The 72,089-nt window shown below is 45.3% G+C and overlaps 1 protein-coding gene across 2 annotated transcripts; it reads left to right on the forward strand.

The window, feature by feature from the left end:
* The first annotated feature begins 13,984 nt into the window (after positions 1-13,984).
* On the forward strand, positions 13,985-53,254 carry LOC144105726 (uncharacterized). Of its 2 annotated transcripts, none has more exons than XM_077638830.1 (10): positions 13,985-14,164; positions 16,350-16,411; positions 21,563-21,652; positions 23,555-23,618; positions 25,228-25,277; positions 27,302-27,391; positions 32,035-32,113; positions 42,860-42,939; positions 43,793-43,885; positions 53,119-53,254. In XM_077638830.1, exons 1-10 carry the CDS (start codon positions 14,119-14,121, stop codon positions 53,218-53,220), a joined length of 756 nt encoding a protein of 251 aa, XP_077494956.1. In that variant the 5' UTR covers positions 13,985-14,118; the 3' UTR covers positions 53,221-53,254. The 2 variants fall into 2 exon arrangements, with proteins under 2 accessions (XP_077494956.1, XP_077494957.1); XM_077638831.1 differs by having other exon boundaries at positions 13,986-14,164; positions 25,228-25,265.
* The last annotated feature ends 18,835 nt before the right edge of the window (positions 53,255-72,089 follow it).

The following is a 72,089-nucleotide window of genomic DNA, read 5'->3' on the forward strand; positions in this document are numbered from 1 at the left end:
CTATCTATTATGGCACAAATTTTTCCAAGCTTTTGCGGGGCTGAGAAGAGCACTTGAATTCCATATCTGGCGCCTACTCTTTTTAAGTTGTGTGACAAACGATGAAGATATGGTATAACCGTATGCCTCTTCATGCCTGACGGCTCTGATGGATGGCAACTCTTGAAAGATTTTAGTTTCCTCAGCAATTTATTGCAAGCAAGCACGATTACCTCTACCGGAAATCCTGCCGATTGTAATCTACCAACCTGCTGATTAAAACTATTCTTCATTCCATGCACATACGATTTCGAAAGTGCTGATCCTAAACATGCAACGGCTATACCACTTTTAACTAATTTAGAATGGGCTGAGCGATAACTAAGCAAGGGCTTCGCTGAGCTCTGTTGAAAAGACCAGCAGACATGATCAGGCTTCAGGACCAATCTTAAGTCTAAAAACTGTAGCTCGTTGTTCTCCGGGAGTTCAAAGGAGAACTTTAAACCTTCTCCACAACTAACAAAAACCCTTAGTATTTCTTCTACATGGCCCTTGAAATTTGTAGGCTCTACAAAAATTAAATAATCATCAACATACCTGAACACCTGTTTTACACAAACACTGAACTTAGAATTTATCGCCCTGTCAACGTGACACAGAAAAATATTACTTAACACCGGTGCTACTTTTGAACCTATGCATACCCCATCTTTCTGAGCAAACAGTTTTCCTTCCCACTCGACAGAAGTCGATTGCAGGTAAAAGGTCAGAAGTTCCAAAAAAGACTCCACAGAAACACCACAATCCGAAATAAATCTCTCTTCGTCATTGTCATTAGTTATGGCTTTCTTAACACACTGCAGGAGCTTATCTTGAGGTAGGGAATAGAACAAATCCTCCACATCGATGCTAAACATGCCACTCGAACCCGGGTTACAGCTTTGCAAAAACTCAACAATGGTGACAGAATTCGGGACCAGAAACGGATCATCAATCACAAGACTACTAAGGTGCTTTTGCAAAAAGCTTGATATCGAATGTTGCCAGCTGTTACGCTCCGTAACTATACATCGGAAAGGAATTTCGGGTTTATGCGTTTTCGCAGAGAAGAAAATATCTAGACAATTTTTCTGCGAACTACTAACAGAGCGCTGTAGTCCTATCAAATTCATTTCCCCCAGTAACCGTATTGCTTCTTTCTTTTGTCTATTGAGGTTAATATGAACTTGCTTAAAGTTCTTTGCGATAGATTTCCCCGCTCTTTCCCTGAACAGATTCTCTGGGATAACAACGAAATGCCCTTCTTTATCCGATACCAGCAACCGAAAGTCCTCTGACGAGAGAAAGTTTACCAGTGGAGCAAAGCTCAACCCCTTCACGGACCCTCCAACTGTCCCCTTCAAAGCCTCAACACACTCCGCCACGCACCTCGGTTGTTCCTCCTTCCGGGCCTGGCAAGACACACTCCTTCCAAGGGACAGCAATTCTTCTTTTCCTAGGGATGGCTGGACACAAAATTTCGGGCCTCGCTGCAGAACCTTTCGGAACTTTTCTGGCACCTGCTTGTCGCCCAGGACCAAAACCTTGCCCTCAGAACACAGAGGCTTCGTCTTCGCCTGTAGCCAAGGGCGTGAAGAATACCAGAGGAATTCCATGTGTTGCTTCGCTAGGTCACACCAATCACGAAAGCGCCGCACTCTATGCTTGTCACTGCCACATGCCGCCCAAAGGAAGTCCTTGTAGAAGCGGTGCTGGTGCCACCATTCCGATGCAATTATGCGGCACATTCGGCGACTGTGTCCTTTCGACGGGACCAGGGTTCCGCACAACATTTGCACCTCTACCGGCAAACGGCACGTCTTGCATGCCAGGAATACAGGCGAGCTTTTAAGGCCGTAAGCGCGATTAGGGAAGCCAAGGCAGCCTGGTTGTCAAAAAGAGCGGTGTTAGGACAAAGAACAGAGCTCAGAGTACCAGCAATGAACTGCAGAAGAACCGACAACTGAGCTAGTTGGTGCATCTTTAAGCCGTGGTAAAAACAGCGCAGCGACGACAGACACAGAGAAGACAGAAGAAGACGGACAAGCGCTGACTAACAACTAAAGTTTATTGGAAAAAACACAGGTATTAATACTCCTAAAACAACCAGGGAACACGCCCCTCTTAATTTTTGTAGAGCCTACAAATTTCAAGGGCCATGTAGAAGAAATACTAGGGGTTTTTGTTAGTTGTGGAGAAGGTTTAAAGTTCACCTTTGAACTCCCGGAGAACAACGAGCTACAGTTTTTAGACTTAAGATTGGTCCTTAACCCTGATCATGTCTGCTGGTCTTTTCAACAGCGCTCAGCGAAGCCCTTGCTTAGTTATCGCTCACCCATTCTAAATTAGTTAAAAGTGGTATAGCCGTTGCATGTTTAGGATCAGCACTTTCGAAATCGTGTGTGCATGGAATGAAGAATAGATTTAATCAGCAGGTTGGTAGACTACAATCGGCAGGATTTCCGTAAGAGGTAATCGTGCTTGCTTGCAATAAATTGCTGAGGAAACTAAAATCTTTCGAGTTGCCATCCATCAGAGCCGTCAGGCATGAAGAGGCATACGGTTATACCATATTTTCATCGTTAGTCACACAGCTTAAAAAGAGTAGGCGCCAGATATGGAATTCAAGTGGTCTTCTCAGCCCCGCAAAAGCTTGGAAAAATTTGTGCCATAATAGATAGGAAAGCAAAGGCTAAAAAACAGAAACCAACTGGGAGTAGAGCCTGCAAAATAAACCACCAAAAGAAGTTTACGTCATGTCCTGAAAGCGTAGTGTATGACATTGAGTTTTCCTGTGGCAAGAAATACATTGGCCAAACGGGAAAATGTGTGAACACCCGTCTTCGTCAGCATCATACCTCGTTAAATGGCCCCCCATCGTCCAACCTTGCATTACATTTTAGAGATTGCCCCCTGAATAATATCCCAGGTTCCCCCGACAAAAAATGTGCAACCCTCTTTTCCATGAGACAAAAGTTGTTTGCAGGCACAGGGATAAATTGACAAGGGAACTGTGTGAGGCGTATCGCATCCACGCGAATGGTGATGCATGCGTCAGCACACCGTCAGTGCTTCTTCACGAATGTGAGATTAAGTATCTAGATTCGCACGATTAGAAGGATGTTAAGAGGGGCGTGTTCCCTGGTTGTTTTAGGAGTATTAATACCTGTGTTTTTTCCAATAAACTTTAGTTGTTAGTCAGCGCTTGTCTGTCTTCTGCTGTCTTCTCTGTGTCTGTCGTCGCTGCGCTGTTTTTACCACGGCTTAAAGATGCACCAACTAGCTCAGTTGTCGGTTCTTCTGCAGTTCATTTCTGGTACTCTGAGCTCTGTTCTTTGTCCTAACACCGTTCTTATTGACAACCAGGCTGCCTTGGCTTCCCTAATCGCGCTTACGGCCTTAAAGCTCGCCTGGCTTCCTGGCATGCAAGACGTGCCGTTTGCCCGGTAGAGGTGCAAATGTTGTGCGGAACCCTGGTCCCGTCGAAAGGACACAGTCGCCGAATGTGCCGCATAATTGCATCGGAATGGTGGCACCAGCACCGCTTCTACAAGGACTGCCTTTGGGCGGCATGTGGCAGTGACAAGCATAGAGTGCGGCGCTTTCGTGATTGGTGTGACCTAGCGAAGCAACACACGGAATTCCTCTGGTATTCTTCACGCCCTTGGCTACAGGCGAAGACGAAGCCTCCGTATTCTGAGGGCAAGGTATTGGTCCTGGGCGACAAGCAGGTGCCAGAAAGGTTCCGAAAGGTTCTGCAGCGAGGCCCGAAATTTTGTGTCCAGCCATCCCTAGGAAAACAAGAATTGCTGTCCCTTGGAAGGAGTGTCTCTTGCCAGGCCCGGAAGGAGGAACAACCGAGGTGCGTGGCGGAGTGTGTTGAGGCTTTGAAGGGGACAGTTGGAGGGTCCGTGAAGGGGTTGAGCTTTGCTCCACTGGTAAACTTTCTCTCGTCAGAGGACTTTCGGTTGCTGGTATCGGATAAAGAAGGGCATTTCGTTGTTATCCCAGAGAATCTGTTCAGGGAAAGAGCGGGGAAATCTATCGCAAAGAACTTTAAGCAAGTTCATATTAACCTCAATAGACAAAAGAAAGAAGCAATACGGTTACTGGGGGAAATGAATTTGATAGGACTACAGCGCTCTGTTAGTAGTTCGCAGAAAAATTGTCTAGATATTTTCTTCTCTGCGAAAACGCATAAACCCGAAATTCCTTTCCGATGTATAGTTACTGAGCGTAACAGCTGGCAACATTCGATATCAAGCTTTTTGCAAAAGCACCTTAGTAATCTTGTGATTGATCATCCGTTTCTGGTCCCGAATTCTGTCACCATTGTTGAGTTTTTGCAAAGCTGTAACCCGGGTTCGAGTGGCATGTTTAGCATCGATGTGGAGGATTTGTTCTATTCCCTACCTCAAGATAAGCTCCTGCAGTGTGTTAAGAAAGCCATAACTAATGACAATGACGAAGAGAGATTTATTTCGGATTGTGGTGTTTCTGTGGAGTCGTTTTTGGAACTTCTGACCTTTTACCTGCAATCGACTTCTGTCGAGTGGGAAGGAAAACTGTTTGCTCAGAAAGATGGGGTATGCATAGGTTCAAAAGTAGCACCGGTGTTAAGTAATATTTTTCTGTGTCACGTTGACAGGGCGATAAATTCTAAGTTACGTGATTGTGTAAAACAGGTGTTCAGGTATGTTGATGATTATTTAATTTTTGTAGAGCCTACAAATTTCAAGGGCCATGTAGAAGAAATACTAAGGGTTTTTGTTAGTTGTGGAGAAGGTTTAAAGTTCACCTTTGAACTCCCGGAGAACAACGAGCTACAGTTTTTAGACTTAAGATTGGTCCTGAACCCTGATCATGTCTGCTGGTCTTTTCAACAGCGCTCAGCGAAGCCCTTGCTTAGTTATCGCTCAGCCCATTCTAAATTAGTTAAAAGTGGTATAGCCGTTGCATGTTTAGGATCAGCACTTTCGAAATCGTGTGTGCATGGAATGAAGAATAGTTTTAATCAGCAGGTTGGTAGATTACAATCGGCAGGATTTCCGGAATAGGTAATCGTGCTTGCTTGCAATAAATTGCTGAGGAAACTAAAATCTTTCAAGAGTTGCCATCCATCAGAGCCGTCAGGCATGAAGAGGCATACGGTTATACCATATCTTCATCGTTTGTCACACAACTTAAAAAGAGTAGGCGCCAGATATGGAATTCAAGTGCTCTTCTCAGCCCCGCAAAAGCTTGGAAAAATTTGTGCCACAATAGATAGGAAAGCAAAGGCTAAAAAACAGAAACCAACCGGGAGTAGAGCCTGCAAAATAAACCACCAAAAGAAGTTTACGTCATGTGCTGAAAGCGTAGTGTATGACATTGAGTTTTCCTGTGGCAAGAAATACATTGGCCAAACGGGAAAATGTGTGAACACCCGTCTTCGTCAGCATCATACCTCGTTAAATGGCCCCCCATCGTCCAACCTTGCATTACATTTTAGAGATTGCCCCCTGAATAATATCCCAGGTTCCCCCGACAAAAAAATGTGCAACCCTCTTTTCCATGAGACAAAAGTTGTTTGCAGGCACAGGGATAAATTGACAAGGGAACTGTGTGAGGCGTATCGCATCCACGCGAATGGTGATGCATGCGTCAGCACACCGTCAGTGCTTCTTCACGAATGTGAGATTAAGTATCTAGATTCGCACGATTAGAAGGATGTTAAGAGGGGCGTGTTCCCTGGTTGTTTTAGGAGTATTAATACCTGTGTTTTTTCCAATAAACTTTAGTTGTTAGTCAGCGCTTGTCTGTCTTCTTCTGTCTTCTCTGTGTCTGTCGTCGCTGCGCTGTTTTTTCCACGGCTTAAAGATGCACCAACTAGCTCAGTTGTCGGTTCTTCTGCAGTTCATTTCTGGTACTCTGAGCTCTGTTCTTTGTCCTAACACCGCTCTTATTGACAACCAGGCTGCCTTGGCTTCCCTAATCGCGCTTACGGCCTTAAAAGCTCGTCTGGCTTCCTGGCATGCAAGACGTGCCGTTTGCCCGGTAGAGGTGCAAATGTTGTGCGGAACCCTGGTCCCGTCGAAAGGACACAGTCGCCGAATGTGCCGCATAATTGCATCGGAATGATGGCACCAGCACCGCTTCTACAAGGACTGCCTTTGGGCGGCATGTGGCAGTGACAAGCATAGAGTGCGGCGCTTTCGTGATTGGTGTGACCTAGCGAAGCAACACACGGAATTTCTCTGGTATTCTTCACGCCCTTGGCTACAGGCGAAGACGAAGCCTCCGTGTTCTGAGGGCAAGGTATTGGTCCTGGGCGACAAGCAGGTGCCAGAAAGGTTCCGAAAGGTTCTGCAGCGAGGCCTGAAATTTTGTGTCCAGCCATCCCTAGGAAAAGAAGAATTGCTGTCCCTTGGAAGGAGTGTGTCTTGCCAGGCCCGGAAGGAGGAACAACCGAGGTGCGTGGCGGAGTGTGTTGAGGCTTTGAAGGGGACAGTTGGAGGGTCCGTGAAGGGGTTGAGCTTTGCTCCACTGGTAAACTTTCTCTCGTCAGAGGACTTTCGGTTGCTGGTATCGGATAAAGAAGGGCATTTCGTTGTTATCCCAGAGAATCTGTTCAGGGAAAGAGCGGGGAAATCTATCGCAAAGAACTTTAAGCAAGTTCATATTAACCTCAATAGACAAAAGAAAGAAGCAATACGGTTACTGGGGGAAATGAATTTGATAGGACTACAGCGCTCTGTTAGTAGTTCGCAGAAAAATTGTCTAGATATTTTCTTCTCTGCGAAAACGCATAAACCCGAAATTCCTTTCCGATGTATAGTTACGGAGCGTAACAGCTGGCAACATTCGATATCAAGCTTTTTGCAAAAGCACCTTAATAGTCTTGTGATTGATCATCCGTTTCTCGTCCCGAATTCTGTCACCATTGTTGAGTTTTTGCAAAGCTGTAACCCGGGTTCGAGTGGCATGTTTAGCATCGATGTGGAGGATTTGTTCTATTCCCTACCTCAAGATAAGCTCCTGCAGTGTGTTAAGAAAGCCATAACTAATGACAATGACGAAGAGAGATTTATTTCGGATTGTGGTGTTTCTGTGGAGTCGTTTTTGGAACTTCTGACCTTTTACCTGCAATCGACTTCTGTCGAGTGGGAAGGAAAACTGTTTGCTCAGAAAGATGGGGTATGCATAGGTTCAAAAGTAGCACCGGTGTTAAGTAATATTTTTCTGTGTCACGTTGACAGGGCGATAAATTCTAAGTTACGTGATTGTGTAAAACAGGTGTTCAGGTATGTTGATGATTATTTAATTTTTGTAGAGCCTACAAATTTCAAGGGCCATGTAGAAGAAATACTAAGGGTTTTTGTTAGTTGTGGAGAAGGTTTAAAGTTCACCTTTGAACTCCCGGAGAACGAGCTACAGTTTTTAGACTTAAGATTGGTCCTGAACCCTGATCATGTCTGCTGGTCTTTTCAACAGCGCTCAGCGAAGCCCTTGCTTAGTTATCGCTCAGCCCATTCTAAATTAGTTAAAAGTGGTATAGCCGTTGCATGTTTAGGATCAGCACTTTCGAAATCGTGTGTGCATGGAATGAAGAATAGTTTTAATCAGCAGGTTGGTAGATTACAATCGGCAGGATTTCCGGAAGAGGTAATCGTGCTTGCTTGCAATAAATTGCTGAGGAAACTAAAATCTTTCAAGAGTTGCCATCCATCAGAGCCGTCAGGCATGAAGAGGCATACGGTTATACCAAATCTTCATCGTTTGTCACACAACTTAAAAAGAGTAGGCGCCAGATATGGAATTCAAGTGCTCTTCTCAGCCCCGCAAAAGCTTGGAAAAATTTGTGCCACAATAGATAGGAAAGCAAAGGCTAAAAAACAGAAACCAACCGGGAGTAGAGCCTGCAAAATAAACCACCAAAAGAAGTTTACGTCATGTGCTGAAAGCGTAGTGTATGACATTGAGTTTTCCTGTGGCAAGAAATACATTGGCCAAACGGGAAAATGTGTGAACACCCGTCTTCGTCAGCATCATACCTCGTTAAATGGCCCCCCATCGTCCAACCTTGCATTACATTTTAGAGATTGCCCCCTGAATAATATCCCACGTTCCCCCGACAAAAAAATGTGCAACCCTCTTTTCCATGAGACAAAAGTTGTTTGCAGGCACAGGGATAAATTGACAAGGGAACTGTATGAGGCGTATCGCATCCACGCGAATGGTGATGAATGCGTCAGCACACCGTCAGTGCTTCTTCACGAATGTGAGATTAAGTATCTAGATTCGCATGATTAGAAGGATGTTAAGAGGGGCGTGTTCCCTGGTTGTTTTAGGAGTATTAATACCTGTGTTTTTTCCAATAAACTTTAGTTGTTAGTCAGCGCTTGTCCGTCTTCTTCTGTCTTCGCTGTGTCTGTCGTCGCTGCGCTGTTTTTACCACGGCTTATTGATGAGGGCTGAATGCTCAGACAGGAAATCGACGCCAAGAATGATGCCATGAGGGCACTGGTCCAGAACAGAGAATAGAACGGATGTATGGCGGCCGGAAATGGTCACACGGGCTGTGCATAGCCCCAATCACAGGAGGCGTTCCGCCGTCGGCAACGCGGAAACGGCTGTGGGTGGAGGGGTCAGTACTTTTTTGAGGCGGCGTCGGAGGGTTGAACTAATGACGGACACGTGCGCGCCCGTATCGATCAGGGCTCTGACAGGGTCTCAATCGACATGAATAGCGAGCAAATTTTTACTGTGCGCGGAGGGCTAAGAGAGGATTTTGGGACTGGGGCTGTACTGCAGCATCACCTCCAGACACTGCAGTGTCTAGTTTTCCGCTTGAGAGCGTACGTAGGGGGGGCCAGGAGAGGAGCGACGGCGTAGGGGCGAACGAGATCGCTGACGCAGGGGGGACGGGGAGCGGCTGGGACGGGAAAACTGGCCGTTGACTGTAGCACTCTGCCGGGCTTGAGGGGGCCTGAAGTGGCTGGGCTGTTCGTCGTTGCGGTGAGAGCTGAGAGGATTGTATGCGGTACGACGGGACTAATAATGGTGACTGTGACGAGAGATGTGGGCAATACGGTGGCAGAGGAAACAAATGGGCCTGTCGTCGGGTGTCCGCCAGTCGTTAGGGTTACGTCGACGTGGAGCGAAGTAGGAAGGTCGGTCAGGAGCAATCGCACGGATGTCGGGTGCGGATGAAGGACGTACGGGCTGACGGGTTGGAAGCCAAGATTTGCAAGCTCTTGGCGGACGACGGCTTGTACCATAGAGATGGAGGGCAAGTGGTTGTCGCCATCACGTAGGTGAAGGGAGGCAGGGGATTTGGCTTCGAGTTCGCGTCGAATGATGCGGGTCACATTTTCTGGAGGCGTAGGAGTTTGCCGGTGCTGCAGGTCTTCACATGAGGAAGTGGCAGCCGTGTTGGGGAGGCGTGTGTATACGGCTGGCCAATACCCCTCTTTTAGCTTCCTCGAAGCGGCGACATTCCTTAATAATGTCGTCGACTGTAGTGCAATTCTTGTAGACGAGCAGGTTGAAGGCATCGTCGGCGATCCCCTTCAACACATGACCCACTTTGTCAGATTCGGGCATGTTATTGTCAACTTTGTTGCAGAGGGCCAACACGTCCTGAATGTACGAAACATAGGATTCCGTAGAAGTTTGAGCTCAGGATGCAAGGTCCCTCTTAGCGGCGAGTGTTCGGCCAAGCGGCCTTCCAAACAGCTCGCGCAGTTTCTGCTTGCAGACGTCCCAGTTGGTAGTCATTTTCGTGAGTCTCGTACGAAACTCGGGCGGTGTCTTTTAGGTAGAAAATGACATTGGCGAGCATAAGGGTTGGATCCCAGCGGTTGTATGTACACACACGTTCATACATCTGGATCCAGTCGTCCACGTGAACGTTGTCGGTGCCAAAAAATGTCCCAGGGTCACGAGGAGCAGAAAGAACGAGTGATGGCATGGCCGATGGTGATGTTTGCTGGCAGGCGTCCTGGGTCATGATGAGCGAAGGCAGCTGTCGGCCGCTGCGGAGCTCCGTCGTTGGAAGACGTAGGGGAAAGGCGCACCTCCACCAAATATGTTGCGGGAAAGAATATATTTACAGCTATGTACACCAGCGAAGGAACAGCTACGAGCGGCACTCAGAACACAGTCAGAACTTCGTTGTCGTCTTCGTCTTCGTCCACCCGTTCACTCGCTCAGTCTCGTCGTCGTCTTCCCGCTTCAATATTTTATTGTGTACGTTCACTATATATTACCACTTTTCGTTCTTCAATAAACTGTGTTGCTAGTCAGCGCTTGCCTTGCCTTTGTCCCGCCTTTGTTGCACTGTTCACCCGCCTTGAATGCTTAGAAACTCTCCCTAATCTCAGCTTTACTAAGCATATTATTTATTTGTAATAAACAATCTTAATAAAAACGTCAGTAGCGTATGATATTCCAACTGTAGCACGCATTGCGATATCCATTTGAAGCAAATACGATTAACCATCGATTTACGAGCAGCTCGTCTCGGTAAGCCGCACTGAAGTGCATGGTTGGGTCGTTAACCGCGGTGTCATGCTTGCCGGAGAAGTGCTGTGTAGATGCCCAGTTCAGCGAAGCTGTCGCTATAGGAAGTCAGTACGTCAAGCCCAATGCAACTGGCGGGCCTTTCCTATAAATGCCTAAAACACTACTCTTGGCGCAGACTCTTTGCGCAGACCTAGAGAACACCATATTGCAAAAGCGCGCTCCTCGCAGCCGTGTCTTGACTTCCTCGGTTCTTCTGTCCGCCAGCTGTGTCAATAATTCCACGCAATAAATGTGCGAGTAAACCTTTCAGCAACAAAATGACTTTTTTATACACTGTGCTGTTCTCCTTTATTGAGCTGTCACAGCAAAATGCATTTTAAAGCGAAAGCTTTACTAGCCTCGTACAGCCAAGGTCATCGGCGCGGTACATTTCACCTTCAAATGAAGGAGTGGAGGTGTGTCAGCCGCTTGACTTGCCGCTGGCACTGCCGATGCGCCAACCGCCGTTTCGCCAGCTGTGTCCACCTAACTAACCACGTGACTCGCTGTTCGCTTGAAAGATAGACGGCGCCGCTGTCGCGTGCATAGACACTGCCAACTCGCAGTTTCTCGCTATGGATGAAGCGAGTCGTTTGCGACCGTCTACGCCATCGGGACGGTCGTGTAGACGACGGCCTGGGTCTGTTCATCTGCCACACGTTGCCAATCATGCTAAGTATTCAGCTAGAGGTAGGGAAGTTAAACGGGCCTTGATAGAGGCAGAGACCGACGAAGAAGGGTAGCGTCGATTGGCTCAGCGGTGGTCCAAAGATGCGGAAAGGCCGCAGTGAAGAGCTTTGGAGGCAGGCGCTACTGGTTCTGCCTCCGCCACTACTTCGGCTTCAGCAACGGACGAAGAGGTTGAGTCTAACCCGCCTCAGAAAAACGGTATAGCTACCCATAACAAGGCTTTCGCTTGCATAACCAGGCTCAGCCCAGCTAAGCCGCACCCATTTTAGTTAGACCTCCATTGATTTTTTGTCAGCCCCTAATCTTGTTCGAAAATTAGTTATGCACTTTTTTATTGCATTCTTTCGAGCACATAACTGAGTTCATAAAGATCATCATCAGCCTAACAACGCCCGCTGCATGGCAGAGGCATCTTCTATATATTTCTAATTAATCCTGTCCTTTGCCAGCTGCGACCACTCTGTCCTCGCAAACCTCTGAACGTCATCCGCCCACGTAACCTTCTCTCGCCTCTGCTGCACTTGCTTTTCTGTAGCGATAGCCACATTACGCGAGAACTTTGAGCCTTCGGCGTGGCACCCCTGAGCTCCGTGGCCGCCCTAAAGCTCCGTGGATGGTCACGTGGTTGGTCACGTGGTGCGAAGCAGCTTCCGGCGGCGCGGCGCACCGGCGAAACCGGGTGGGGGAGGGGGAGTGGATAGGGGGAGAGAGTGAATCCACGTCCAGGGACGAAGATGAAGTAGGAACGCCCAGCGAAATGGAGCGGCGAAAGTTTTTGCAATTTTTTTGTTTTGAAGCGATGTTTATTGCCTCAGGGCATAAATACTATGAGGTGAGATATGAGTAAGATGCTTAATTAAATGAAAAAAGGTGGGCTGATTTGATGAAATCAAGAAATGAACGATGATATGGACCATGTGTCCAGGCAATATAGCAATCCGGATTGTCCGGTGAGAGTCCCACTGCCGCCAGGTGCTGAATTCTCATCGGCTCCAGCGCCGGGCAGTCCAGGCAATTCAACTGAGCGTGTACAACTCGGCCAGATGTAGCTATCGTGTCATTCCATGTTTAACCACACCTAAACCACAGGCATTTTTAGGATCCATTCCATTACTCTTAAGGACCATCGGTTATGCATGCTCTGCCCTCGCCCATTTATTTCGCGTCTTTAGGTACTATTTTCAAGACCGGAACTACTCGGGGCAGACGCGCTCGAAGTGCTACACGCAGGTTCATAGGGATCGCCAGCAACGTTAGGGCAATAGGCCTATGCCATAGGTTAAAAGAGGGCGGCGATCTTTGAGGTTACTACGCAGCTTCATTCTTGAGTTTTATCCTACCATTAAATCATCTGTTGAAATCATTTTGGCTAACATACATCACAACAGTCAGATCATTCGTCAAAAGATCTCAAGAATTTATATAACGTCACCTTCATCACGCACCGCAAAAAGTGAAGCTTCAGAGTTGAAAGACCTTTATCACACCTAAGCATCTGCAGGCTAGCCCCATCTGGAAACAGTACGCAATACACCAAATAAATGTACTCTAATCAATTAAATATAGCAACATTTTCTTCGTTCAGTCTCTATAGTTGTATACCATCAGTGTTTCATTTCTCAAAGGACATTCTGCTCTTCATAACCTCGCTGGTCGCCGCAGCATCGGCAGCCCCTGTTTGCTCAAAAGCTTTTCCATAGATTTCTAAATCAAACACCCTAAACCATACATGTTCCGGCCCATTTCCTGTACTTCAACTTTTCTGGTTTCTTTTTCGCTGAGTGTTTTGATATGGAATTACCTTTTTAGATGATGCAGTCGCGTTTGCCTCAGAGCAATAATATGTAATGGTATTGAGTATTATGTGACCCACCCGTTACGTGTGAGTCCTTGAAGAGTGTCTGTAAGGTGAAGAAAATAAGTGAATTACGCCCTGTTTTGGGCCGTTAGGCTTCCCAGGTGGTCGTCAGGTGTCACCAAGACTTATGTGGTGACTAGTGAAAATATTTAGTTGTATAAATGTAAACCCTTACATTTTATTTGTTTTGTTTATGAACTGAGTAGGTTGCTATTACTGCTGCCTCATGTTTTCAGGCTTCACAGTAGTAGTTGCTCTCAACACAAGAAATCATAATTCATAACAACGCACTTGCTTTTCATACTGCACCTATTGTAGCTCCCACAAAAAACTATATTTTTTTCCACGCTTTGAAACTGCGCGGGAAAAAAGTAAAAAATTATGACCATGAACATGACTCAATTTTTTTTATTTCTAAATTCTGTTGGTCGAAGTATGACTGTTCTAATGTTATCTTTATGTTGCTTATGTGTAAATAAGGGTTCCTTTGATGCATTGTGAAGCATTTCTACATCGCTATCTTTCCAGCGGAATTATTGATAACGTGTTTTATGCTGGCTGCAGGCAGCGCTAAGACATGGTTTCAAATATCGCAAGTGCCCACTCACTGCATTGTCTCTCTTTTCCTAGAAAAAAAAAAACTGGTGATGTCATGCATGCAGGTGGCGACTTCACAGCGTGAACGTTTTAAACCCTATTCCAGAAAGGAAAACATGAGATATCAGTGTATACCTCCTCCTTATTGTTCATTCTTACCTTGCCTTCTTCCGAACAATGTACCATTATTTTGGAGTCAAAGGACGACAACAATAGTTCTACAAGGCTTAAGTTGTTGAAACCAAGCTGTCGGTTTCTTGGGAAAGCTGGGCAGCTGGCAGCAGGTTTTTAACTCAAGGCTTGTGTATTTAAATCCAAGATTTGCGTATCCCTCTCTGGTGCACAAAGATCCCATATGCGCGAGCTCCTTAAAGGTCTTGAACGAAGAGCAGGCAATCCGACTACAAGATATGAAAGCTGAATTTTTTCTCCTTTGTATAATAATTGTGATTATTGGTAAGTATTCATTGCTCATTGTTGAAGACATCTTAATGTCAATTTTAGATAACTAGATATTGTGAAGATGCTCTTCTTCGTTCTTTTTATGTCGACATCGTTCGAGGGCGAATAAAAAAAAGCAACACCTTCAACGGTAGTCTATTCTTCGACTAGTTGTAATTTTTCTTCAGGACCATGGCAGAAAGCGCCAGACTTAGCCAACCACGGTTAGATAGTTCCTAATGTGACTAAGACCCTCACAGAGTCAGATACATGCAAAATGGCTGCACTCTAAGAAGGAAATGAGTAGAGTTCTCAGGCATTTGCATCTGTAAGATGCCTTATCAGCATAAATTCGTTTCCAGCTTTCTCATACTAATTTAATATCATGTGATGCAAGCACATACGGGCCTAGTAAACTGGCCTCCGCAATAGCAGGACAGGCGTGCAAAGTACGCAGCAATGTGATCGGACATGCACACTGATAAGTTTCGTATTTTCCAGTTGATTCCCGACGATCATTCTTTTCTACTTTACGATACAGCTGAAAAAATTATTTCCTTGAGGCGTGCGCAAAATACTGTTCTCGAGCATTCAGGAATAGAAGACGTTCAGCTAGTTGAATATTAGACACGGATTTCCTTCTATTGTGGTATTGATGCCTTGAAATAAGACTCAAAATAAACACTTTGATAGGAATAGCTATTTGCCGCAAGGAATGTGTACCCGTGCCATGTCGATGCTGCCCCCGGGCACCCACCGGTGAGACAATTGGTACAGGTTTTCCCCTGTTCTGATGCTCGGCCTATTTGGGGCGATATGCTTGGAAAATAGGTCTTTGAACCCACCTAGAGTAGAAAAAATATTCCTTGTGCTATGACTCTCTTCGGCCGCAGATGGTGTGGAGTTCGCTGACCTTTCCGCGAACTCGTTGGTCTTGTGTTCGCAAGGAAGGCCGCTGCAGTGGGGTAGGAAGTCGCCAACAAAGGACTCGTCCCGTCCCGGCCTCCCCTTTGTGTGGCGGACGCCCTTGTTTACTCCGCGCCGTCACGGGCAAAGCCCGTCTTAGGAAGCCTAACGATGTACAGCTGTCGTCATGTGTTCGTTCTCAAGGGGGTTGACGAGGTATCGGGGGCGCACGAGATACGGCTGAGTATTAGCCGAGTGACTGGAAACCAACTATTCCCGTAACGACTGTGTCTTCTCTTGCGGTGTGTTCTGTAAACACTTAAGGGTCGTTTCGTCTGCATGTTTGTCGCGTGTGCGAAAGAGACAGGAAAGTGGTAACGGCTGGGCCGCGGGTGCCGTGGGAGAGGGTGGTCACGTTTGCGCTGTTTGTGTATTTGAATGCAACCTCTCCTTTCCCAAGTGTTTAACCAGTCCTCTTTCTCCAATCTGTGATTAGTTGGCGGAAACCTTATTTTGCTTTCCCTAACCACTGATTGGTGAGGTGTGTCGCTTGTAATCTTATTGGTGGCTGTCCCCACTAAGGGCGGAGACAGATTGTTTAAAAACAAGCGCGCTGGGTTGAACGAGGGCTGAATTCGTCTGATAAACGGTTTAGTCATGTCAATAGTTTTCTCCTTGCTTTGTTTCTTTTTGTTTTATTTATGTTGTAAATAAATAGTTGTACTTCTCCTTTCTTCGAGTGACGTGAATGTTTGCGGGTTAGAACCACCGGGTCATCAAGAAACCCTGATTTCATCATCAACAAACTGTTTCCTCTCATCACCACCTGAAGGGGGAAACTCAACTGGCGCGGTCGACAGGATCGCGACTTCTTTCAACCGATCGTCTTGCGCCAATAAAATTCATTAACATTATCAAGTAATGGTTTTAAATGTAACGGCCAGCTCAGTAAGGCAACGTACGAAGTGCCATAACCTTACCTTCTAAATTCACTCGTGATATGAAAAATTCTTTCTGGTCAGTAAAAATATTCGAATATTCGAACTGACAGCAAGCATCTGACTGTGTATTTAGCATGCTAACAATTAAAATTCGTTAACCAGCTGACATTTTACATTATTCATCAATTTTTTGTCAGCATACGCTTATAGCTACTGAAGGAATCTCTATAGCTTAAAAGGCTATTACTTTTGAATTATGGGTCCCCTTCCGTGAATCAGCCTTTATTCAGGTGAATGAATCTACTAATATGCTCTTGGCAATATAACAAACTATATGTTGTTGTTTGTTGCAGGAAATAGCTACGGTGCGTACAATTACCATCCTGGCACTACTTTCTGCTACCTAGATCCAAGGGTGAGCTTGCGCTAGTCGATTGAATGTTCCTGTTACAAAATATGAAATGTTATGTAAATAGTACGGAACACCCGAGGTTGTGTTTCTGTCCAAATGCAGAAAGTCTCCATGGCTTTGTAAACAAAATCAATTTAGGCAAAAACGTGTTAAGGTTTTAGCGTAGCTAAGCCAAGTATACGTGCTAATTCATGTCCTTAGCCTGGTTGGCTCGTGGTTTGGCTTTGCTGGGTCAACGGCACGTCTGGCGGCGATAGTAGACTCGGGTTAAGCTCTGATCGAGGTTGAGATGATCTCATCTGTTCTGCCCGCGGACGGAAGTTGATGAAGGTGACGATGGGCAGTGCAGAGCGCGAGGGTGTTGTAGTTTAACACGAAGGGTGATCGACTGCGGCGATAGTATAATTAAGAAGCATAAGTGAGAAGAACATTACTATAATTATTATTAGCACAATTAATTATTAGTAACATTACCATAATTAAGAAGGACATAGACATCACACTCCACAGTATCCGTTTTTCGCCTATGGAGGAAAACTGTGCTGCGCCATATGATCTATTTATGTTGCTGAAACTATTTATTATCTGGAAGACCCGCATGATGAACCGCCACGCCGCATCAACACGGTCGTCGAAATCATTGTTTCGTGAACAATGCGCTTTGATGCGGGGAGTATATGCTGCCCTGGAAGAGTCGCATAGCTGGCTGCCCTATCTATATACACGTGTGTGCCTCCCAGACGTTTGATGTTTTTGAAGGAGGGGCCATGCAGGGGTAAGGTGGCCTGGTGTTTTTTGGCGTAAGCGTGCCTAGACTTTTTTTTTCGACACTATTTCAACGCAATAAAGAAAAAAACTGCGGCGATAGCGGAGCGCACTCGCGCAGTGACCAGCAAAGCTGATCTGTTCACTCCAGCGCCGGTTCTAAACCCAGTCGCAGCAACATTTATTTTATGTCTGCATGGGCTGTTGCTACCCTTGTTTTCGCCAAATTTACCCTCACGGTAAAGCTTGGCAAAAACTCGGTGAGCCGTTTAGACCTCCTTAAGTAGTGTTTTCGAGCAAGAAAGACTTTTGTTGGCTTTGCCGTCGCAGCTAGCTCCGTCGCTATTCCGCTGTGAAAGTGGTGGTCGAGCGGTGGTTCTCACAGCAATGAGCGCTTCACTGAAGTTCGTGCTAACAGATGAAATCGCTGCAAAGCTTGCGCGTAAACTGATGCCAAGTTTCGGTGTTTGTTTCAGGCTACAATTAACTCTGGCCGATACATTCTATTAAATATGTCCTTTCAAACTTACCAAGTCGGTCCTTTTAGCGGTTAGTATTAAGGGTGGTTTATCAAAGCTGAAGTGGTCGAAAGAGACACAAAATGTTTCTCATCAACAAACTTCCAGCAGTGAATAACGTTGGTTGGAGTGATGAGCATGACAATTAGGTAATCGACAGAAATTAAGCACTTGAATTTCAAATTGTCCCAGCATGCTGGCTAGACCGAAAGACGAGCATTTAGTGGCTGACATGAAAATTCCATATGACCTATTTTCGCGACGTAGAGTTCAATCTCTATATCTGTGTGAGGACGTCAAATGCGTTGCCTAATTACGTAAAAAAACACAACTGAGGCCATGCTGGCCGCAAGCGGTTGAGTGCTAAAGCAACATACCCTGATGTCCTTTTGCAATGACGACGCCGCTGAATTAAACTGGCAGCTTTATTGTATCTCTTCATACCTATGTTTTTCTGCAACACCTAACGAAAAAAAAAATAACCATAGAAGATGCTTGGCCGTCGTTTATTAGCTCTATAAAAAAACGATGGCAAAAGATATCGAAACAGGCACGATTGATTGCATGCGGTTTTAAGAGTTTTAGGTATCACGTACTGATAACACCTAGAAACCTGCCCTGAGGGTACTGCAATCAATAAATAATTAAATCTCACGAGCCACTTTAGGATGTTGTTTATTTATTATATCATTGAAATGGCATATTAATGGCTGAGAATATAAAGTTGTGAACAAAAAGTGGAGTAACCTGAGTCAGGAATGTTTTAGTGCACCTACCGAGGCTTTGAGAATTTCTGTTTGAAAAATTTTGTTGGAAGGACTGATATTCTCTTTCTCTTTACTGCTCTTTTATAGCTTACATTTATTTTCACGCTTTAATAAAAACATTAGGCTTTGCAATTTAATGCTTTCGTACACTAGCTTTTTAATATGTTGAGTTTTGTACTGTAAGCGACATTTGCGATCTTTCCTATTTAAGAATTTTGATTCTTTTTTTGAACCAACAACATCACTACAAGAACTGACAGCGCCGTTTACTCTTCCTTACTGTGGCAATCTGTTTGCTGCTAACAAAGATCCATCTTGGTGATGTTAAACTACGGTTCCCCACTACTGCAAGCATAAAGACTCCCCGATAAGTCAGCAGGAACTATTATTTCATTGGATGCAACATCCCAGATGTGCGATTTAAAAATAACCTGAATTTGTGGCAGGCACTAGGAAGAAACATCTTGGCTTTTGTGCGGTGCCTGCTTGCGAGACATACTAAGATGATGAAATCAGTATAAGATTACTGGAAACCGCATTCGTAACCTCCAATTTTGCTCATGGCATCGCACTCATAAGTTATTCACGATAGTGAATGCAGACACGACTCAGAGAGTAAACTTACATCGCTGATTGTCAGCATTAAAGCATTTATACCAAAAAAACAAACTATCTTCGGCAGCGTGGGAGGCATAAAAATAATGTATTACCGGTAGCTGTGTCGTTATACACATGAAGCGGTTAACTCTATTAAGAATTGTTAGTTAGCACAGGCACAATCCTCTGAAAATAAAAAGTGTAAAATGAAATTAGGTGCACCGCATTTTTCAGACGTGGTTGTGTTATTTAGAGGATCTTTTGAACATACCGCCAAATTATGGCCTCACAAATTGCATCTTGCCAGTCCTGAGCTGTTGTCTTATAATGAAAAGTAACCATGCTTTAACATTTCGAGAACAGCGCTGCAAGCTATCGTAAATAACATGATAGTAATAACAAAAGAAGTAATGAAAACAGAAGCAGTGCAAAAAAAAATCGTTTTTACGCCTATACGGTCAGGCCGAAGTATTTTGGACCAACTCGAAATAGGAGTCGAATATTTCTGGAACCTACCAGTCTTACTTACAATTGCTAGTTCAGATTAATTGAAATACAGTTTCAGTATATGTGGCGTTTGTAGTAAAGCTTACAGAAGGCTTGAATTGAAGAATCTTCACAACACAAAGGAAACTTCCACTTGTCTTGACTGCTTTTTGACTAGCCATCCCGTTGACCCCTTGGCCAACGGACTATCGCTTCCCCTCGACCCTCCTTCATTTTGTTTCTGTGTGCAGTAGCTGGAGTGCGTCTGTTCGGAAAGATAAAACAGAACTGAAGGAAAAGTAGGTAGCCGGCCAAGGTACTAAGCTGCGCTCTTGCGATGTAGAAGGGACTAGTTACAAGTCAGAGAGGCGCGATGGAAAAGGTAGGAGAGCTAGTAAGAAGCGAGAGGGGGTCAGAGTATATATAGCTGTGTACAAGACCCAATTCATAGTAAAAGTTGAAGGCGCTCTCGCATTGTTCTTCTCGCAATCTGTCGCATTACACCTTTGTGGTCACGGTTATGTATAGTGCGGTTATGTATAGTGCAGTCATGAGAAATAATTTACGTGGCGTGGGTTAACAATCCCCAAATATTTCTGCGCGCTCAGCAAAACCAGTAAACGGAAATTATTAGAAAAGTTAAGGAACATGCGTGCTCTATTTCTTGTAAAAAAATACTAAGGGATTGACTTTAGAAGCAACGCAGAAGTAAATTCTTTACCGGGAGTCGGCAATCAACGAACAATATTCCCTGACTGCAAGGTGTCGAAAAGCCATGCGCCAATTGTGTAAGGTGCCTGCGCACAAGGATTTCTGTGCATTAGAATATAAAACAGGTGCATTAGCTAATAGGTTGCAGATGCGATGCGTGCTATCTATGCACGAGAACCGGTAGACGAGCAGCAGGGCCTGTAGACCTATCATCCCTGACAACAGAAGCGAGAGAATGGAGTCCAGATTTTCGTCGAATTAGTATGCTACAATGGAGAAGGAGATGACGCCACGTATCTATAACGAAGCTTGCCGTGTGTCCATTGTGGTTCGCAGAGTTTAGACACACGGACAGAAGACAGGAGCACAAAAGACAACGGCACAGGCGCCGAAGTTCAACTTTATTCCAAAACCCCCGAAACACTGCATATACTCCCAAACCCAGGCACCAGCAGGCGGCGATTTTATGCACTCGTGGTCACAAAATGTGATATGAAGAGTCAATGGTAAAATAACAAAAACTCTTTCCGTCTCCTGTCCGTGTGCCTAAGCGCTGTCAACTACAACGGATCAGCACCAATTAGTCCGACAGCTTGTCCTTCTCTCGTGTGCATTCGACGTCTAAAATACTGTCTGTAAGCAACAGAACCCACCAATATTTGTCTGAAATGACGAAAAACAAAATCAAAATTCTCCTTCTGCAATCACTGAGCAGAAATCGAAGGACATTGACCTGCTGACATCCGATATGCAAGGCAGCCCGCAGAAATCTCTCTGCTTGACTTCAGTAAATTCAAAACTTTTAAATTCATTTGCGCAGAAACGCATCAGCGCAAGGCTATGGAAACTGGCGCTAAAATCAATGATGCTCAAAAGAAACTACAGTGAGAGCTTCAAAAAATTATGCCGCATTCAGAAAAGCTTACTTCGCTTTTATTAATATTATGGTAGAACAAAATGAGCAAAACAGACATCGGTGGGGCGTTTGATGCGAAGGACAAATCATTGACTTTCTGTTTTGTAGTGGACTGAACTCCAATGAAAGGAAGGTACTCATGGGTATACCGTAGACCTATATGGAAAAAGTCTATAATAAAGCTCGAGGGCGATGCCCCCCGCAGCTGTAGCACGGCAGGCCTAGATGGAGGTCAATAAGAGAAATCTTTGCACAGCTATATACGAAAAACAAAAGGTGAATATGACAATTAAGGGGATAAAATAGAAAAAAAAAGTTTTGTAAATATCTATAGCGTTTCTGAAATGATTTTGTGTTGGAGAACTAAATATTGGCATTGCTTTCATTATTTCAGAATCGTCCGCTATTGTCATGTTATTCTCAGTGCTACTTGACTGGCGGTCGGTATTATTTTGTTGTACATCGCAATGGAATTCCTTGCTTTGTGAGTACAAAAGCAGCATCACATCTATAAATCTCTTTCCCGTGGGTAATAATAAACCGGCTTCATAACGCATTGCGTGTGCCGGCAGCTAGCATGACTAAAATCGCATGAGTTCTGAATATTTAGTATTTTAGTAGTTACTTAAGAGAAAAAACACCTCTGAGACACTTTTAACTCACAGCACTTTTATTTGGAAACCAAACCCTGTATTTTGGAGGTGGATGACGCAAACTTGCAGTGGGACAGGCGCTAAAGTGAGTCACTGTGCAATGTTTTAATCCAAAAAATATACGAATCACTTTAAGCGGTGAATTTATGAAAACGAGACAGCCCTTGCTTAGGCTGTACAACCAAACATTCAAGGTGCAGTTCCTAAGGTCGACCTTTACCACTCCGCGGTGCTTAGAAAGAATAACCCAGTTTTGATTAACTTGCAGCAGTTCTACAAGCAATTAATCGCTGCCCCTCACATTGTCTCCCGATTGAAATTTAGTTCTCCGATTTCATATAAAATTTCAAACTGTAAGCACAGATGTTGAGATTTTGTAGTTCTTGGCCCGAGAAACATTTACGTTATTCAAATGTCTCAAATCTGGAAGCGGCGCTAAACTACCCGATATGAACCTATATTTTGAATCCAATTCTTCCCTGAGACCTCTGTTTCCTACGAGCCTGGAAGTTGTCCAGTAATGTGAGTAGCGCAAATACTGTAGTGCTGGCTTCAATCAATTTGTTTTGATAACCGAATTAAATCCGTAAGTTTCTAAGAATGGCTCACTTAGCTTTGCAAGGAGGGATTATGAGCTTTTTTTTAAATATGCAAGAGATGGCCCTTTGGCAACAGTAACTCTAGTTATTTGTACCAGATCGTGTTTCGTGAATGGGTATTCCAACATATATTAACAGCGATCCTCCAGCGAACGGGGAAACTTTAACGCGACTGTCATTAAAAAATACATAATCAATCTACCTATAATATGTGAGAAAAAGTTTGGGCGTGAAATAGAATCTCCTCAGCAATATTTCTTCTTGTTTAGCTATTCGCAAAAGCATCAAAAGCTGCTTGCATGGAGCTGAAACAAGACAAAACAGTAAACAACACATCTGAGGTGTTCATGACAACTGAGAAACATGCGATTTCCTTTTTTTGTGTTAATGGGGTGCGTGGTAATTAGGATTCCACGGAAGTTGCCAGGAATAAGCATATAATTGCGCTTCAGTGCTGCAATGAGCGCCTATGCAGTTAGTCCGTTTATCGAAACTGGCGAACTGGTTACTAATGTTAATATTTTTACATCGCATGAAATCTGGCAGCTGCGAGGCCACTTTAAATATCTGAAACAGCTGCTAACTAAGTGCACTTAGTGCAGGAAATTGTATATTTCCGATAACAAACATTGTATTTTTGGGCGCAATACCAAGCAATAATTCCGACTGAAAATTAAATGCCAGATTCCAGCTGTATATTAAACGTTGATATGGGAATCTGCCATCTTGAATTCGTGGGACACTCAAGCTCCGCCTCAAGATTACGCCCCGATAGCTTTCATGGGTCGCTAGGTGGTCTCGTGCCCTCTTTGCATATAACTTCGCAGATGCAGTGTTCTTAATTTTTTATTTAAATTGTTATTTCTTATTTAGCGCAAGGAGTAGTCGAGCGTTTGTGGTGGCACAGCGTTTACGGTGAAATAATGTGTCGACCCTGTACAGCAATGTAGATTTGCGTGCTGACGTTTTTAGTGTTGTGTGTGATCATTAGGTGGTCTTTACGTTACCCTAGTAAAGTCATGTGGTAGTGACGACATGACCTTCACGACCAGCCCGCATTTTCTATGCACAATGCCATCTGAAACTCCAGCTTTTCTGCTCTTTCATTAAAATTGACTTCCCATCCACTTCCAGTTCAATAAGTACGGCCGATGGACTAGAGGTCAATGTTCCGAAGGCGTCTGTACTGACCAGCCCAGTAAGTGTGTTACTGGTACTTACGGTGGTGCACTGCACAGTTTTGTTGGTACGCTTAACGAACTAAGATGAGTAGTTGATTATGCCTGTCTTAAATCGAAATAAAGTGGGACCTCAGTAATTGAACAATAAGCTTTCTGCCAATCTCTTCATGATTACTCCTGCTAAACTGACAGCAAAGAACGATTTACATACGAATTTCAGGGTTTCAATGTGTTATTTAAGCATTTTTTTTTATTTCTGCGGTCGGTATAGGTACATTTGGATGATTTTAGAGACAAAGCGAATTTATTTATCATGTCATAATCTTAAATATGCAGTAGGCACCGCAATTTGGAAGAATTTGAGTAAAATGTAAGCAATAAAAATACGCAACCAATCATCAAAGCTCGATTCTTTCCTCCCTGCGCGAATAAGTCGGAAGAGCCTCCGCAAATTTTTATTGATAGTCTTAGGCCAGACGAGAAAGTACACACTAAGTGGTTAAGTCTGTTTTCGACATGTAAATGTTTTCCTATATCATGTCCCATTAAAACTTCGCAATGATTGTGGTAAAGTGGAACTGTTCATATTACTAAAGGAGATCACTATCCGAGGGCGAGGCACTTTTATGAAAATCTTCTGAAATGAGTCAGGTGGCAGTGCTCTAGGACCAGGTTTTATCATGATTTCTATGCCTGTCACCTGTGGTCGGCGGCTACCTTCAGCCCCATACTTAAATGATGACACGTCACATTCATGGCATAACGAGCAATGTTTCGCTGCCTAATGCTTCAAGTTAATCATTATAATTGCTGAAGCAGTTTCATCAACGGTTAGTGTTGTCAAAATATGATACAAAAATCTTCTTCTCCTGCACAAATGCACTCAAAATGTATGTTTTTATATTATCAGTGTCTTAACAGAAATGATCTCGCCTCAGAAATTGTACTTCATGTGCTGCACATCGATAGTTTTTGTACCTTGCAATAAAATGCTCGGTGTCATAGCAGAACTAGTGGCACTTCCCGTTCATGCTTGATCGAAAATTTTTACAATCCTTTTTTCTGCATGTAAAAAACCCCAGGTGGTCGAAATTTCCGCAGCCTTTCACTACGGCGTCCCTCATAGTCTGACTCGCTTTGGGACGTTAAACACACCTAAATCAAGCCAAACCTTTTTTACTGCTCATATAAACTTTTTACTCATAATCTTTAAGCTTCCCCTGACCACACCAGTACCCTATATACAGCCGTCTAACGACGCTTGCAATGTTGAAAACAAGACTGAAAGCCGGTTTACTTCCTTTTATTTGAATAAGCACTACATGAAAATTTTAAAGTTTTGAACCTAAAAGAAGCGAACTGGATTTCCAGATGCGTGAACTGAGGAACACGTGATTCTCCTTGTTATAGTTTTCCTTTTTTTATTTTACTTAGATGTGCAGCACCTAAGTTGCAGTCCATAAAGGCCTCACCTCTGTGAGTCGCTCTTCAGGTTCGAACTTTAGAATTATTTTCGTAGCGAAAGATTCGAGGCATGACTTAAGTTTATGGCACTGAATTTGAGCTTCACCGTTTTACTCTAAAGTGATTAAAATTGTCTTCGTTCTATATGATTGTTCCTTACAGATCCCCGCCCAAGGCCTTGTGACAATGTGTACAGAGGTGTAAGTGCAGTGGCAAGAAAACTTATCTGCATATTAATTTTAATACCGTAGCATAGCGGCCCCACTTTCGCCGAAATCATCGCCATGCATTGTCTCTAAACCGGCCCATAACCCTTAGCGGACGCGTTCAGAAGTTCCGCCTGAGGAGTGGTAGCTGCAAGTGCGGAGGGCAGAGCGAACCAATGTCCCATTGTATGACGTCAGTGACGTTACGCGCCGGATCAGCGCCTCGTGCCCCGCGCTGCGCTCAGTCGTGTTCGACTTTCCGTTTTAGATGAATTTCCTCGAAAACGCGACTACTGAAGACGTTTGGACAGCCGGGAGTGCCCAGATTCGGATTGCGGCGGCTCAGGCCACAGCGGGAAGAGCAAGGCGCTGGACTCAGCTGTGCGGGCGCCTGAACCGGAAGAGAAACAGAAAATAGGCGAGCACCCAGCGCTGCGAAAAGCATTGTGAGCAGCAATGCGCAAAAACCGCAAAGCACAAGCGGAAACCAAAGAGTTGGACGCCTGGTGTCTCAGATTTGTGCCATAAGTTTGAAAGTTATACGGCATTTTTCTTAAGGATTTCTCTATCGGCATAAATATCTCAATATTATATTGCTATTGTGACTTTATTCTCTATTTTATTTTACACACGGCAGCCGCTATTGAGGCTATTGCAGAAATGGAGTTAACAATTCATGTAAAGCACCATGGTACAACACACACACAAAAACACTTAACCTAATATGTTTGCAATACATAGCACGATCAATTTGATGGGTAGGTTGAAATTAAGAAATTGAAGCAATCCACAGTGAACAAAACACAAAGAAAACATCATGTGGCACCGATAGCTGTTAAAAATGACTTTAATGGAAGAGATCGCGTTATGCCAGGAACTAAGTTCGAATTTTCAATTTTCAGAGGGAAAAAAACTGTTTTAAATTATCAGTACGAGCAATGTATGACTTAATGTTAAGGCTATGATGTGTTCTCGTTGATCGGAGAATATCGGGGGTAAGATAGACCCCAGTGACATGATAAAGTGAATTGTCGATGCAGTGCAAAAACTTCAGTGAATTCATGCGATCGCGCATGGACAGGTGGGTTAGACGCAAAGCCGACAGGGCACAAGAAGAAGAAAAATGATCATACCGGCGATAAATGAACCTGATTGCTTTCCTTTGGATGCTCTCCTTCGATCAACTCAACATTGTTTATGAGGGTTCCAGACGGGCGACGCGTATTTATTTGCAGCACGAATGAAGGATTTGTACATTAATAGCTTCGTTTCTTTTGGTGCATCAGTTAACGTTCTCCTCAAATACCCAAGCGTTTTTAGCGGTTTAGCACAAATGAAGTAATGTGTTTCGCCAAGGGCATGTTATTAATGAATATAACGCCGAGATACCTATATTCGAAAGTCCAATGCAATCGCGAATCATTGAAGGCATAATTAAACAACGAAGGGGACGTACTGTTAGTAATAGACATCACGACAGTTTTAGTAAAATTAATTTTCATTTGCCACAATACACCAGTTGCAAAAACTAGTAAACGAGGCGTTTAGTTTCAAGTGATCATTTGGTGTGTTAATTACTTTATATAACACACAGAGCCGTATTTGTGATGTGACATTTCATCAATCCATAAATATTATGCAAAATGCTTCTGTCGCGTCATCATTGTTTGAGGGCGAAAGAACATATCACAGCGCTTACGAGCAATACTTGCGAGGTACACTAGCCCTAAAAAAGCGCATGTCATCATATCACATGATATCACATCATGTCATATCACGTCATATCACAGAACTTGCCATGTGGAAGCTGAATTCTTAAGGGGTATGCAGCGCACATTTAGAGTTTGAAACTTAAATGAACGTTTGCGGACGCATTTTTTGAAAACTAATTTTAACGGCTTTCTTTTCACTAACGACTAGCAGTAAAAGCCGCGAGGAGTAACAGCTGTCAGCAAGGCATGACAATAAACTGCAAGAAATTGTTTGGTTACAAGCTCAAGCTTTATACATTTTAAATTCTGTCATTTCAGGAAGGATACGCATCAAACTGCAGCTACGTGTGCAGTCAAGGCTCCTACAGAACTCACCTTGTTCATTATAGGGACAAAACGGCGTGCATAGTAAGTCTTGAATTTGTATCTTATTTAGTACGACGCACTGTTAATCTGCAAAAGAACAGTTTGTAAGAGTAAACTCTGATTGAAGGATCTCACAAAATTGCTACGCATCAGTGTCAAGAATTTTCAGCGTGAGCTAGTTTCCAAGGACGTTTAAATGACTTACTACGCTCGATGATTTTTGTAGCGAAAGCTACATTGGCTACAAACTCGAAGTTTCGCCGTGCTCGCACCGCACCACCTGATGAATCACGTGACTGGTCACGTGACCCGCCACGTGACCAACCACATGAACAACCACGTGGTATGCGGCGGGCGCCACTGAAACCCCCGCCCACTCACTGAATAAAAAAAAACCCTGTGCCGGGGCAGGGAACCGAACCAGGGCCTTTGGGCTTTGAGGCAGAAAAGCTATCACTCTGCCTAGACGGCTCAAGGATTAATCATGAATAAAGGCGCATGTAGTGAATGCGCACGTTTCATATAATAACTTTTTCGAACCAGATATATATCCTGGCCTAACAGATCTAGGCCGTCAGCAAGTTTTTTTTTTTTTTTGTCGCACACGTTTATTTACACCGAACCCATAGGCTATAGGTCTGGACGATCTAGTGTTCTTCTGACCACGTCGTTTGAATGCAGCGCACATGTGTTCAATGCGATATATATGAAGGCATAGAAATGGGCAATGCTAATTTAATTATATTAGCAAGCTACCCATTGGGCCATCCGCCTTATCTTTTAGTAACAAACGTGAAAATGTAATGAAATTGTAATCAAATATACCACAAACGGAGGGCGCGGCATGATCAAGTAACTACTCTTTGCGCACCGAATATCCTTTGATTTACGGAATCTCTGCCCGCCATTATTCTTTCTAAATAATAAACATAGGCACCTACATGCATTGAAGCTATTCGAATAACTGTAGGTTACTTTCAACGAACTAAGGCAAAAAATATGTCCACTTAGTGAATAATTTAGAGACTGCAGCGGTCTTTTTTGGCGATAATGTTCTGACTAACCGGCTGGAACTGTAAACGATGTACAATAAAGACTATCCTGGAGAGTAATTTGCCACGCACACTATAAAGTTCACTCTTTTATGTAACTGGGTCCGGCTCCGTTTCTGGTTGATGGGGTGAAGCAGGATATTGCACGAAGCGTTCAATGTATGTTGTTGCACTTAGAAGCGTACAGAGCATAATTTACGACTTGAGAAGAATGATTTGGAGGCAGAAGCTTAGAACAATTGTTAGAGGAACATGTGGTGATTTGCGTCAGACCGAGAATACTGCGGTGATGTTACTCCCACCTTCACAGAATATACTCTGGCAAATTCGCGTTCGCCGATTGGTTCATCGCTATAAGGAGCCATTTTCAAAACTTGCCATTCAGCAATGCACCAAAGATTTCATATATCGAGAAATTCTGCATGCTTGCTTGCAATCTCGGGGCAAATTGACGATCACTGTGGTGTCAACAGTAGGAAAGTCGCTGCCCGGTTATCACCACTGGCTGGCGCGATCGCATAAAAAAGAAAAGGAAATTATACGGGCCTCTCGGAAACCACCAATTATGCTTCTATCACCACTTCATGCACGCAGAACTGAGTGAAAAGACACGTGTGAAAAAAGAAAACCGCCACTTCGCCACAGCAGTCTGTCTAACAAAGTCAGGACAGCGGCTCCGTTAGCAACAGGTGCCTCAAGCTTCGTGAACGCCTGCGCAGTGTAGCTCATAACTACCGGCACCAGATCTAGCTAACATCGCATGCATTTGGAGCAGTCCTGGCTGTATTGAATCTACCTTCCCAGAAAAATTATAAATTATTCTTGCTGCGTGCACTTTAACGTAACGCTGTTTGGGTATAAAATGAAAAAAATAGAGAAGTACTCCCAAACTGATTCGATGAAAGAATTCGACATACACTGGAAGGAGTATACCACGTATCTCAACTTTCTCAAGATATAAAATTAAAACGATTCAAGGTAGGTGGTCCAGTTCAGATGTGTTATGTAGTTATTCAGAGAATTCTTCTATTTTTTTTAATGCAAAAGCTTCACTACGCTAGGTAAAGCAGTCTTCGGGTAGGCAGCACAACGACCTTGAACGACCTTCAGCCCAACCAAGGATAGCCGTGTATGACCATATGCAGTACAGTTATGATGCCGAACCTTTCACCCGTGGCCTTGACCTATCACGATTAGTTGACCTTTAACCTTTGACACTTGGTGACGTTTAGGTTGACCTTTAACCTTAAGAACATCCGATGGGGTGATGTGAAGCGACGTGATGACATCTGATGGGGGTGTTGTAAGACCATGTTATACCACGTCATAGCACGTGGTCGTGTGGGTATACATAGAACGGCTGTCGCGAGCGTGTAGCGGAGCTGCCATGGACGAGCCTCAGACGCTTAGCAAGCGTGCTTGCTTTTCGCTGAATTCCAGAGTTAGCCAAGTGAAGCCACTACAAATATTTTTTAATTGAATATACAAAAGCGTTTGAGAACGTTACTTGTATCATTTGCGTTTCTGGCGAACATTGGGTGCCGAAATATAGATACTGCCAAGCATCGAATAATTTATCACATTTCGCCTGATATGTGTGTTAGACAAGCTTTTTCCGCGTTTAAAAGGAAGCGCGTGAAGTATGAAAAAAAATCCCGCGTGGTCACGCGCTTTCACGCCGCGACAGCAGCGCTCTGAAACGCAGAATTCGCGAGCGTAGCCGCGTTCGATGATACCGCGAATATGACATGACGAAAAAAAATGAAGAGAGCGCTGGCAGCAGTATTGAAACTGACAGATGTGACCTGGCCGTGGTCAGTACCGAAAAAAGAGCGAGTGTGCTAGTTTCCGATACATGTGCTAGTTTCCGAGTGTGCTAGTTTCCGACGTTAGTTGCACCCGCTGAACCGGCCTGTCTTTTGTCCTTCAGGGTTGAGCTAGAGAGAACGGCCTTCCACTGCTCTTGTTGTGGGTTTGCGATGTTTGGGCTGCCTGCATGCTTTGACAAGCCACGTAGTAGGACACAGTGTGGTGTGTTCCCTGTATAGCGGGTATGCGGGGTGTACGTACTGCAGGAGGTTGAAGTTGGGGTATGTGTTCATTTGTGGCTGCCTACAGCTACAGCTACAGCTCATTCTGGCGTCCGATTCTTGAGTGGTTGGGGGGTGAACTTCGGTGAATTAGCTTCCTGTAGCCAGGGATATTATTTCACTATTGTGGGACCGGTGCCATGCCTGCGGAGTGGTTTGTCAGGGCCCAGTTAGTAAGACTCTGAGATTAGTCGTGCGCGCAATGTTTACGGCTTAATAGTCGAGGTCTGGCGTCCAGATGAGTGCTGTTTCAGGCAAATGGCGTTTTCGAGTTGTTAACGTATCGTGTGTGTTTTCATATATGTGGTCCTTTGTGTAATTTCGACATGCCACTTGGGAGTCTGAGATCACGTGGATAGTGTCTTCCGCGCAGCTGTAGGTGTTGCGCGAGCTATGGACGTCCATTTTGCTCCTACGATTTCGGAGCCTTGCAGTGGCTGAGACCATCTGCGTGTCGTGATCAACGACGCAGGCGACCATTGCTGGTCTGGAAGCATATTGCGCCGCGTATGTTTATTGAACTCTTGTGAGGATTCCTTATTTTGCGTGAGGAAATTTGATTTTGCGTGCCTTCTCTCTATGGTACTCGCCGTGCATGTGCCGTGGCATAGCGTTGACTTTGATCGTTTTCTTGAGGTTAGGCTCCACTGTGACTGATTCACAATGCACCGCGTTGTGGTCTGGATAGCCACTCTACAGAACACACGCCCTCGTGAGGTGCTTTAGGCTAGGCCATTTCGCTAACTTGTAAGGTGAGTTTTAATTTGCTCTCGTACTGTGTTGTGCATTTCTATTGGCTCGAGTTCGCGCATCTCCGTGTGCTGTGGCAGGCCTAGAGCTCGTTGCATGCTGTGCGCAGCAGTACTTCGATTTGATCTGTTTCAAAGGATTTCGCCTGGAACAGAGCAGACAGTCAGACTGGTTACCATGGCTGGAACTAAGCTCATGTTATCCTCCTCCTTTATAATATATTGTCGTGCGCTTAAGCGAGTGGCGATAGGCAGATTTTGCGCAACTGTCTCAGTTTTATGCGGCTCTTGCACAGCACTCCATATTGTTGGACGCCCAAGCCTTGTATTCATACTTGAGGCAGGATTGGGACTTCGTCGCCCTTTACGAAGAGCCCGATTAGGGCGGGGGTGTTGGATTCTGAGGGGTGCAGACTAGCTGTCATGCTTTTCTTTCATGCAGCGCTTATACAACCGTACGGAAACAATGCATTTAAGTGTATGTGACACCAATATTTTACTTTATTTAAAATTTTGACTACCCTACATCGTTAGTGCTATAACATTCCTCACCGGAGAAACGATTTGTGAAGCACTATAAGAAATTTTGCGGAAGCTTTGCTCTGGTTAAGTCCGCACAACCTACTGGCTTCACTCCGCATGACAAACCAAAGCGCACTGCAACCGTACTGGGATGAGGTGTCGTTTTTTCTCAGGTACAGCGGAACGCTTTCAGAAAGCACCGCGTCTACTCAGGTTATAAATGAGGTGTCCCGGTAACATCATTGTTTAGCGTTTACCATCTTCTTTTGCAGCATACTAACGAAAAAGGACAGCCCATCGGAAGCCCGGGGGTCTGCAAAGCTGGGAAATGCATCACATACGACGAATTAGGTTGGTAATAATTAGAGCCTTTTCTTCGTAATTATTCGCTTCAAACATGTACTAAGAGCTAAGTAAGCTTTACTTGATGATGCAAAATTCCAATTATCATCGAATCATGCAACACTATAGAACACTGTGACTATGTTCTGATCTTAAAGCATACAAGGTCCACTCCAGTATTACTCTCTTAGGTGTATAAACTCTGAATAATGGTATTGCTTCTAGCCACATTTATTGATATATTGACCTTTGTTGACATGTATATTCACGTGCTGACCAACTACTTCAGGGTTACGTTACATTCATGCAGCGCGCACCAAAATATCGCGCAAGAGATATTGAGTTAACCATAGCGCATGAGATATAATATTGCTATGAACCAAGCGATCGACGATGACGCCGGCAAAATTGTCAGTGTTCGGCGCATGCTCGCTGGTCGGATCCGTCGCGGTGGCTTGTGCCTAGTGTTCCTTTATGCTTTGTGCTTGTGCCTAGTGTTCCTTGTATGCTTGTGATGAGACCGCCTTCTGCTGCATAGCTTCTTGATGGAGGAGCTTGCATTTTTTTGCAGAAACACAATGCTTTTTTGTCACTCACAAATAATCAAGAGCGGCAAAAAAGAAACGGCTTACCTATTTAGTATTACAGTGTGCGCCGCCCGGGATTCATTTCGACAGTGACTCAACCTTTTGGAGAATTTCTGTAGGTTTTTTTTTAAATGTACGGGAAGGTAGGCTTCTGCGTCTGTTTAAGAAATTCGACATGTGGACAAAACATTTTATGCATTCTGAATAGAGCAAGCGTTTTTAAACAAGCTAAGTGACAAACTAGACCTTTGTGGCTCTGTTACAACAGCGCCGGCACGATAATTATTCAGAGTGGAAAAATAGGAAGACTCACTTTCGTGGTACTTGTGATAAAACTAGAATTTATATGTAATTTTCTCCCTCTAAGGCGTTCCTGTTTGAGAGCGCCAGAATAATAACTTCCGCACCTGCAACACTGGCTCGATTGATAGGGCGTTCGGATATTGAGGCGGAGTTGCCGGGTTCGAACCCGGACGCGGCGGCGGCGTTTCGATGCAGGTGAAACGAAAAAGGCGCCCGTATGCTGGCATGTAAGTGCACGTTACATATCCGAGGGGTAGAAATTAGTCCGGAGCCCACCCGCACGGCACCTATTTAGATCTTCTTTCCTTCTCTCCCATCTTGCTTCTTTTCCTTACGGTGCGGTTCGGGTAAGAAAATCCAATTTTACAATATATGTCGAATAATTTTGCATATTTTTTTCTGAATTATAAGAATAGGTGCCCTCGTTATTAGCTATTTCGCCTAATTAACCAAAATTGTGGGCAGAACCACGGCTAGAGTATTTAATCAATTTGGCAGGTATTGTCAGTTTACCAGTATCCCGAAAGAGAAAAGTGTACAACAGCCGTATCTTACTGGAACTCAACTGAGGGCCAGAAACGTGGAGGCTAACGAAAAGGGTTCTGCTTAAGTTAAGGACAACGCAGCAAGCTATGGAAAGAAAAATGATAGGTGTAACGTTAAAGATAGGAAGCGGGAAATTTGGGCGAGGTAACAATTCCGACTAAATGACATTTTGGTCGCAATCAGGAGGAAATGAGCTTGGGAAGGGCATGTAATCCATAGGCACGACAACCACTGCCCTTTAAGGTTAACGGAGTGGATTCCAAGAAACGGGAAGCATAGTATGGGCCTGCAGAAAGTTACGTGGTCGCATGAGATTAAGAAATTTGCGCGGATACAGTAGCTGCAGCTGGCAAAGGACAGGGTTAATTGCAGAGACATGTGAGAGGCCATTTTTCTGCAATATACATAGTCATGCTGACGGTGATCGCCACAAGTATACTTAGTGAGGATGACTAAGACGACGATCCTCTTTACTGTAGGAAGGAGCATAACGCACGGGAAACTGGAGACGAAGATGCAAATTATGTATAAACGAAGAAAGAGTGCAATTATAAAGCTGTTCTTTAAGTGAAAATGTTGAAGGAACGAAAGCAGCCCAGCAAATGCTGATATGTATGCAAATAGATGCGATAGAAAATGAATATGTATGAAACTGCCAACGGACGTACATCGTCACTGTGCGGAAAAGACAAAAGCGATGGAAGAAAATTTTTGGGGAAAAAGAACATTGTGGCAAGAAAGGAAACCATCTTTGTCGGCCTGTTCCTAACTTATGCTGTACAGGAATGCACGATGAAAGAACGCGATCTGCGCGATTGAACACTGAATTAAGAGCGTCCATCACTGGAACCGACGGCATGGTCCTCTTGGCGCCCCTGCGGGCTTTTTAGTGCCCCTGTAGAGCGGTTTATTGGCACGTTGAAAGTGCCGGCGACGTCACGTATCCCCCGGAGAACACTTGGACCAAAAGAATGGACTAGGCGACGGGTGTACCCACACAAAGGCACATTTATTACACCCTACGTGACACACACTAGAACATAAAACTAACAAAACTAACACAAAACACAAAGACTATAAATACACAAGACCCGGGCACACTGCAATTCAGCGTCTACTACTAGCGTTATACTATTCGTTGTCGGCGTTCGTGCTCACGGTTGGTTCGGTGCTGCTGCAGCGTTGTATAGATCCTGTAGGCGGCGTCGAGGCGACGTTCGACGTGCTTGAGCTGGCGTCGCTGGCGGCGTCGCTGACTGCGTCGTACAAGCTCCCGGTGCAAGCGCCCGTGGAGGTGATGCCGGTGTTGTTGGCGTTGGGGCACCACCCGGATGGGTGGCAACAGCGCTGAAGACACCCCTGGCCGTAGCAGCTGGTAGCGTCCTCTGTTGACTCCCCGGAACGGGCTCAGGCACGGCAGGACGTCCACGATGCGATGTCGTAGAATGCGAGCTCACCTGAGTAGTAGCCGGCGTCGCTCTCTTCCAGCCGATGTGTCCCAGACCTGCCGGAGCCTCCGCTTCTCTGCTGTTCCCCCTTGTGCCTCGCTCTCACTCGCCATTTTATGGCCTCGGTGTTAGTCCGCGTAAGCCTTGTCGTCGTCTTCTTCTCTTCTCCACCAATCATCTCTCTCCACCTCACCGAATGCTTCTCCACCAAATCATCTCTCTCCACCTCAACGAATGCTTCTTCTTCCTCTTCTTTATTCTTCGTTTAATTTGCGTCGTCTTCTTTACACCTTTTTTCCTTTAAAATTTAATTTAGGCTCCTTAATATATGTGACAAGGGCCCCCTCTATCAAGAGTTTTTCCATGAAAAACTGCTCACGTCACCCTAATCTCCAAGCCATCCAACCAACCGACTATCTTCTGTGGCGATTCTGAACCCAGCACACACCACACCGCAGAGATCCAGCCCAGCACACACCAAACACACACCACTAACACAGCACACCAAATTGCGTTTCCAGAACGCTAACACACCACTGCCGCTGTCCGTACAGAGTCCTTAATAAACATGTTCGCGTCCACAACACACTCTCTTGTATAATCACATAACACCAACAACAGCAACATCAACCACATAAATCCCAGAGATACATTAACACAACAACAACAAGATACATGCCAGAGATACCTAGAGCTGGTCAGTTGGCTCTACTCATGAAGCCCGCTCCAACGTTATCGCTGCCTTTAATATATTCCACCTGAAAGGAGTATTCTTGCAAGGCCAAACTCCATCTCATAACTTTACTATTGTTCATTTTGGCCTTGGTTAAGTATTCAAGCGGCTGATGATCTTACTGAATCCTGAAATGTCTCCCATAAAGATAAATGTGGAATTTCTTTACCGCCCACACCACCGCCAAACATTCCTTTTTAGCAGTGGAGTAGTTTCGTTCACTGGCCGATAATCAATCTCTTGCTTGCAAAAAATACCGGATGTAGCACGCGATTCTCTTCTTGCAAGAGTACGGCTCCTAAAGCTCGGTCTGGTACTTTACTGCTAACAAATTCTTTATCCAATGCCAATAGCCACTCTTTGAAGTGGTGGGCCGATGGCTGGCATCTTGCCCAGAGGTACGGGACCAACTCTTCCCTTCGGAACTGTGCGCTGGCACACGTCACATGAGCGAACAAAGCGCTTAACGTCACTCTGAACACCCGGCCAAAAGAACTCATCGGTGATCCTAGACACCGTTTTTTGAACACCCTGGTGTCCGGCTATAACGGCGCCATGTCCTAAGCGCGGCACGGTCTCTCGCATATCTCTCGGTAACACCAGCTGTTGGACACGCCTTCCTGAACTAAATATGCATTCCCTGTGCAGAAGACCATTTACCAATTGATATTCGAAGGACGTACGTTTCTTCTTTCTCTTCACTTTTTCCCCGACTCTTTCGAAGCAGGTCTTCACGCTCGGGTCTTCTTTTCGCCTAGTTGCAATTTCGCCCTGTGTTACGCTCAGGCACATCGTAACAGGAGTAGAGAGCGGACGCTGCGTTGCTCGGGCTGTCGCTTGAGCTCTTGTCTCCACTGCCGACGAGAAACTGACTGGACCCGTCTAAGCTGTCGCAGGCGTTTCCTCCTTTGGATGTTCTTCACTGTCGAGCATCCTCCACTCGGGATCGGGGTCTTCGACACTTCTTGCGCCCTTAATGTTTCCGAAGATGAGATCGTAGATGGGTTGGTGTACGCATTTTGCCACTACCTGCACAGTATAATATGGCGTGGACACTAGAATCCTGGCTTCAGGAAGGAACCTTACTGCGCTGTCTACCAGAGTGACGACGGATGCTTCCCCTGTAAGATCCTCGTCCTTCACCAGGCTTCTCCGAACCAAGACTGTGTTGGCTCCGCTGTCTCTAAGCACCAATATAGGACGGTCTCCTATTTGCCCAACCACCACCGGCATTGCTGCTTTCGACTTGGGTGTTTCACTCGCTGCCTCATTTTCCAGCGGCGTTAGCTCTCCTTTCAGCTGTGGAACATCGGATGGCGTGACAAGTTCTACCCTTGAGTCGGCAACGCATGCACCTCGGTCCTGCGTTCTGTATCGGCACTCATCCAGAGTATGACCCCTCCTCTTACAACCTTCACGCACAACCTGTGTTTTTTGGGCAGCGCTACTAGTTCGACAGTCAGCTGCACGGTGTCCCACCTTGCCGCAGAGAAAACACCTTACTGGCGCCTTAGATGCACCGCCATATGCTCTTGGTTTTGACGCATTATTCTCTAGGATTTTTTGGGTTTCCTCCATTGCCTTACTCAAATTTCCTAACCGTTGAGCCTCGAGGAATTGGTCTGCAGTGTCGGCGAACTCTTCCAACGAACACAACTTTCTTTCAGGAATAGCGCCAGCTTTGAGCTGCAACACGCTAAAAATTGCTCTGTGACCAGCTTGTCACGCATGCCTTCAAAACTCTTTTCTGTGTTTGACATATAAAGCCACCTGTCAAAATAGTTGGTCAGCCTGGAGCTAAACTGCTTTGCGGTTTCCGAATCCTCAGGATTCGCGGTGCGACATCCCTCACGAAACCCCTCTGCCGTAATCCTGATTCTTTGGAGGAGCGCCTTTTTGACTTTCTCGTAGTCCATAGAATCAGCATCAGGCATCCTTCCAAACACATTCAGCGCCTCTCCGAATAAACACATGCTCAATGCCGTGGCCCATTCACTGCGCTCCCAGCATTGCCCAAAAGCTATCCGCTCGAATCCTTGCAGATATGCATCTAAGTCATCTCTCTTGTCATCGAAAGGAGCCATCAGCTTTCTTGGGCAAACTCTGGCCGGTCTGGGAGATTCTGTACCCGCTAAGAAACGCTGATCATTGTCCGTGATATTGTCATATCCTCTCGGGACATGCGCCAGTTTCCACAAAACAAACTCCTTCTCCCGTTCTATTTTTCTTTTCTCCTGTTCTGCCTCGCGGGCTCTTCTAGCTTCTTGCACTTCTGCCTCGCGAGCGTCAGCGCGTGCTTGCGCCCTTTCCTCTCTCTGCCTCTTTCCTTCCTCCTCAGAGATGCATCGCCTCTTTCTTGTTTAACCCTAGCTTGAGCGCCAGTTCTAACGTTCTTGCCAAAGCCATCCTTTCTGCCATTGAGAGATCGGAAAGATCCGAGACAAAGCAAAAAGAAAAAGGAAATGATTCCTGGCACCCGCTCGCCACTTTGTCACGCATCTCCCCGGAGAACACTCGGTCTCATTGCTCAGCTTGGCTCACAGTCGGCCACTGTCTATGTCGTCTAATGATAATTATGCTCGTATGATGGCGTCCTGTGTAGCGAGTGGGCATGCCGGATTGCGCAGACCGCTGGCTTGATAAGACTGCCTGCGGGGAAGGCTGCTTAAGCCGCTTCATCTGAGACAGTTGGAGGCGCGTTTACGCCGCAAATAACCGCGTGTTTGAAACTTTTGTTGCCTCTGGGACTCATCTGTGCCTCGCTAGGAACCAAACGTGCTCTGAACACTTCACACGTACTGCCGCAGTTTTGTGTTAAATTAGGGCAGTTATCACTGGTGATTCGCCTTTCTCTTGCCAGGCGCCAAGGCAGGAGCAAAGCATGCAGCATCTCTGTCTCTACTGCAGCACACTGCCACTGCACCTGTTCTTATCGCTTTGCCTTATCACCACTGAAACAGCACGCTGCCTATCGCGCTGTCATGTGCAGAACAAAGCTCTAGTACAAGCCGCTGCTTGTAGGGTGACTACAAGCAGCCGGTGTCTCACTCGTCACGCCAGTGTCAAAGTAGCGGTGCGCCACTACTGGGTGCCGGGCGTGCGGAATTCTGCGCATACGCACCCGTAAGCGCTCACTAATCAGGAAATGAATCACGACTGACTCAAGCCAGCGATCCTAACTACTCTGTGCGAGATATATTACTTCCATGCTACCGGTTACATTTAGAAATTTGTCTGTTTTGCAATATACGCGTTGCAACCCAGCAGCAGAATCAAGAACTTCTGGGAGCAGTGACTATCCTCGCCAAGCTGGATTGCAATGCTAAAAGCGTCAGGAGCGGCGGTTCCCTCTCATATTAAGCTGAGCAACCAGTCCCGGTTCCAGCGAAGGAGCAATGTGCTGCACGACAGACACACAGCGCATGCATTTCCTCTGCAGCAGTGTATCGTAGGAGCCAAGCAAAAATCAAAGGTAGCTATATTAAACTGGCCAGACAGTGCGGCGATACATCGAGTGTTTTGAGCACGTTTCTATGATAGCGAGAGGCAAAGGAGTCCGAGAGGCAACTAAAGTTCAAAGCACGAGGGCTATTCGCAGTGGAACCCGCGCTGAGATCAGATGAAGCGGAATATTGGTTGCACCACCCGCGGGCTCTGAGACATCGAGGCAGTGGTCTGTTAGTCCTGAAATGTCTGCTCGCTGCAAAGCGCGCAACCATACTACCATCGTCATTATTAACGCGACACTGATGTCAGCCTAATGGCAGGCAAGCGGAGCAGTGGGACGATTGCGCTAGTTGAGGGCGCGCACATGCGTGTGGCAGTTGGTTTCGAGCTTTTGTCTGGTTCGGCCAGCGGCGCTGACACGCAGTTCTTTCTGGCGTTCCTCCCTGCGGGAGCATAAACAGGAACACTAGTTCTTTCGAAAGCGCCTCAATGAACTAAATGTAACGACATCTCATCCCTCCTCCTCCTATGTCGGGGTGCTTCTGCTCTCGGCTCCTTCAGGGCGCCGATGGTGGCGGCACCTAGGCGTGAGAAAGGAAGCAGACGATCCCAGAGCTCGCCATTTAGAGCGCAGTAGACCGCGCGTGTTTGCGTTTTCTTCCTTGGTTTTGGTCGAAATGAGGTCTTGGCAGGCCAGAATAAAAAAATCGTTATTCCGATAACTGCCCCAAGCAGAGTTGCACTGCTTTATGAAACTTTCTGTACTGCGATTGATGTGCGGCCCACATGGTGGAGGTGGCGTGCGGCATCGAACCCGAAGCCCTATAGTGAATATTCTCAGATTGTTGTTTTGCAACTTACGAGCTTTAGATAGCGCTCCCCAATAAATTGTTTGTTGCACTTTCTGCTTTCAAATCGGCCGAAATGAGATGACGTCGTGGGAGATTCAGAAATTATAGTTACTCAAGTACCTGCCTCGAACCGTGTTGCACTGCATTGTCGGAACTTTTCGTACTGCGATCGCTTTGATTGCGGTGCATACGGTGGAAGCGGCTTGCTACAGCGAGCTCGCGGCCCCGCAGATTATGTTCTCGGAGAGTTGATTTTCGAGCGTAGTCTTTGGCTCAATCTTATTAAAAATTTCAATCCGCCAAGAAGAAATGAAACAACACTCGACAATAGACGGGCGGTCTAGGCCTTATATGAACGGATCGTGGTGTAATGCTGCCGTAATACATTCTTCTCTCAAAATCACGTTCGCTTGCGCAATCGGCTGTGCTATTCAGTGCGTAGGTTCCTACTCTTCTCAATTTTATTGTTTTGCTTGCCGGAAAGCATAGCGTTTATTTCGGAGTTACTATACCTCGGACACCTTGCAGGCTAGAGATTAAAGCCTCCGACTGCCGGTAGTCTCTTAATGGTTGTTTGTAAACAGGTGAATACGATGTCCCTATTGCGCACTCTAACGCTGCTGTGAACAGGAAAAATTTTATGTAGGCCTAGCAGTGTTTGGGCTGATTAACAGCAATCAAAAAGGATTTTAACCGCGGCTTCGCGCACCACTACTGCGCTGCATGACTTACTTGAATGTTGCTTGTATAGGTGATTGTTATCTTGAGTCAGAGGATGCGATAATGGCTCAAAAGTGGACATTTCTTGTCTCGTTCGATTGCCATATATAACGCGCTGCATCCTGAATAGTCGCTGTTAATGAATAGATTTTGGTCGAAGCAGCGTGCAAAATGATGTTTCAAGAGCTCAAAAACCATAACTCTAATTTACTCAGTCCAGTTTGAAGCAAACACGTTGTTCGTTTGCGAAGTTACTTGAAGCGAAAACTGAAAACACAAGAAAAGATGTCTGCAAGTATGGTTAACGGAAATCATTGCTTGGATTCTCCAGTACTATTTACGCAGATATGGAGAATTCAAGCGATAACTGCCGTTACTATGCCTAGGCGCCGTAACGACAATCGATTCTAGTATGAACGCTGCCGCAACAAATAAGTCCAGCGATGTGTGCAACATGAAATCTAGACCGGCATCGCGAGCAGCGTAAATGCCTGGCTCAAACAACATGAAGCGCAACTTTCAAGTTGAGCCCGCGGAGGAGTCCAGTTGCAACTAACCGAATTCTCACTGTAATGCACATGACATCAAAGCTACACCTGCAGAGCCTAGCACAGCCAGCAGCGTGAGCTGCGGGGCTAATGCAACGAGAGTCCCTTATTGTGTTGCCCACGAGTGACCGAATCCATCTATAACCATGCCAAATGACTGCGAAGCATGACTGCTTGCCGCTGGCACTTCAAACCGAATAATCCGAGAAAACGCGATTGACAACTGAAGAACGGCCATTGATATTGCAAAGAGATGGATCCAGCACATAATCAGTCTGTCCGACCGATCCTAGGCAGCCAGACCTTTCGGTGAGCCGCGTTGCTTTTTTCGGACGCAATGACAAAAACATTTTACCACTGCTTCCTCCATTGCTGCACCCGTAAGCGCAAGAAAATCTTGCCATCGCCGTAGTGTGTAGGCATCGTCAAAGCTGGAGAAACGCTTCTCTACAAACCTCGTCGCACGAAAAGAAAACGAAGTGCAATTTCTACCCCCGACAGCGATGCCGGCGTCTGCTGCGGAGCGATAATGTGCGCGCTAACACGTGACCACGGCGCCTCGGCCAATGGGAGGCTCGGTTATCCGACTGCGCTCTAGTAGAGGAGGGAAGCCGGAAATTTCGAAGCTTCTCGTTACTTTTGCTTCATTTAAAGGCTTAGTTCTTCCTAACTCTTTCTAGTGCGGCAAATTCAGTTCAACGTTTATTCAAAGCACACAAACTGGTACAGCGTGCTGCCATTCATCACTTTCGCGATCTATACCGTCCACCATGAGACTGCTGGCTTCAGGCCCTTCTTTTTACTCTGTGCTCGTTCTCCACGCTACACCCTGGTCACCATACTACCATATTCTGGCAAGCCTCATGAAGATCCCTCGTAGCCGAGAAACTTTCTCTCGCCGATGAAACCCGGTGCCTTGCACGCCTCTGTGTTATCGCCTTCTAAGATCGATGTAAACTGCGCTATCATGTCAACCGCCGCCCTACAGTCTTAATGTTTTGAGCCTGTGGCGGCCTGTTAAAAAGCGGGGATTGTCCCAGAAGCTGCTGTGCCACTAAGACCGACCGACCGACAAGCCAGCCAGCCAGCCAGCCACCCAGCCAGCCAGCGACCCAGCAACGAGGCATCCATCCAGCCATCCAGCCAGCCAGCAACCAGCCAGCCAGCAACCAGCCAGCCAGCCAGCCAGCCAGCCAGGCAGGCATGCATGCAGGCAGCCAGACAGCCGACCAACCGACCGATCCACCGACCGACCAGCTGGCTTCAGTCGTCCATCTTGCTCTGACTGAACCCTTGCTCCTAACAATATTATTGCAAATGAATATCGTTTAGTCGCTGAGAGGCGCCACAAGCAAAAATGTGTCGAAGGCTAATAGGTTAAGGGAAGAGATGAAGGCACGTAAATGGGGGAGACATATTTCTGACCCCTTACAACGCCACATTCTTTCGCTTTGTGAGTGCCTTTTCCCCGCCCTCAGTTCATTTTTGTTTCATAGCTCAAGCGTGGGTTGCACTAATTCAACTGTTTACAACAGAACAGATATGTGTCCTAACAGCCCTTTGATTTTGCAGGGGAATCACAGCTTTGGGCAGCAGCACAGCGAATTTTCGGTCAAAAGTACCACAAATGTGAAAGCAAGGAAAACTACGCAGTAAGTGACATGCACATTTAATAACCTGGAATGCTAGTATTCTATTTTTTTTTCACGAGTTCTGAGATTCAGCGCATTAGCAGCTCATATTTCACAGAGATCAGCATTATTGTCTCGATGATAGAGTGCTTAGTGCACTAGAGGGCGTAGTTTGAATTAACACTTTGTATAACGCCGGCGCGCATTCTTTAGTAGTCAAACTGTTGATTTTTAAAACTATTTTAAAATTTTCGTATTGTAGAATTGAAGAATTAAAAGATTTCCTTGTTCATATGTACATAAGGAAAAATTAAAAATGAAGCACCCTGGTTTTTTACGCATCGGGTCAATTCCAAGTTTAAATTTCAGCTCTATTTAAAGAAACCAAGAGCAAAAGTACCGACTGCATTGTTTGTTAACGTGGAAACTATGCCAGACTGGTAACAAAATACAGAGACGTAGAGAAAGGAAGGGTAAGATAGACGAACGCCTACGCTTAACTGCTCCGTTATCCTTATGCAACAGATATGCGCTTGAGGTGTGCATACAGAGTCTGCATCACCGGCCATCACTCGCCTCCTCAAAAATTAAACGCAGCACCCCTAGGTTTACAGCGCAGTCGAAATAGCAATATGTCGTAGAGCAAGATAATTTCAGCTTACAATAGGATATTACCCTGACAACCGCAAACTGTTTTTTTCACGAAAATCGTTCATGAATGAACTTTGAAACGCGCAAATTCTGTATTGTCAGAACTGATATTTAACGCGGAAACATCCACCAAAAGCAAGGCAGAGCACATAGCTAGCCTCAACATGCCCTAGCAGGAAAATATATATCACGATGATGAATACTTTTGTTTTTATTTTCACAGAAAATTGTGCTTCAAGATTGCCGTCACTATTGCAAAACAGATGCAGGTTTGTTCTTTGGTTACTACGGAAGCGGATATAACAACGCCTGCTTCGTAAGTATTTTAGCTGTTTTTGGACATTGCGGTTTTAACTCCTTGTTTTACTTAGTTTCCCGGCGGCGTCATTGCGTTACATTCGGTGGAGGGGGAGAGGGCGGGGAATTTTTATGCCGGAATGTGTTCTGGCTAATGTGTTGCGTTCGAAGATTAAGCGATAAATGATGAGGCGGTCCGGGGTCCGTGGTGTCTACACTCTTCGTCCGTGTGTTACTCTGCGCTGGAATGATGTCTCTGTGTCCGTCTTTCTGCGTCGTTGTGCTTTTAACGCTTTTGCAACTGTGACCTCTACCAAGATAACAGCAGTATAGCGAGCTTCAGTGGATAGACCATGCACTTTAGTGATGCCGCTCACTTCCTCTACCGACTGCGGTGTCAAAAGGAATTTGGCATTCGGATATTTACCGCAAGTTCGCGTGACTGACACCCGTACGCGGAAGACTTATTTCAGCGGAGGCAGACATTAGGGAATTCCGTTGGCTCTGTGCTGATAGGAACCTTAAGAACCCCAGGTGGTCGAAATTAATCAGAATCCATGCACAGCAGTTCACCTCAGTGGAAACGTGCGACTTCAGGTCATCAAATTCTGGAAACGTTAAATTATCGTTAGCTATCAGCGCACTGCCACAGGCCTGCATGTATGCCTTGTGGCCACAGGTGCCAGCTAAGGGGATTGTTAACACCAAGTATCAGAGATTTCCTTTCTGTACTCCCGCAAACTATTTATTCATACTAAAACGGATTCGGGACCAAACTACAATTCTAATCCGTTTCCAATCATTCCAAGCATTTTAACACCGTGTTACAGGAATGAAGATAGCGTGAACATTTACTGGTGAACATTTACTGAGATGGCGTGAACGCTACAGACCTGAAGTCAATCACGTCTCTGTGAAGTTAATACTCTGCGTCTGCTCCTCTGGCCCTTTCTTCCGTCTGCAATTTCTCTGGCATATTGCAGCCTGTACCCATGTTAGCAAGCATTAAAAGGTGTCATTAATAAGGTATTCGACCGAATGTACCAAATTACGTCTTTTTTCAGAGGGCGCGAAGTTATATTGAAGCGAATTATCAAAATGGATCGAAACAAATCCATGGTTCTTGCACGTTGCGTACCTGTAATACTGTCCAGTATAGATCCCACACTATTCTGGAAGCGCCAGTCAGCCAAGGATGGTTCACCATTTAAGTTCTGGGGACTGCACGGCACTTGATACGCTTGCGCCAGATGTAATGTCCACATTTAACTGCACCAATTTGTGACACAAAATCAGCTAACCGGGGAGAGCGAAGCAAGTGAAAATAAAGCTGTACTGCACGAACTCATAGGCGAGTTGGTTCGACACAGTAACTAGCGAAGCAGAGCAACGACAAGAGCCCCAGAAGAGATAAATCGATGTGTTTGTCTCTTTCTCGCTTCTTGGCCAGGTACAGTTGCGCTTCTTCGCTTGTTACAAGCAGAAAGGTACTTTTGAGGTGCGCCGCTTCTTTGTTTCATATTCCCACTACAGTTCAACGTTCTCTTCAAATACTTCCAGCAAGCCAGGAGATATAGACTACGGCATAACAATGTAGAGTGCGGCTGACCACAACTTCCTAAAAAAATTTCGGATCACAATTTCTCCGCCATTACGAGCCAGAAGGAGCCTCGCCAACTTAGTGCACGTAATATGATATAGGGTGGAGAAAAGCGTATATTAGGTTTGCAGTAGCCGCTTTGTACACAAGCGTGTGCAGAAGATAAGCAAATAAAATACTGATTTACATATCGCTCATCAGTCACGGACTGACAAAGTCACCTGAGGGATATTGCATATATATATATATATATATATATATATATATATATATATATATATATATATATATATATATATATATATATATATATATATACCAAAAGTGATTTCTGGCAGCTGATTTGGTCAATATATTATAAAATCACCAAAAATTGAAGAAACATAACAGGATTTAATTCATGACGTTTCGGCTGGAGGACCGAAAAAGGCTGGTCCTCCAGCCGAAACGTCGTGAATTAAATCCTGTTATGTTTCTTCAATTTTTGGTGATTTTATATATATATAATTATGAAGGGAGCCAACAGTCACCGAAACCAAGTTGCATAGGGGAACGTTATTTTTTTTTAATCTGTTATGCTTATGTGTTATGCTTATCCCACCGATAAGCATAACACATTAAAAAAAAATAACGTTCCCCTATGCACCTTGGTTTCGGTGACTGTTGGCTCCCTTGATAAGTTTGTCTAACGGGCCCCTCATTTACTTTACCTTGGCTATATATATATATATATATATATATATATATATATATATATATATATATATATATATATATATATATATATATACAGTGGGATGACTTCAAGTACATTTTAAAAGGAGGTCTTTTGAGATAAAATTTATATTCCTTCCCGGTCATAGCGACGACATTTGCGAATTTCATGAAGTGTTTGTAAAAAATCATGAGTTCGCAAAGAAGCAAATTCCGCTGATTACCCTTAAAACCTTTTCACTCAGGTGCTTGGTTAGAAATAGAGAATTTTAGCCCGTAGTTAAAGAATTCTACAATATTTATTAGTGTTCTGTCGTGGCCGGGGAAAGACACGAACGAAGCGAAGCCAGGGCAAGAACGAAAGTGGCTTTATTCAAAGATGCCTCTGCTTTTATAGCACTTATCAGGACGGCCTACGTCATAAGCATGTGCTTGCACTGATAACCAATATTACATTCTTCCCTTCTTAGTGAAACAAAAGTCATTTTCTATTTGCTGGTCTTCTGAAGTCTTCTGTCCTGTATCTCTCGGGAGGGTTTCGAACACGGGTGCTTCGTCGCAGTAATGCTGCTGACTGGTTGCCTGTAGGTTCCACCTCAGCTATGGAGTTCGACCCGGTCTTGTCAAGCTCTGGATTCCCTCCTCCTGCAACAGTTAATGGGTCTTGTGGTGGTCTTGGTGGCAAGGCCTGAGGGGTCTGCTCTTCCTTGGACTCCCTTGGTTCCGATGGGGTAACCTGCGTTGGACCTCTTGGAGAAGGTTGGGTTTGCACTTAGCTTCCCCGCCTCGGCCATTTGGAAAAAACCTCTTGAGAACACAATTCTTGAGAAAGACCTATTGGAACTTCTGAGACTCCTAGGCCGATCCCTTTATTCCCTTTATAGGTTACAGACTTCCCGTTGTTTGTGGCTTGAGTACAGACGGTGGTTTGTCTTGGCCGCAGGTGATCAACATGAGTGAACTGGAGGCGACCTTCCACACTAATCACGTATGTGACTGGACTGACTACTTGTTCAACAGTACCTTCCTGCCATGATACACGCTTACCACGCGTGGTCTTCACGTAGACTCCATCCCGCACAGAAAAGGATTCTACTGATCCTCTTTGTTCGTTACATTGTACCGTGTCTCGTCTCAGACGCTCCGTCATGTCCCCTGCAAACCTTGGTTTCAGAACAGACAATGTAATTCGGTGCAGACGCTTGAGAAAAACTTAAGCAGGTGTCCGCGAAGTCACCGAGTGCGGGGTGTTTCTGTAGAGAAAAGAAGTTTGTTCAGGCGTTTCTGTAATGTACTCTTTACTCCAGCATTGTTATCGCTCAGAACCTGTTTTACGAGAGCTTCCTTTGTCGTCCTCACCAGTCTCTCTGCGGCTCCATTCGAAGAGGCATGATACGGAGGTGTTCTTGTGTGTTTATACCTCTGTCCCTCATGAATTTTTGAAATTCATCCGAACTGAATTGTGGGCCGTTGCCGATATCGATTTCTTCAGGGTGGCCGTAGGCTGCGAACAGTGCGTCCAGTTTTTCCAAGGTTCTAACGCTTGTCGTAGATGTCATGACGAACACTTCAATCCACTTAGAGTACACCAGAACTAGAAGATTTACAGCGTCCTTTACAACGTAGTCGGCGTGAACCCTTTCCCAGCCCTTTGTGGGATACCTCCAGGGCTGCAGAGGCCCTGGCGGCTTTGCTGGACGGATGCTTTGACAAATTTCGCAATTTCAATATAAGAAACGACGTGCCTGACGCGTCAGCTCGAGCGGCTCACGGCAGTGCCAACATTGTCCAGATACCGTTGACAAGAGTCGACGCAGCAAGACATCTGCGAATGCTTGGCCGAAGAAAGCTTTTAGCGTCATGGTCCTCTACTTGCAACTCCACATGCCGTCTGCACCGCCTAGACCCCTTACTCCAACTCAGTCCTCCGTCCGGCTTCTCCCGCTGCGATGCTACGCTGTTGTGTCCCCTGTGGCTGAGAGTGGCGTTCACAAATGCCTACTCCCACTTAATCGCAATGGCAGACTCTCCTGCGTGTGGGATCTGTGGGTGCGACAAAACTATAGAACACCTTCTTTCTAAGTGCCCTCGGTTTCAGCGTGAGCGTGCACTCCTGGCTGCAACACTCCGCCATTTAGATCCTCGCCCCTTACTGAAGCCAAGATTCTGGGTGCTTGGAATAAGCCTTCATCGCAGAGGACAGCCTTGAAAGCACTTTTCAAGTTCCTGAAGGACTATGGACTGAGCGGAAGATTGTGAACAATGAGTGTGTCCGCTGTGTACACTGCAAGTAACGGCCAACGGACATCGGGAAAAATGATCATATTCCTTTGTTCTCTCCCTTTTCTATCTCGCCCTCCGTTCTCCTTCCCATGTGTAGGGTAGCATACCGGGCGTTGCCCAGTTAACCTCCCTGCCTTTCCGTCTTTCTCTTTCTCTCTCTCTCTCTTGGCTGTTTCGAACAGTTTCTTCCACGTTTTTATCGAGGGAAGGCCACCAGACGTAAGGCCGTGCAAGCATCTTGATGCGAGTCATTCCTGGGTGTGCTTCGTGTCGCAACGAGAGTACATAAGCCTGCAAGGTTTGCGGCACGATTACCCTGTTGCCCCAAGTCAAGCATCCTTGTTCTGCAGACAGTTCATCTTTGCGTACGAAAAACGGTCGCAGTTTTTCAGGGTAACGCTCTGGCCATCCCAACAGAACGTAGTTTAAAATGCGCGTTAGAAGTGAGTCTCGTTTCGTTTCCCGAGCGACTTTAGCTGTTAGCGGAGTTGCGTCGAAAACAGCCAATCGCTCCGGCTCGGCGTTGTCCGAAGCTGTCGCCAGCCGCAGCCGTGACAGTGCGTCAGTGGCTTTCATTTTCTTCCGTTCCGAAACATGCGATCGTAGTGATGGCTGTAACCTTAGTGCCCATCTCTGCATCCGTGCAGCTGCTAAAGTTGGCAACGGCTTATCACGCCTGAGAAGTCTGATAAGCGGCTTATAGTCGGTGTATAGGATGAACTTGCGTCCATACAGGTAGCGATAGAACCGCCAAAATCCGAATATCAGCGCGAGCGCTTCTTTTTCCCCTTGAGCATAATACCGCTCGCCACTTGTTAACGTGAAGCGAATGCGATGGGTCGTTCAGCTCCGTCCGACATTTCATGGAGAATCACAGCTCCCAAGCCGTGAGCGGAAGAATCGAAACTCAGTCCTATTGGCTTTCTGACGTCATAGAACGCTAGTACTTCACTGTTCAAAATCATTTCTTTAGTTGCTTCAAATACCTTCTTGCATCGTTGCATCCATTTCCACTTGTGGTCTTTTTTAACAACATAATAAAGAGGTGCTGCCACAGTTGCCAAATTCCGCAAGAACTTGCCATAGAAGTTTAGAAGACCCAAGTAAGCCCTCAGTTCTGTGGTGTTCTTGAGCTCTGGTGCCTATCGTACCGCTTTGATCTCTTCAGCGGTGGGATAGATCCCTTCTGCCGAAACCTTGTGCCCTAGGTAGACAACTGAATCACAAAAAAACTTGCATTTTTCCTCTTGTAGCGTTATATTGTGCTCGCTGAGTCTTTCGAGAACTTCTGTGGTAGTTCTGTAGCAATATTTTGTACTGCTGCCTGCGATGATGACGTCGTCTATATAGCACCCGACGTTAGGAATTCCTTCCAGTTCTTGGTTCATCATTGCCTTAAATAAGGCCGGTGCGCTCGCAATTCCAAACGGAAGCCTTTGGAGTTCCTACAATACCTCATGTGTATTTATCGTGAGCAGAGACTTAGATTCTTCACTGAGAGGAACTTGCTAGTACGCCGAGGATAAGTCCAGAGCACAAAATACCTTACCACCAGCTAGCATTGAGTATAGATCCTCAGGAAGCGGCAATGGGTAGAAATCAGTCTTGATTACTTGATTAAATGTTACCTTGTAGTCTCCACAATTTCTGATTCCGCCACCACGCTTCACAACTGGTACAATGGGAGTACCCCACTTTTTATTGATAGCGTTGTTTATTGCTTCTGGGTATAAGGGGAGTTAGGAAGAAAAGAGAAAATAAAGAAAAAAAGTCGGTGGGTGATAACTAAAGCAGGGAAGATGTGCCGATCTAATGAAGGCGAGGGGGGAGCGGTGGTGTAGCCCCTGCGTCCAAACAATATATGATGACGGGTTGTCTGGGTGGAGACCCGCTGCTCCCAGGTAGCGAATTCTAGTTGGCTTCAGTGCCGGGCAATCCCACAACAAGTGGTGAATGTCAGCCTCTGTGTCTTGTGAGTTGCAGACTGGACATCCTAGGCGGGGGAACAGAGGGGTACAATTGGGGTGTATTGCTATTTTGGCTTCGGAGTTGCGAACCCCTCCCAGTGCTGTAGGGAAGACTTCCGGAAATTTTTCCCGCAGAGAATTCACATCAGTGTTTTCTGTGAAGACACTGACGCTTTTCCAGTCAAGCTGCAACTTTTCAAGCCAATCCCGGCCTAGAAGTGTAGGCATAGCCTTGCCCTGGTCTTCTAATTCAGGCAATGGAAGCTCAGTTTTGCAGCCGTTATGCTTAACGGTTACGGTTGCCTTTCCTTTCAACTTTACAGGCTCTCCTGTATATGTTTTCAAAACTGCATTTGTTGGCCTGCATTTAGTCTTCAAAAAAACGCCACGTGAACACACTCTCAGGCATCAATGTGACAGCTGCCTCCGTATCCAAAAGCATAAAAATGGGCTTTCCTTCAATCTGCATAAAAACTTTGTAGCCTTGCTTTCCATCTCCCGCGGATAGCACGATGTATTGCGTCTGTGATTCATATGATTCTTCGTCCGTCGCTTCCGCGTAGTTCAATTGACGGGTTTTCTTTTCTCGGCACATCGACTGTAGATGCCCCGTCTTCGAGCATGCGCGGCACTTTGCGTTTCGATACCAGCACTTGTCTGAATCATGCCCTTTTCCGTAGCGACAACAGGTGGTGCTATTTTGTGCCATTCCTCTTTTACTTCCCGACTGTCTGGTTTTCGTTTCCGCCTTTCCTCGGACCACATTCATGTCGGTCAAGCATTCTGCTTGTGAATGTAACTACTTAGTTTGCCTCGCAGCAAGTTTTTTTTCGAGCACAATCTTACACGCTTTTTCAAAGTTTAAGTCGTCCGTTGCGAACAATACCTTTTGCGTCTCCTGGTCGCGCAATCCTGCTATAAGCCGATCACTCAAGGCATCGTTCAGAAACGCCTTGAACTCGCAATTACGCGCCGGATGTTTAAGTTCTGTCATGATGTCTTTGACGCATTTCCCTTCCTGCTGTTTGCGCTTGCTGAATTTGCGAAGCTCGGCGATTACGGAATACTCGGGACTGGAGTGGTGTTCTAGTGCCTTCTGTATTTCTGCGAAAGCCTTGTCAGTAGGACTGTCGGGAACCAAAATTTTCTGCAGCTCCCCATACAAAGTACTGCCTACTGCGTTCAAGAACAACCTCAACTTCTTCGCCTCCGGGACTTCGTTAAGAGCCAAAAAATTTAAGACCTCTCGAAATCCGACTTGATGTTGTCGCTTCTTGGGTTAAACTCTGGCATACTTTCGAAACGTTGCGAAACTCCTGGTATTGCCATATTGAAATGCTAGCCTTCTTATAGTGGCCACGGTCGTCCGTTCCGTTGCAGCCGCCGTGCCGGTGCTTGCTTCAGAATCGTAGCATCATCTCATCCTCGTGCCAGTTGTTCTGTCGTGGCCGAGGGAAGACACGAACGCAACGAAGCCAGGACCGGAATGAAATTGGCTTTATTCAAAGATGCCTCTGCTTTTATTGCACTTATCGGGACGGCCTACGTCATGAGCATGTGCTTGCACTGATAACCGATATAACAATTAGATTTGCAGGAAAGTAATTGCCCTTCGTGCAATGGAGCGCAGAACTTCGGCTGACAAGCCACATCGAAGAGACGCCCGTCTGCACTAATGGCGCGCCGCATCCGGCAGCTCGAGCCAGAGGTAGAGAGCAAAATGAGTGTTTTGCGCGCACTCTGAGCAGCACAACTCCTTGGGCATGAATATGCGGGCATCGCAGCAGACGCGCGCCTCCTCGATGCATCTATACTACCCAAATTTCTAGCCTCGTAGTGCCAACTGCATTTACATTTTTGCACATCGAATATTAGTTTTTGGCTGCCCTGATAGTCCGCTAGAATACATTTGCCACGAAGTGCCTGGGTGCTGAAGTATAAGTGTTATTAGAACAGTGTACCTAAATACCGCGGAAATAAACTTTTCTGAACAGTTTTCTGCTGTCTGGCGGTGCCGCCGCTTTCATCCCGAAGGAATCATTATATCTTAGGAAGACGAAGCTTGTCAGCCATGAATTGGCCGATCATAGTGCTGAAATCTTTTTTCGAGGGCAGTGGCATCCTCGAGAGATACAGGATATTGCTTCTGTATATTCCGTGATTGTTCGCTTCGGCTAGAGCAGTCCAGTGTCCTCGAGATCATGCAATATTGCTACGGTTACCGCTCATTTTTTCTCTTTTATTTCCTTGAATTATGTCTTTAATATCGTTTCCTGTGAGCAGTGCATATCATTGCTCGTAGTATATCCATATTTTATGTTTTGTGGTAATATCACTACATATAGTTTGCTTTATTGGAAAATCTGGCGTATCTACTCCATTTGTAATGTCCAATGTATGTGTTGTAGCTGCGCTTTGTTGAACTTTAAAGTCTCAGTTCGAGTGTTTTAGTATCATTATGAAAAAAGGAGTAGCCGGCACCTGAATCACACCAACGTCTCCATTTGTCCATCTCAATAAAAAAAAGCCTGATTTTACAAAACACCCATTCTTCCTGCGAACAGCCAGTGTTATATATTCGCTGTCAGCGTTCTGTATTCATGTAGCACCGTAACTAAATAATGACTTTCACTATTCATAGCAACACCAGAGCCTTGCATAACCGTTTATTTGCCATTCGTTCCACAGCTCTTCGATCGGGCTGACCCACATCGACAGGGATGGTGCTGCCGTGGAAAGTGCAATAAAGAAGCCCACTGCCAGGGGGCCTATACTCGTCGCTCAGAATAAAGAGGCATTGAAAATGCAGTTTGAACCTTTTAAACTAGGCAGTAGCAATATCTTCGCCTTCAGCACAGTACAGTCGGCACTAAATATTCGAGCAAATATCTTGCACACACATTCCAATTCTGTTTATTACAATGCCTAACTAAAGTACATCTCGGTCCAGAATTTTCCAGGACTGTTTGTTTACCGAAAGCCATTTGAGGCTCTGGAGAAAGGGTCGCCCGCAATACCACATGCTCCTGTCTCCAATGCTGACTCATTTTATTTTCACTGCACGCATACAAGTACACACGCACAAAAACTCGCTCTACATTGTCACCGTGCGTAGGTGTTCTCTTGAAATGCAGAAATGCATTCAGAGACCGGTACATCGCATCGTAGAACGCATATGGAAAGGAAAACGATAAGCAACTTTTTGAGACCGGAAGTGGGCACAGTGGGTTGGGGAACAAACGCTAGTTAATGACATCAGAGTAGAAATTAAGAAGAAGAAATGGGTCCGGGCAGAGCATGTAATGCGAAGGCAACATAATGAACGGTCGTTAAGGGTAACGGAGAGGATACCAAGGAAAGGTGATCATAGACGGAAGCGGCAGAAAGATCGGTGGGCAGATGTGACTAAGTAGCTTGCAGGGATAAAGGGGCTGCAGCTGGCAAAAGGAAAGGGTTAATTGGAGAGACATGGGAGAGTCCTTTGTCCTGCTTCAGGACGTTGCACCCCATAGACCATATCTGTTCTTCGAGCTAGGCCACGCACGTGCTCTTTCTGCCTGCTTTCGCAGTTAAACTCAGTGTTGCCAGCAGCTGTTTCTCTTGTTCCAGCAAAACAGTGTGCTCGGTTTCGCACACCGTTTTCTAGGCTTGTATGCCGTAGCATTCAGCTCTTACTTGCGCTTAAACGCAGCTTACCTTTCACCGGTTTCATTTTTTCTTGACTGGCGTGTTCAGTCAAGTTAGGCATTTATCTCATTAATTGTGTTCGACTGCATTAAATTTCCAGAGCGGAGGAGTATAACTCTCTGTCTGGTAACAAATCCGCGCAGTGTTCTGGATCTCGTCCCTTATCGAATATTCACCGACTGTGATGCCACAGTCTTCAAAATTATGTATACGCGCACCAACGTATACACTTTCCAGGGAATAATGAACCCCTTGAACGAAACGGCATGTTTGGGAGCAAAATAAGACGGCGATATACAGAGAAAAGACAGAGAAACAGTACAATCGGCTCCAAAATAGTACAAGTTAGTATCCCAGCATGTTCAACAAGCAGTCATCAAGTCATCAAACTAGGTCACAACTGACGAACACTAGATTGTGGAACATGATCACATAGGTCTTCCTGCTGGTGCACACACTGTCTTCACAAAGTCATGAAAACACATAAATGCGGTATCGCTTATTTTTTATTTATTATTTTAAAAATGTCCACAAGAACATCACATGACGGGTGGGCCCAAAAAATTGTAGTATTTTGAAAATAGATGATCTTCGACTGCGGATTTGAAATGAACTGGATTGATGATGGTCGCCACTTCGGATGGAAGGCCATTCCAGTCATTGGCTGTTCCAAGGAAAAAAGGCTGCTCGTATGTTACAGTGCGAGATTGCTCGAGGTAGACGGCGTTAGGGTGGGAGTTACGGGATATCCGATGAGCGCATGTGTTACAGGGGACATCGTGGTTAAAGGTGTGATAAAATCTATGACGCAAGGAAAGACGGGCGATTTTGCGACGGCAGGCTAGCACGGGAAGATTGAGCTGGCAGTTTAGTGTAGAAACGATACAGTGATAAGAGTAATCGGAACAAATGAATCTGAGAGCACGGTTCTGGACAGATTCCAGCATAGTGATAAGGTTAGCATAGAAAGGATCATACGCTGCACATGCAAAGTTAAATTGTTGACGTAAAAAAGTTAAGTAATGAAGGAGTTTTATGGAACGGAGAGCTAATGATAGGTTACGCCGTAAGTACCAGAGAACTTGATTTGCTGAATTAGTAACATGATGATCATGCAAATCATACTAGTAGAGGCAATCGTGCAAATAAAATTGAGTGCAGAAACAATCCCGCAACTAGACTAGATTTTAGCAACCAATCGGATAACTTTCGCTTGGTAGTTCTACCCGTTTAAACCCCATGGCTTTGGAGAAATCAGCCCCGTGGCATTGCACTGTAGGGTGAAGCCCTTTACAGAAAAGTATCAATTGTTAGGCTGTTTCCTCCTCCTCTCCGCATGCCATGCGCAACGCGTCAATGTTTCAGTCAGAAAAAACTCCCGTCCTTGCGTCGTACAACAAAGAGCTTACCCTACAATCATCAAAGATATTCTCTTTGGCAATTTCCTGCTCAAAGACGTTGTATGTTCCCAGTGCCGATTTCTTCAGCATTCCTATTTTCCACAGAGCTCTCTCTGTTTCTTTAACCTTTTTCGTAATCGATAATTGATGATTTTCTCCCATCTGCTGTCCAGATATTTTTTTTCAGGTTTCTAGTTCGCTTTCTCCATTTTGTGCCCCCATTTTTAATTCACAGGTAGCTGAAAACTTTCCTAGCCCCCCGTTTTCCCTCATTCTTCTCAATCGCTCCTCAAATGATCTTACTACTAGCTTACTACTAGCTGACGACGGCCCTGCCGAGGTAGGCAGCGCCATCAAAATTTAGCCACTGGAATCGATTTAGGCATCCTCTGCGCAAGCGCAGTAAAAAGAGCCGGGTGCCAGACCATCGCTTCCTTTGGAGGGGCCATATTTTAATAACTGCCTAGATACCAAGTCGCCGACGCGCTTGCCACAGACGCTTGAAAGCCGCGGGTGTACCGTAGTGGCCAATGACAGGGGGCCAAATGGACGCGAAATATGCAACGAAAAATGGACAGCTTATAGAACAAGCGAACTTTTGCGCTCGCTTCCAGCGCCACGCATTTTTTTATGTGGCTTTATTATGACGTTGCCACGGTAGGCAGTGCGGTCCAGTGCCGCGTTGTCTTACTCCTGTAGTGAGGAAGGCGTTTGCGAGTGACACGGTGGACAGAGCGTTCTTGCATACGCACCAAGCTCTGCGGCCGTATCTTCGCTTCGAACGTATCTGCGCGGCGTGTTCACTTGCTAGAGATAGAAAACTTTGTATCCGTCCAGAAAAGCGAGCTTGGCTCTCTCTGCCAGTGAGTGTGCAGGGGCCTGAAATTTTGTTACGTTGCTGCGGATATAGAAAAATAAGTGACTGATGCGAGACCGTTTCAGTTGCGTCTACGAAGTGTACCGTATGAAGTCAAGTGCTCTTTCTCTGAAACGGCGCATATAATTTCAAAACCACTTTTAAAAAAACAACCGCACATTTAATTTCTTTGGAGTCTGTAACATCACTGATAATCTAAGGTGCTCTCTTCACATGGAACACGTAATCAACAATACTAATCGCATACCACGTTACTGACGTCGCAATTTTTTCAACGCTCTTTGTTGTTTGAAACTTTGTAAATATAAACACTAATTCGCTCCAAAGTGAAGTATTTAGCATCAATCTCGGATCCCATATATGAAATTTATGTTACTGCTCTTTAGATAGCTGAAAAAAACTCTGCGTTTCATTCTCACTAATTACAACCGCACTGCAAGCTTATCTACAATGAAATCTAGTCTTTCTCTTCCATTGCTCTCACTTCGTCGCAAAGTGCCTCGTATCGCTTTGTTTTAGAAATTGTACCATCACCCCATACTGCGCCGGTCGTCTTATCTCATAGGCATTTCATGTATCCCATCGTACTGATAATCGCCATAAAGTCGGTTTTGATTCTGGTAATACCAAATAATTTTCTCATTCATTCATGCCGCGTACCTCACGCGACTGCAATCACTTTCCCGCAGATATTGCCGACCTCTATAGTTACGAGATGTTCCGCAAAGCTATGGCTAGCATTGTGTATTCAGGTGTTATATAAATTTGGCTCTTCGCTGTATTTTTCTGATTTTATTCTTGTTTTTTCCACTTCCCTTGTGCAATGCCTCATGCCCTCAGGGGAGCAATAAATAAATAAAGGATGCAAACCTGTGGAAGGCTGACCAACAACTACAAAAAATGACATATCCATATGTAATGCATTAATGAGTCATTTTAAAGCTACGAGGCCGAACGAGGACAAATCGTGATAAAAGATGACGCATGAAACAGTTAAATAGAGTTTAGGAGAGCGAGTTGACGGGCTAGTTGGTATTGCATGGTGTAGGAACAGCGCTAAGAACAGGACAGAAGTCAAACATGGAAGCACAGGGAGCAGCGCCCGTCCCTGTGCTTCCACGTTTGACTTCTGTCCTGTTCTTAGCGCTGTTCCTACATCAGTTATATAGAAACAGAGAAATTGGGCATGAATGATAGAATGGATGAAAAATATAAATATTGAGTGCAAGAAAAACAAGGAGTTGGAGACAGAGAAAAACCAAGGCACGAAGATGGCAACGTGATGGAGTCGGGTTAAGTTATAACTTCTCAGATAAGTCTAACCGATATCCGATCGGACCCCCTTGACCTGCTTCAGCACTAGGAATTCTGCACAGGCTGGAGGTGTAGAAAACGTAGACACAGTTGGACATAGCTCACAGGCGAGTACACTTGCCCTCAATGCATTCCGCAGCTGTTTTGTTGACAAGCTTAGTCAAAGCATTTGGCACAGATTATTTTTATGATGCCTAAGACACTCTGAATTATGACCAGGCGGGGACGGACGCTAGCCAATTTAGGGTCATCTATGACACAGAAGTACTTGCTGTTGTGCTAGTTGGTTCATCATAAAGTTGTCATTGCTGACCTGTGACACAGGTCAGCAACGAGGGCTTGCCCAGTTTCAACGCTCCGAAAAGGTGTCCAGTCATGTGGAATTCGACAAGCCATCGGGAGATGGCCCATTCAGAACGTAAGAAAGGAATACCGCTTTCAGAATATGCGGATAGATTGATGTCGTCATTCTTCTTTGTGTTCCGTGAAGAGGACCCAGATTCAGGTAGGACATCATGCCCCAGACGTGGACTCTCGTTCGGCCGCTAGAACGGAAGCGCCAAACATCGCAAGGATCCGACCGGAAGAGCGAGAACAATAACCACATATTTTACTGCGTATTGACATGAGCGCACCGGTGTGCTGAAAGTTGCAAGGCAAGTTACCTTCATGACTAAGATAAAGAATGTTGTGAGGAAACGTCGTCAGTGGCTCAAAGGAATTTAGCAGGGCCGATGGCTCAGCACGCCACACTGTATACGAACCTATTACGAAATACGAATCACATGGCTCAAAGTAATACGTGTCTTTGTAAAGAACGACACACGCTTTCATAATTATTAAGAGCACGCAGTTAAGCAAGCTATATCATAATACTGGGAAAAAGGGCAGCTCAAATACTGCAGTTAAATTTAAGTCGAAGCTCCAAGGGGCCCGCGGTATCTATGTAAATGCGCCCCTTCCTAGATATTCAGCAAATAGGCCCAATTCTATTAAAAACATTTCCGCACGTATAATTACCACTTACTAAGTTCGCAACATTTAATGTTATTGCACCATGAAGTAGTAGGTGTAGAGAACGCCCGCATGCTTTCCGATCTCTATGGGCCTCGAGTACTCACCACCTGATCTCTGTCCGCCAGACCCACCGCTGCTTGTCCGAGTTGTTGCAAAAGGACGCCCCATAGCTAAACATCATGGCGCTCTGCTTGATAAGCGGCCAGGACACGACCAGAGAGGCATACTTCACTCGCTGGTCCGTATGATGTTTCTCCCTGGAAACGAAAGAACAGCACATGACAAAACATAATGCGTTAAAATAGCACAGAAAATACAGGACTGCGAAGACAAAACAGCGCATGGAAAAACAGCATGGCGACAAAACAGTACAGGGAAAAAACAGCACGCTGGCCGAACAGCAGAGCGCAAAAACAGCCCGACAACAGCAGAGCATAGGGGAAAAAGCAGTACGAAGACAAAACAGCTAAGCGCAGTACGGTGCAGCGCTTCGAGAGGGATGAACTATCCATAACCGCGAACCGTAAAGCACAACGCATACTGTGGTGACCTTTGGGTTTAGCGGCAGCTCATTTCGCTTATTTAATAAGGAACAGGCGGGGTCTTCACTCAGGAACAGCAGGGCTTGAACGGTGAACAAAGCTAAACTAGCGGTTATGTAGTCTTTGTTTTCGTGGCTATAATTATCTAAATTTCTTTTTGTGTTAAGCAAGCGGAATCTGCGAAACTGTGGGATAAAATTGGCAGGCCATCCGCTCTGCACTAGCTCTCTGAAGTGTCATTCGATATCGCGAATATTACCCTACCCCGTTTCTTATTGAGTCTGTGGAATGAGCACTCGTCAATTCGAAAGGTGGCTGAGGTATGTGTTGCGATTTGCCCAATTGGTTATGGCTATGAAATTCGCCCCTCCCTCAGCGCTGTACTTCGCTGTGCTGTTTTGTCGTCGTGCTGTTTCGTCTTCTCGGCGTGGTTTTATACCGTGCTGTCATCACCTGCGTGCTGTTCTCAAGTGTGCTTTTTCCCTGTGATATTTTGTCGCAGTGCTCTCCTTTCCCTGTGCTGTTTTGTAGCAATAGCTACATTACGGCAGCATTTCGAGTCTTCAGCGTGGCGGCGCCGCCACCATGTGGCTCACTGCCACCTTTTGGCTACGTTGCCACCTTGTGGCTCCCCGCCACCAAGCTATAACGTAGTTGGTCACATGGTGCGGAGCAGCTGCCGGCGGCGCCGTGGCTGATCACGTGGTTCGTCACGTGGTTGGTCACGCGACAAGTCACGTGGTGCGCAGCAGATAAAGCTGACGGCGCCGGGGCACGCCGGCGAAAACGAGCTGACACAGCTGTGCGTATGCGCCATGTCAAGTGGGACGAAGATGAAGATGGAACACCCAGCGAATCCCCGCCGTGGGAACGTGCCATTCAGCCTGAGGACATCATGATCATCATAGTCAACGGAGCGGCGAAAAACTTACTTCGCAATTCAGCTGAGCAAGTTCCACTCGGCCAGCTATAGCAATCGCATCACTCCAGGTTTAACCTGAGCTAAACAACCACAAATTTCTTTGGCTGTGCCGTTTTTTCCCTGTGCTGTTTTTTTTGCTGTGCTGTTTTTTGAGCGCTGTTTTTACGCATGCTGTTTTGTTGTGTGCTGTTATTTCCTGGTGTCGCGGCAGCTGTCGTAGATAAAAATTTAACCTTCAGCTGGTCTTCTAGAGTAGTGGTCCTCGTGCTGTTAATTGGCTGCGCTCTGGGGAGAACCAGCTATTCTACCCTCGCGGTAGAAAGCTCGTAGAAGACGGTTAGCAGTTGCGACCTGTAGTGATGTGCCGCTAACCTGCATACTTACGTTTGAAACATTGTCTGCCCCGCTAATACCTTTCCTCTGCTCGCCGTTCTTGTGCAGTCAGTCAGGGTGCAATTCTTGGATTCACAGTCTATTCTGCCGAGCTAGATTTTATACCTCGCTAACACAGCCGGTACTTGGCACTCTTCTCATTGGCCAGTCTTACTTCAGGTGGCCAGTTTTAGGCCCCGTTATGCGGGCAAGCGGTATAACAAAGTTTATCACGACAAAGGTGCTGTAGACGCGCAATGTTCATCAAAAAAACGCATCGCCAAATAGGAACCTTGCATGTAAAATTACCCACTAGGACGACTCGCAGTCAATTGGCTTCAAATGACGCTTTTGTGCGGCAGACAGAACAGCTTCGTTTGAGCACAAAATTAACCAACTCATGTAGGCTGTCTGAACTTGGGTTATACCTATTTTACGCCTTTCTGTACTGGTAAGCAAGGGAGAAATGTAGGCTAGGTGTTGTACAGGTGGTGCAGAGGTCATCTCTACATGTGTTGTTTTATGGAGACACAGTCCATGGGAAAGTGAATAGTCGCACAAGATCAATATTTAGATATAGGCAAGTGCACCATGTGTGCATGAACACAGATGATTGCCGCAGGGTTGCTCGCTTGCGTTCAACCACAGGCCCTTTTCCCAGACGATTTCTGTCTTCATGTGGATGGTGCAACGATCCACGACGCTAAGACTGCGCAAGCCATGAAGGTCAAGCTAGGCTTCGTTACTCTGGATTGGCCACTGGGCACCCCACCTCTACGTAGTCTGAAAAACGTCTGGTTTCTTGTGCAAAACAATGTTGGGTTCAACTGTCCGAAGCCACACACGCACTATGAGCGAAGCCATAATGAAAGTTCTAAGATTAATTTAGACAATCTGGCATTTCATTATGATACGTTCGTGATCCGAAGCACATGGAGTTTTTTGTACTTCCCTTTCTTTTAAAATATGCATTCGAGCATGAATCGGCTGCCGGTTGTGCGCAACTTTGTGGGCGCCTTCTATAGCTCCATGTCGGGCAAAATTGCTAGTGTTAAAGCGGCTCAGGGGGGTCGGACCGCATACTGAGTATTTATTTATTTACAAAATAATCTAACCAAAGCTGCAGCCCGGGGGCCAAGCACAGTGGGCAGTACTACAGGAACAACCAAGGAGGTAACAACTGTGAGCACATGAAAATTCAAATAAAAAACATTCACAAATAAAAATCAGACATCCACACGACAAACACGTAGGAAATAAGAATTAACACGGATCGCTCAAAAAAGAGCGTTATCCTAGAATAAATGTAGACGCAAGTAAAAGAAAAAAAAGCACCAGGCGTAGACAGCCAAATCCTAAGGAATACATTTTCGTGAAACAGAGAAGTTTGAGAACATCCAAGAATATGTAAAATAGGTAAGCAGGTATTAGAGCTACATGCCAGGAAATAAAAATGTACAGAACGAGAGGACACTAAAAGAGATCAGAGAAAACACGCGTTCTTCAAAATCATCAAGATCACCCACGGCAAACATGCACTGGCAAACTGTTCTGCTGAGTGATAGTGCGGGCAAACAAAAAGTTTTTAACATGGTTCGTGCGGGCAAAGCATGGCCTAAGTCTTCGGTCACGAATGGGCCTAGAATGACGGGATAACCGTGAGCGAAGGTAGTCACCGGAGCTGGAATTAAGCTGTTGGTGAAAAACTGAAAAAAGAAATTTTAGCCTGGCGAGTGCCCTTCTCGCTTTCAGGGGTGATCGAACGGTGAAGTATGCCTTTGGTAACGGTTGAAACTGAAGCGGATTGCTTTTTTAAGTACCATCTCCAGAGAACGTTCATCTTTTTCACAAAAATGAATGCTATGATACACCAGCATGTTCAAGTTTAGGTCTGATATATGTGCTATATGCAAGTAGCTTTATGGGCTGTGGAGAGACATTTTATTTGTGGCGAGAAAGGCAAGTTTCTCTGTAGCGGCAGCGCAAATTGTTTCACTTTGACTGGTACAGATGATAAGCCTATTAAACGTTACGCCTAGGTACTTCTAATTATCTACCTGCAGTAATTTCGTGCGGTTCAGTGTATTGAAGAACTGAAGCGGTTTTTTCTTCTTTATGACCGGCAGAATAAAATGTTTTCTACATAGATTTTCATCAATCATTCATGCGCCAATCTGAAACGGCCTTATGGTTTGTCTGCACGCATTATTGATCATGATGACTTTTGTTGGTTGCAAGAGAACGCAGTCATCTGCAAACAATATATTATTTATAGCGGTTGTGTAAATCGCAGTGACCATGGCATTGATGCAGAAGAGGAAGATAATAGGGCCAAGGGCGCTTCCTTGGTGCCCACCCAAGGACACTGACAAAACGCCAGAGGAGCAGTCCTTAAAAAACTATTGTGCCTTTCGAATTATCGCCCCATATCAGTCACTAGTACATGCTGCAATCTATAATATATTATATTATAATATAGCATTGCATATTATATTCACTACAGTAGTGAACTTCCTCGAGAGCAATTTGTTTTTGTTTCGTCTCTACAACATGGTTTCCGCAAATCATATTCATGTGACACTCTACAAATTTCACAGATAGCTTACACCATAAACTAGACAGGTCATCAGTCGCTGATTGCACTTTTTTTACTTCTCGGAACCATTTGATAAATTTCTCATTTGCTTTTTTATAATTAACGTCACCGATATGCTGACGATGAATTGTTCAAATGGATTGAATGCTTTCGCATTAATTGTTTACAATTTGTCGATAACTGTTACAACTCGCCTTTTGTTAAAGTAGTTTCTGGTGTTCCACAGTTTTCCGTACTTTCGCCCACTACTGATCCGAATTAATATTAACCATCTTCCTTCTCATCTGTCATCTAACATAGATCTATTCGCCGATCACTGTGCGATTTTTCGCGACATTAAATATGCTAGTTTTAGTCACATCCTAAAGAGTGACCTTATGGCTGTAGTTAAATGGTAAAATCAGTGGCTAATGGAATGCAAGTTCATGCGTGCATTTCGTACTTCTAACCCCATCTCTCGTATGCTATTTGAATAACGTTGCACTCAAAAGCGTCAATTCCAACAAATACCTAGGCATTCACACTACATCTAACCTAACTCGGAGGCTTTACATAGATTACATAATTATTAACGCTAAAAAAAACTTTAGGTTAACTGCGACGTATTTTCTCTCGCTCACGATCTTCTTTGAAATCAATTCATTACAAAACATTAATACGTACAAAGCTAGAATAGTCAACAGCAGTTTGGGATCCGAGCCATGACTACTTAATTACTTCACCTAAAATGTTCAGCACAACCCCGGTCGTTTCATTTTTTCTTTACTATAGCCGTGCAGCGAGTATAACGGAAATAAAAGCTAATCTGAGCCTTCAGTCTTTGGCTTCGCGATGTAAGGTTTATTGGCGAACCCTATTCAAAAAGTTGTATTATCATTCCAGCCTACACGTTCATTTATTTCATAGACCCTATTACATATCGCGACGCAGAGATCATCTCCACAAATTTGCCATCCCGTTATGTAAAACATTTTCGTTCTTGCGCTCATTTCTTCCCCGTACTTCAGAACGGAATGAGTGTCTATTTGTTAAAATACACAACCCAAGAAACCCCATGACAAGAAATCATTAATTTATCAAATAACAATAAAGCAACCTGTCCTCCTAATATTGCAGCTTTTGCTGATGGGAAGACTGATATAAAGGCGTTAGATGCAATGAATGAGCTCTTTTCTAACGTTGGCGAATTCATTTCTCGACGTCGAGAATGTGCTCATTCGTTTTCGATACTTCGCGCAAGGTTTGGGAATTCAGTTATATTCTCCCCAGCTACTTCCCAAAAAGTCATCGGCTTCATTGCCAGAATTTGAAGGAATGTCGCTGCTGGACAAGATCGACTGAGCAGAGTCCCTATTAAACATGTATAACCGATTATAGCCATAACGCTCGCATTTATATTCAATCAAGTTAATGAAACTGGTGTCTTTCCTTCTGATTGTAAACAAGCGCGTTTAACCCTGGTCCACTAAGATGTAAGTGTTATTGATATATCAAACTATCGCCCGATATTTGTTTTGCTCATATTTTCTACGGTTTATGAGAATGTTAATTAAGCTCAACTTACAAACTTTCTAACTAAATAACATGGTATCAGTCATTCCTCGTACGGCTTCCAGAAAGGAAAATCAGTTTAAATGGCCTTACTACAAATCAAAGATAAAATACTTAAAAACATGTATAACGAACAATTCACTGTAGGATTATTCATTGACCTCAGGAAAACTTTTGACTGTGTAAGCAATTGTTTGCCACACAACACACTCTAACCACGAACTATAAACGCAGCAGGCTTAAATATAGGATGCTGAATGACTCCTGTTTAAGTTATTTTCATTCTTTATTTGAGCGGGCTGACTGATAAAGAGTTTACCTACAGCAGGATTCAAATTCTGCGTACGAGGTTTTTCTTCGGGTCTTTCTTAGTTTGTACAATGATGCATTTCCGCTGAGGGAGTACGAAAAATGCAACAGGAAAATTAAAAAGTCCTGGATTGACTCTGCCTTACTGAAACGCATTATGAAGAAAAATAGTATGTTCCACAAATTCATAAAATTCAAAGACGGCGACTTGTTCAAAGAATTTAAAAAATATCGCAATATATTATAAGCTGATATCAAGAAAGCCAAACTTTCATATTATGAAACATTTTTTTCCAGGATAAGAACGTATCCGGCAAAGATCTGGAGGCAGGTAAATTACCTTACTGGCAGAAACCAATCACCTGTTAAGGCTGACCAAATAGTAATCAATGAATCCATACTAGGCAGGACGCTAGCAGATGAAATTAACAAATATTTCATTAATGCAGCCGTGCCTTAGCCGTCCGTTCAACACAGTGGGAACTGGCCTTCTCGTCGAGTGAATTCATTCGTTTTGGAAGCCATTACTAAAAGAGAAATCAATGGTCTTATAACACACTTAAAAAATAATGTCGCAAGTCGGTATAATGATGTTAAAGTTGAACCTGTAAAGCGAGCGTCATTAATAATCAGCCCTGTCCTAGCCTATCTCAATAATCTCACGTTTTCAACTGGAGTCTGCCCGGATAAACTAAAGCTGTCGGAAGCGATTCCAATACACAAAAAAGGTAGAACTGACGATATTCCGACCATTCTCACTGCTACCGGTGTTTTCAAAGATCTACGAATTGTCAATCAATAATCGACTGTCAAAATATCTAACCAAGTATCATATAATATCACCCTCGCAGTATGGTTTCCTGAAAAATAAGACAACTCAGGACGCTCTTCTTGCCATCAAGCAGCAAATAATCAGAAATTTTGAATATCAGTTCTTGACGTTAGGAATATTTCTCGATCTACGCAAAGCTTTTGATTCGGTTGACAACGAAATCTTACCTATATAATTAGAATGCTCTGGAACTCAAGGCATCATATTGGACCTTATCAAGAGCTACTTATCGTTTCGTCGTCAGTTTGTTAAAATAGACTGTACTTCTCCAAAACTACTTGACATTATGCGAAGGAATGCGCTAAAAGCGGCAGAAGAAGACAACACACACACGACACAAGCGCAAGCTAGTAACTGTTAATTCCTTACGGAAGATGCTTTTATATACGCAGCGTCAGTTTTTTGAAAAATGCAACCTTCCCATCATCAAACACGTGACCATACATACATACATTGGGCAATCGGGTAGATGTGTCAACACGAGACTTCTAGAGTATAATAATGACTGCGACAAAATTAACCACCCCAAGAATCTGGCTCAACATTGCAGCAGGTGTAAGAAGAAATGCGAACCAATTTTCCACAGGACCATAATTGTAGGTAAACAGAAAGAAAGGATTGCAAGAGAGATAGTCGAAGCGTTTTTAATCGAAAAGGTAGAAAATGGAACGTGTGTAAGCACTTCTTTTATTGCACTTACAAAAACCGAAATTGACGATAAGTGCAGATGCTGTGTCGTGGTGATGGTCACGTGTTTGATGATGGGAAGGTTGCATTTTTCAAAAAAACTGGCGGTGCGTATTTAAACGCGTCTTCCGCAAGGAATAAACAGTTGTTAGTTTGCGCCTGTGTCGTGTGTGTGCTGTCTTCTTGGGCCACTTTTAGCGCATTCCTTCGCATAACGATCAACCAACTGGCCCCGGTAATGGCTTTGCTAACTTGACATTAAACTAGGTGTCCAGCAAGGTGCGATATTAGACTCGTTACTTTTCCTTTTGTATGTGAATGACATAACGGAGCTACAAACAACACCCACAATAGCCGTGTTTGCAGACGACACTAGTCTATTCTTTTCAGGTAGAACATTGCATGAAATTGAGCAACCGGCCAATCTGTATTTAAATGATTTATCCACAAGTTTGCAAAACAAAAAACTTCAATTGAATGCAGTAAAAACGAAGTACATAACATTTAGGCCAGTCAATAAGCATGAAAAAAAAAATAACTTACAGTACAGAGGACACATTTTACAACAAGTGTGCAAAAGTTCATTGGGGTATGGTTTAGTGAAGAGTTGTCTTGGACCCCTCATGTTAATCATCTGCTGTCCGAACTCGCGAAGTCTGTTGGTTGTATTAGAAAAATAGCTTCTCTTCTACCTCTTTGGCTAAAGCAATCACTACATTACTCCCGTTCTATTATAAACTTTTGTATGGCATTCTGGTCCGGAGAACAATGACAAAAGGGAACTATGATAGGCTAAAACTGCTGCAATAACGTGTCCTCGTAATGTTTGTGAACCACAGTGGTCCTATTAGATTGTTGTCGACGCAATGACTTTTTCCCAGCTTCGATGTTTTACAAGCAAGTAAAGTCTATTTATGAATACTGGGACAGCAAATATACAAAAACAAACTTCACAGTGTTTACACACATCTTTTTGCTCAATATGATATCCGTAACCCCAAATGCAGAAATAAAAAAGCAAGAACAAATTATAGAAAACAAGATCTGGAATACCAGGTAATAGACATGTTTAATAACTCTGCTTGTATTTTAGGTTTCTGCCTGCCTAGAAAAAGGTTCACACGTGAACGGCGGGAAAATTTGTTTTCCTTTGAGATTGTTGATTAACAATGATAAATGTATATTTTGTTTTGAATTGTTGACATCTTTTTACGTGTTTTTGTGATATTTCAGCGAATCCTCATAGTGATTTAAAAAAAAACTGCCCATAATGCTTAAGTACAGCCATGTTGTATGTATGCGTGTACTATGTGTAACGATCCTCCTCTTTTTGTACCAGCTTTCTGCTGTGCTCCTATAGGTTTCTCCTTTTGTTACGGAGGCAGAGACCTCATCAGGCAACCATGTATTTAGTCTCTGCCACCCGCAGGATGATGTGATTTTCCTGCAAATAAAAACTGACTGACGGACTGATTGACTTACTGACTGAACATAGTACTCTCAAAGTTGCAAGATTACGGCATACGTGGCGTCGTCCTCGATATTATCAAAAGTTGGCTCTCAGACAGAAAACAGTCTGTAAAAGTTGGTGATCTGACGTCTTCGATTACAACGGTAAAACATGGTGTACATCCGGGGTCGATCCTGGGACATTTTTGTTCATTGTGTATATTAATGACATGTGTAATTTTTCTCTTTCACCGAAACTGGTCCTGTACGCTGATGACACAAGTATTTTTTTCTGTGCAGAAATAGCAACTCAAATGAAAACATCATAAATATTTATTAGATCAAACTTGAATAGTGGTCGCATAAAAAGTGATTAACCTTGAACGTTAAAAAGACCAAGTATATTTTTTTCAAGAAACACAACAAAGTCTGTGACACTGAGCTGGTCCTAAATTTTCAAGGTGCTGCTTTGCAGCGTGTTACATCAGAGAAATATTTAGGCGTATTGTTCGAAGAAACCATGTCGTCGAACAAGCATCTTAGGAAGCTGGCGATAAGATTAACTAAAACAGTTGGCTGTTTCTGTAAGTTGTGAGAATTACTTTCAGTGAGGATCCAAAAAGCAATATATTTTGCTAATTTATGCTCTCGTCTTTCATGTTGCATTTTAGTTGGCGGAGTTACAACCATCCATAGTTACAATAAACTGAAACGACTACAAAAACGGTGTTCTTGAGAACTTTTTGGAAACCCTAGTCAGCTATCTACTGATTCAATGTTTACTAAACATAATATGCTTAACGCAACTAAATTATATTGTGACGCCCATGAAGAGGTGATGCCTATATTTTATGTGGTCGGCATCGCTGAGTACGCGGAAGAGGAGGAGAACGAGGTGGTTGGTTGCGTCTCGCGCTTGGCAAGCGGACACCAGCTGGATTCAGTCGCCCGTCGTGGTCTGAATAAACCCCTGGTCGTAATATCTTGGTGGAGGTGCGGAGTTTACTGGCTCCCCGAAGACGGATCCCCTGCTTGACCTTCTCTGGAGTCGTGGAATTGCTGGTCTGCCGCCTTCTGTTCCCATGATGTCCCTGGACGGCGACGCTCCGAGGGCTGTGCCCAGCAGTTCGTGGCAGCATTGCCGAGAGCCATAGTCGTTAGCGGGCTCAACAAGCGACGACGTAGATCACTGGCTCACCCACTACCTATGCGTCATTCGCTAAAATAAGTGGAAATCCTCTGCACGACTTACCAACGTCGTGTTTTCCCTAAGCGACACGGCCCTAACGTGGTACAGCAACCACGAGGATTCTTTCACGACGTGGTACCGCTTTCTAGAGGAGCTCAAGAAGTGCTTCGGCGACTCAGTCGCGAAGAAGCGGGCAGTGCAAGCGCTTGGCCAAAGGGCTCAGCTTCCCGGTGAGACATGTACGAAGTACATAGAGGAAATTGTCAAGTTATGCAAAGTCGTCTCTCCGGTAATGAGAGAAGAGGACAAAGATGGCCATTTACTTAAAGGATTCGCCGAAGACGTCTATAATTTTCTTATTGGAAAAGAACGTGTCGAGTGCATGTCCCACGTCATCCAGCACTGCCACACGTTTGATACATTAAATGTCCCTCGGATCACACCGAAATTTGGCCGTTTGGCCGGAGTGACGAAGGTGGCAGCTGTAGACACACCATCGTCATGTGATCTGGCTTCCACAATCTGCCAGTTTGTTGGCGAAGAGTTGAGCAGGTCGCTGGAACCCACACAGTCCTCAGATCTCCCACCTGTGTATCCCACGCACCCTCCTCTGCCAGCCGCCGTTAACGCAGCGGACTTTGAGGAGCACCGGGCACACCGCGGGCTTCGGCCGATACACATACCGCGATCGCCACCGGATCACCGGTCCTACTTTTACCAGCCTACGCCGGCCACATGCGACGATAACTTTCAGCCCAGTCCTTCGTATGATGACTCCTTTCCGGCGCAGCGTGCTGCTGGTTTCACTCTTGTGTGTTACTGCTCTGGTCAACCCGGTAACCTTCGCGATTTTTTCCCCGCCGACGACAGTCATCTCGTTACGGTTCCTCTACCTATTGTTACGTTTCGGCTACGACGCGCGGTATAGCCGGCGCGGATGCAACGGACGCCGGGGCTTCGTTCAAAGCGGCGGTCATTTGGACCCGTTCAGTGCTGCCGTAACGCCTCCCGCCAAGCGCGTCCAGGCAGGTTTCAATGCCACGTGTCGTCGTGTGTGCGTGTGTGTGTGTGCATGTTGGTGCCCACGCTTGTCAAAGCGCGGCAGCCGGGGAGAGGAGCTCCCCAACTGGGAGGCGAGGAGGTCTGACCGGCGCCGGCCCGGCGGACGCGCACGTCACGTCTGAACATGTCGAAGCGTCGCCGTATCGGGCGCCTCTTCCCAAGCCGTTCCCTCTTGCCCTCGACTCCGAGGGTATAAAACGCCGCTGCCCCGGACGCCGAGGAGAGACTTCGATTCCTTCCTTCGAGTAACGTGGTCGCCCTGACCGGCTGCTCTTTTGGCGATGCCAGAATAAACAAGTTGTTCTGTTGCCAGTCGACTCATCCTTTGCCGGGACCTTCGGATGTTTCCAGCTTTTCCCCAGGCCGCCAGGCCAACGCTACCCTTGGGGCTTGCAACCCTTTTGCAACAACTGGTTGCCAGCGGTGCGATCCCGACAACGGAGGCCAGCAGCGAAGATATGCGGTCAACTGTATGCTGAGCAGCACAACGACCATCCGGGAGCAGTGCAACGAGCCCTGTGTGATGACTGGTTGCCTGCAGCGGAACGACTGCGCTGAATTCTTGGCTGCGAGGTTTGGTGAGAGCGGGAATTTCTTCTTCTGAGTTTTGCCAGGCTTTTGTTAGTGTCAGAAACAGAGCTGGTAATTGTGTTGTCGTTGCTGCCGGGTTAGTTTGCGGCAAGACAATAGTAGGCAGTAGAGAAAGCAGCATTCGGAGCAGCCATGAATTTGAAGTCGTTGCGCAAACCGAAATTGCTGGAGCTTGCAAGAGAGTTGGGTGTGGATGTCTCAGACAAACTCAGAAAACCAGAACTGCTAAGGGCTATTCTTGAGTTGGAGGCTGAGGATGACGAGCTGCCGGAATGCCTTGAGACCATTGAGGAGAGGGAGCAAAAAGAGAAAGACGAGCGCGAACGTAAAGAGCAAAAAGAGAAAGACGAGCGCGAACGTAAAGAGCAAAAAGAGAAAGACGAGCGCGAACGTAAAGAGCAAAAAGAGAAAGACGAGCGCGAGCGTAAAGAGCAAAAAGATAAAGAGAAAGAAGAGCGCGACCGTCAACACGCTTTGGAAATGAAGCGTCTTGAGGTAGAGATGGAACGCGCTCGTAATGGAAGTCAGGCACACGGTGCAGGAGAACGAGTATCGTTCAAAATGACTGACCTGATGCGGCCGTTTAAGCTTGGAGAGGACATTGGTTTGTTCCTGGTTAACTTTGAGCGAACGTGCGAGAAGCAGGGGTTTTCTCGGGAAACGTGGCCACAGCGCTTGCTCACTTTGTTACCCGGCGAGGCGGCCGACGTAGTCGCTCGCTTGAAGAGAGAGGAGGCAGAGGATTTCGACCAAGTGAAATCGAGTCTGCTAAAAAAGTACAGGCTGTCAGCGGAGGCGTTCCGTCGGAAGTTTCGGGAAAATGAAAAAGGCAGAAGCGAGTCATATACAGAGTTTGCCTACAGGCTTATGTCAAACATGCAGGAGTGGCTCAAAGAAGAGAAAGCGTTTGGTGACCACGAGAAAATTCTGCAGTGTTTCGGGCTAGAACAGTTTTATAGTCGGTTACCTGAGAACGTGCGGTACTGGGTCTTGGATAGGCCAGACGTTAGTACAGTGGCTAAAGCCGCCGAGCTAGCCGAGGAGTTTGTGACGCGTCGGGCTCGCGGAGCTAAGGACGGTCAAAAGGGTGAATTTGGCTCCAAGTCTGAGAGGCCGAAGTTCACACCCATGAGAGCAAGGGGGGACACACGTAGTGCGGATGCGAGTGAAAGCAGTGCGACCGAACGTAAGGAGACGGCGGCAGCCGAAGCCGAACGCAGAAAGCGGTTCGAGATGAGGCAAGCGCGCGTGTGTTATACGTG

Source organism: Amblyomma americanum, chromosome 9 (assembly GCF_052857255.1).
Source record: "Amblyomma americanum isolate KBUSLIRL-KWMA chromosome 9, ASM5285725v1, whole genome shotgun sequence".
Lineage (NCBI taxonomy): Eukaryota > Metazoa > Arthropoda > Arachnida > Ixodida > Ixodidae > Amblyomma > Amblyomma americanum.

Bases quoted from the DNA above. Each gene is read 5' to 3' on its own strand.
- LOC144105726 (XM_077638830.1), top strand. From the start codon at position 14,119: ATGAAAGCTGAATTTTTTCTCCTTTGTATAATAATTGTGATTATTG. The intron at 14,165-16,349 runs GTAAGTATTCAT...TGTTTGTTGCAG, and splicing joins TATAATAATTGTGATTATTG to GAAATAGCTACGGTGCGTAC. The intron at 25,278-27,301 runs GCAAGAAAACTT...CTGTCATTTCAG, and splicing joins ACAGAGGTGTAAGTGCAGTG to GAAGGATACGCATCAAACTG.